Source organism: Dermacentor andersoni, chromosome 4, assembly GCF_023375885.2.
Source record: "Dermacentor andersoni chromosome 4, qqDerAnde1_hic_scaffold, whole genome shotgun sequence".
NCBI lineage: Eukaryota > Metazoa > Arthropoda > Arachnida > Ixodida > Ixodidae > Dermacentor > Dermacentor andersoni.
Window position 1 is genome coordinate 189442817 of NC_092817.1, and position 72089 is coordinate 189514905.

A 72089-nucleotide genomic window follows, 5' to 3' on the forward strand; every position below is an offset into this window, starting at 1 on the left:
ATCTATTAGGATATACATTTACAATGTAGCAAAAGAAATGTGTGAAATCTAAAGAAACATTCATCTTTTCAGATAATTATATAGTATTTATAAAATAAATTCTTCTTAATGCACAACAAAGCTAAGATGCATATTATATGTATTATACATCCCAAAGGATCACATTTCAAAAATAAGCACTACAGACAACATGTCTAGCATGTACACTCGCCCACAAAATGTTACAGGGTGCGCAAGCGTGTGGCAAAACGACCCTTCTTCCCTTCTAGCTGTGCACCCATGGTATCGAGTTTGCACGCATGCGCGTCCCTCTGAGACTGCAAGCGTGCATGTTTCTGCACTTCCTCCTTGTGCGCCGGCGATATCCGAATGTAGCCGTGAGGTGCCCCTCTTGCGATGGGCGCGAAACTATGTGAAGCCTGAGCTTGCACGTGCCACTGCGGCTGCTTTTTGTCGAGTCACGAGCGCCGACGCATACGGCCCAGCAACCCAGCAAGTAATTTTTTTTTAATGAGCTGCACCATTTTGTGTCCAATCTTTGTTGTTTCTTTTTATGAATGGGGCATTCTCCCACAGAAGAGCATGTCAGAAAATGCCCGCTATAGAAGGAGACAGTGTCAACTCCCATTAAAGACCAGCAGTTAGGACACATGGACCTGTGACAGAAAAGCTGCCGGATGGATCTGGGACAGCGACGCTGGCCTGTACTTTCCTATCGTCTCCATTATCCATGGCAACCTGGTATGAAGAGCATGCGTTGGCCATTTATGCTTGAACTACTTTTTCCTGGAAACAGTTAACAAAACGTTTTGCATGGAACAAAGAAGGTATGTTCACCTTCGCAAGTAGTGGCTCATAGGGAAGGCTGGCACATTGGCTGGAGGGATCAAGGTTGGACATGTTGATCTCGACTGCACTTTTAACTCGAAGTCTATGGCAGCCTGAAAGCAAGAGTGCTTATGCTAATTTTCTGTTTGCCCTACGACATAGAATACACTGCCTACTTAAAGTACTCGGTAAAGCTGTTGAACAAGTTCAACTTAGGAGGAATTGTAGAAGCCCGGTAACCTGGGAAAGTTGGTATGATTTCACTGAGAGGGAAAATTAATGTGCACCCGTTCAAATCTGAACTACTGGAGGCACCAGCACCTAAGCCAGAGAACCAGGGGTAGAGAGGCTGGCCAAGACTGCTTTCATCAAAACTCGTAGTAACATGATGGGAAGACGTCTGCCAGCCAATAACCACTTCAACTAAAACTGTGCAGCATAATGTGGACAAAGCAAGACATAAAAGCTATAGAGACAAGCCCACGATAAGTATGCTCATCCCTGTAATGTTGTTTTCCTTTTTCGACGATGCATGGCACAGTTTTACTTCAAGCTCATGTTTACAAAATGGCCTCATACTATGTTTTATTGTGGAGTAACTGTTTATTCCATCACATAGTCAGCGAGATCATTACAACAGTCAAGTGAAACGTTTACCTCTGCAAGCAGCAACAAGCTTTCAGCACAAGCTTGCATGGGCTGTGAATATGCACAGAGTAAGTGTACGACATGGCTTGTTGTGTCAGGTGCACTGTCACATTGGCCAACTGTATGAGGAAGCTGGGAGATTCCAAGCTTGAGAGTAATAGTTATAGTAATGGAAAGAATGTCGTATAGCAATAATTCATTACAATTAAACCTTGTTATATGAAACAATTATAAATAGAATTACTGCTTAAATAACAGCTGGTGAATCACCAAGAGAATTACATGTATATGAAACTTCATACATCAAACTTGCTCAGACATTAAATGGATATGTTGAACTCCGTAGCATTGGACATTGGGACACATATTAAAGGCTTCACTGCAGTACATCGGCAGATCCTGGTGGCGCAAATAGGACCTACAAATTCTGCATGGGCTAAAGGGTAGAAAGCGCTGCTCTGAATGTATCTGTGTAGTCAAACGCCTTTTTAACAAAGTGCTCGCACCTTCAAAATCCTTTGCTATGCAGGTCACTTTGTTTTAAAGGTTGCGCAGCTCACTGCTCACAATAGCTAAGCACTTTCAACAAAAGAAAATCTTTAACAAGAATTCAAGGGAGACTTAATGAAATAGACCGCTAATTTTTCTCTGCAAAATATCCCTGACAGCACGTTCTACTGTAGCCACCCTATGCTCCATTGAGGTTCCCAGCTTGCTCTCCAACCAAATGCAGGAACCATGCAAAGCAAAGCCCCCGATTGTCTAGTGCCCCTAAGCCTCCCTTGCTGCAAAATTTTTGGTCGCCTTCGTTGACATTCGCGGCCTATCCATGCATTCGTCAGCCGTTGATCCGTCACAACAAGTAGCATACGAGGTGAGTGAATCCTGGAGCAAGGCAACAGAACTAGTAATATCAGCACGCTCTTCAAATACACTGCTGTTAGCGCTAGCGCACAGCTTACCCTGGTGACATCTTCGCGGGGCAGTGGCGGCACTGGTGCGGCATTCGTTTTATAAACGTAAATCAGCCGTCAGGGACGCATAAGTTTCTTTGTTTTACAGGCAAATTAATTGTGGTCTTCATTGTAGAGCTGTTCAACTGTAATCTAGTGCTTATGCTGACGCTACTTGCTGCATGCAGCAGTTCGTTTTCCTCATGTGATAGTGTGCGACGCTGTTGTACTATCTCAGCTTTCGGACTTTAAAACCAGCAAGCATCTAAAATGTGCTGCATAATAGACAGTTTTAGTTTAGCGTACGCTATAAAATAGTGGGTCATCACTGCGCATGCGCAGAACGCTAAACGACCCATTGCGTATAGCGTACGCGCACTATTTCTCAGATTTAGCATTAGTGTCTTTGCGTGGTTTGTGGAATTTGCGTGAAACATGGCGGCGGCCCCGGCTGCCAGCTTCGAATTGAATTTGGCGTTGCTTTTGTAAAATGGACTTCGTTCTTTGCAACTGACTGTGTAAATGGCTTTCGCTTAGTCTCAGGCTGCTTCGACGACAGAGTATTATGGATAACCTTGTGGTGTTTTCGAGATCGCTTCTCGTTTCGAGTGAGTTGAAACCTAACGAAAGAAACATCCGACATGTTAGCACCACCTATAGCTACAGTCGGGAGATAGCCGCAATGACGGCACATGGCCTCTAAGATCTGAACATCTCACAGGCCAACTCAACCTAAAGAAATGTGTGCTGCTTAGCATACGCTATATATACTTTAGCGTATAGCATACGCTATAGTTGCGTACGCTAAATTAAAACTGTAATGTCAGACCAATAAGTTAACTTCATCCCAATACAGTGGTGTTACGCATTCAACCATGCACTTAGCATTGTGATGAAGTATACCAACAGTGGGAAGGGGTCACGAACACTGGACATAGCAAGGTTACGCGGTCAAGCATACCATAGCGCTGAAGCATACTGAAAGTGGAAAAAGATAAAATTACATGCAGAGTATCCTGTGGGAGTTATCTAAATGATGCATAAGCATTTGCGACTGATCACCTACTGTTTTGTCGTCATATGCTGCTGCGTTTCATATAATTGCGAGAAACGCCACGAAAAAAATCATGAAATGGAGAAGCGCATTTGCAACACCGAAATGTTAAACTGAGACCAGCATGAGTATGAAGCAGAGGCCAGTAGTAGCACTGTTCACTCCTTTTATATCATGGTGCATTTGGATGATGTTGCTGCTTCATGGAAGATGAGCATTGGCCAATGCGTGCTGTTCTACGTGACATAATTGAACAGTGTCACGTTAGGTAGACGTCATAAGTAGATGTGGTCAATGATGCTGCCTCCTCTCGATGCAAACCATTATCAACTGTACATCAGCGGCCGCTGCTTATGGCACGGCTGCGCAGGCCCGATCTTACAATTCGCTCGCTCATGCGGGCCTTATCTTGAAAGCAATCATCTTACGTGACGGACGGGTTTCCTCATTGGGTAAGCATAGAAACCTTTACGCATTTTGTTTTAAAGTGAAGCTTTCTTTGTCTCTTCCTTTGACTTTCCCACTCCAGCTGCTGCTGTGGACTGCTGCTGATGTCACACACACCACGTCGGGGGGGGAGGGGGGGTGTTCAGAGTCTGTATATACATGACAGGCACAAGTAAGAGAGGAAAGGAGATGGGAGAAGCTTGCTTTCACCCCACCGCATCGAATGTGCACAATGCCCTCTGGAGCTCCCTGGCCGTTGTCACATTAGCCACCTGACAGCTGCAATTATCCGTGACTCCCCTCAGAAGCACTGAAGAAACTGCAGCGCTTATGTGCGAGGCGAGAGGGGACACAGATAGAACTGTAGAGAGAAGAAGAGGGAGGAGAAGAGGCAGTTCCCATATAAGATGGGGGAAGTGACATGAGAAGGCAAGGAAACTCCACTAACATACAACAGCGGTTGCGGTGTGCTTATGTTCAAGGCACAATACAATACGTTGCTGCTATTTCTGAAAAAATAAACACAATGAAAATATGTCAAGCGGGCAATTCACACAGGGCGTGCAGAAGCAGAGCCGCATTAAAGCACACTGCAGCGTCCAGGAAACACTACAGAAGTGGTTGACCGTCAAATCAACACTTCTGTGCCCGCTGCATTAGCTCTGCTGCTATGGCATTGCGAGAGGTCATGGATTTGATCCCAATCGCAGGAGCCACATTTCGACGGGGGCGAAATAGAAAACCCATGTGCACTTAGATTTTGGGACACATTAAAGAACATCACGGTGTCAAAATTAATCTGGAGTCTGCCACTATGCCGTGCTTCATAATCTGAGTGTCGTTTTGGCACGTACAGCCCCATAATCCAATTCAAGTTTAAAACTTCTGCCATAACGCGATGTGCCATATGAGGAAATGACAACTTTCAACCCTCTCAGGTTATAAGATATGGCCCACAACAATGCCTCATGCAAGCACCTCTCCCTGTGTGTTCTGCCTATTACGCAGACAAACAGCAGTGGTGCCCACAAGGTAACGTTTAACATCAATTCGCCAATCTCGTGTTAGCCTAAACGTTGAAGAAATTAAGCTTTAGCCGTCAACACTGCTAATTATCGTCAATCAGAGCATCCAGCATGGAAAGCTTCACTTACATCAATTCCCACAGGGTGTGGGATCTGCATAATTTTTCCCTTATTCCTCATTTTTGTGTGCATAGCATGAACAGGAAGATGTTCCAATGAGCTCAGTTTTGAAAATATAGTATTATATGTGCAATCTCCGGTTACGGTAAAAGCACCGAAACCCTTAAGAAGTGTACAGGCAGGGATTTAGAGCTATTTCCGGCAGGGTTGTGGTGATTTGGGCCCTTGCTTCGCCCATCTTGCAAGCTCCATATACGAGACTGCAACACAGCCTTGCACATGTTCCCGACTATACATGCGCACATGTGCCGTCATCTGTCACAGTATGAGCACCGAGACATCTAATAACTCACATGACACCCATTCAAAGCTGGTTCTGACGTTGCTGCAGTGATGGACCGCAATACATTACAGAAGCTCCAGTGCATAACACAACTGCATTGCGGTGAAGCTCAGTCTCGGGCATTGGCATTGAAACTTGTTTAAGAAATCACATTTCCTCAAGCCACAACCAGCATGCGTATTCGTGCTCTTAAACTGCACAAGGGCCATCCATATGCCGACGTGTCGGAATGTTAAGTCAGGTGTAGTTCTGACCAGAATGCACATATTGTTTGGCATGTCTAGAAAGTGTTCCTAAAGTCACCTCTGCCGCATTACAGTTGAGTTAAGCAGGGAAGCTTATGCAATGTATTGCACTGAAGCATATTAAAAGCGAAAAATTGCAATTTCATTGCTGTGGTGATTTAAGCCCCTTGTTTGGGGGGCCATGACCGTGCCCCTCTGGAGGGCACAAAGGAGCGAGGAATCATGGTTGGAGAGCATGACACAAACCCTGGCGATGGAGAAACAGCTTTGATGACCTGCTCTACCGAAACTGCACTGCTTGTTCAGCAGGTGTTAATCAAGAAGCTAGAAAAATGAAACCTAGTAGTCCGGATATTTATTGACTACAGCAAGGATTTTGACAGTCAGCAACACAAGATTCTATTAACAGAGTTGACTGCCAACGGTGTACATGGAATGACATATTTTGTTGTGTTCGTATCTGCTTGATTGCAGGCAATGCGTTGTCATTGGAAATAGTATTTCCTCGGACGGCAATATTGTTAGGTGTCCCACAGGGCAGCATTTTAGGTCCCCTTCGACATTTACGTTAATGACATGATAGACATACGAGGGTTGATCCAGAAATAAGGCTCCCATCAATTTTAGAAGTAGAGAACATTGTTTATTCTCATAGAAATTTACATTATTGGAAAGATGAAACTTACATAATCGCCATCTTTTTCTATGCATTTTTGTATACAGTGCTCCAATTTCTGTATCCCAGTGTCGTAGAAGTCTGCCGCCGACCCATTGAGGAAGCATTTCACCTCTTCGACTTCATCGCTCCGGAAGCGTTGGCTACTCAAATGTTCCTTTAGCTTGGGGAACAAGTGATAATCACTAGGTGCAAGGTCCGGACTGTACGGTGGGTGGGGCATGACAGTCGACCCAAAGTTTGTCAAAAGTTCCTGGGTTTGACAGGAGACGTCAGGTCTGGCGTTGTCGTGAAGCAGTGTTACACTGGCTGCCAGTTGTCCTCGCCGGCAGTTCTGAATAGCTTGCCCGAGTTTTCATAGTGTTGCACAATAACTCTCAGAGTTGATTGTTGTCCCACGTTCCATTAATTCGATCAGCAGTACTCCCTTATGATCCCAAAAAACAGTGGCCATGACTTTGCCAGCAGAAGGAGTTTGAACTTCTTTGCGACTGGTGACTCTGGGTGACGCCACTCTTGGGATTTTTATTTCATATCAGGAGTGAAATGAAACACCCACTTTTTGTCTCCCATAAAAATGGAGTCCAACAATCCTTCCTTATCTTCTTGACAATTTTGAAGAAACTGGCGAGCACAGTCAAGGCGTTTCTCCTTGTAGTCTGATGTCAATAGCCGCGGTATCCATTGAGCACAACACTTCTGATACCCCAATACTTTAGTCAAAGCTCTTTCCACTGTACCGTAAGAACTTCCAGGAATCTGAGCAATAAGTTCACAGATGTTGATCCTCCTCTTCCGAAACACTTTGCGTTGGGCCATCTTGATAACCACCTTCGAAACTGATGGTCTTCCACTCCGTTCTTCATCGTGGACTTTCTTTCAACCGGCACTAAACTCCCTAAACCACTTTCGGACGTGTTGAACGGACATGCACTTGTCGCCATACACCTCTGTCAACTGATGATGAATATCCACGGGGGAGTCCCCTTGGCGTGCAAAAAGCGAATTGCGGAACAAATCTCGTACTTGGCGCGATCAACAATGGGAACCTCCATATCGGACGGCTGCTGAGCCAAGAATGAGCGGTGCAGCGAAGCAAAGTGCGGCTGGGGGGAATGGAGAGTGGGGGAACAGCCGCCTGCATGAGTGTTGCCGGATTTCACCTCGCACCTTCCCGTGCGGCTGGAGCTCTTTGGGAACCTTATTGCTCGATGAACCCTTGCAGAAAGCGAGGCAACAACCATTCTATATGTGGATGATACCAGCCTGTTTGTCTCTGGTCTGGAGGCTTGCGATGTCATTCCTAAAGCGAACGCGCTCCTTTCCACTTCATTGGGATGGTCCAGCCACAACGGCCTTAAAAATATTATTTCTTTCCAGAACAGTTGAAATTACAAATTTACCAGGCACTATTTGCGTCTCATATTAACTACTGCATGCATGTGTGGGGCACCACTGTGAACACTAACACAAGCTTTTTCTTCAGAAACGTGCACGTCGGAATTATTGCTAACGTTCCATACCTCCACACAACATCACCACTTTTCACCAAATTTAACGCGATTTCAAACTGCCAGATCTGTATGGCTTTCCTTTACTCTATTCATATTTTTTTCCTCTAACAAAGTCTCTTCACTTGTAAAATCACTGTCGGGACTACAGCCAGGATAGATGGCTCGTGCCAAAAAGGCTAACAATTTATCTAATGCAATCGCTAACCTGTAATGTTCCTTTACTTCCTAATAAGTATGAAAACCAAGGCATTATTAATGTTCATGTATTTATCCGGAAAGAAACGCGAAATATTTTTTGGTCTACAATCATTCATTACATGATGCCTGCGCGCGGGAACAAATGTATGGATATCCATAACTGGGAGTTACTAATGCGCTGTTCTTTCTCTCTCTCTCTCTATAATATATATATATACATATATATTTTGATGGGCTCAGACACTGAACCAGTGTTTACAGTCGTCTTCTCTGAAGAAGGACAAGAAGCCCCCGGAAAGGCTGGTGACGGTCATCGGAGACGTTGATCTTCCCAACGATGTCAGGCATGTGTTGAACAAAGGTCCGAAATTCAGCCACGAGCCACGGATAGAAGCACATGAGTTCCTGGCGCTTAATAGGCGCATAGCAGGAAAGGCGTTGGAAGAAAACCGTGAAAGATGCCTTCTGGATGGTGTGGATACGCTTATAAGATCTACGACCAGCACTAACACGTTGACTAGCAAAGATTCTATGGGAAAAGTCGTGTCGTATTTCAGGAAGAATAGACTCCGGCTTCTTCAAGCTGACAAGGATGGTGGGTTTGTGGTGCTCACCGAGGAAGAGTTTCAAAAAAGAGCCGGCGAAGCAATTGCAAAGAACTTCATCCCTCTGAAAGCTAGTGCGACGCGAGTGAGAGGCAAGGCGGCTGCGATGTGCAAAGAATTAGATCTGAGCACGCTGGCCAATGACATTGGTAACAGCAAAAGCAATGCCCTTTCCATGTTCTTTACGGCCAAAACGCACAAACTGTCCGTGCCATTCAGAACAGTGGTCAGCGAAAATGGAACTTGGCTGATTGTGTTAAGCAAGTTTCTTCAAAAGCACCTTACATCCCTTAAAGTTCAAGATCCGTACGCCACAAAGAGTTCAAAAGATGTTGTTAGGTTTCTTGAGGAATGTACTTCCAATGGTTATGTGTTTTCAGTAGACGTTGAAGACTTGTTTTACTCTGTGCCCCACGATGCCTTATTTCGTTCTGTCAGAGATGCTATAGAAAGTAACGGTGCAGTGGAGTTCCAAAACTCCTCTGGCGTGTCAATATATAATTTTATGAAAATGCTAGAATTTTACCTTGATGTGACGTTAATCTCTTTCGAGAACAAGTTTTATCGACAAAGACAAGGGATTTGTATTGGATCCTGCGTAGCCCCGGTGCTTACTAACATTTTCTTAACCTGTATTGACAGCGCCTTGAAGCCAATTTTAACATGGTGCTTGTCCTGTGTCGTTCTCCCCACTTGTGAACGTCTTCGTTGGCGCTGTTCCTTTCTAAATCAAGTATGCACCATCTAGCCCAAATGAATGTTGTCCTGAACTTCTAGACTCGTTGATTTTTTCATCGCCGCGTTTAGCCATAACCACTATGGTCTAGCCCCAGGCAGCCCAAACAGAGGAAACGAAGGTAGAAATGAACGATAAAGGTAATCTAAAATGACGCAGGAACTAGGCAGCCACCGTACCTGCGGTTAATCAAACATTCAAATTTTGACACTTCACGTGCCAAAGCCGAGAACTGATAATGAGGCACACCGTAGCGGTGAACTGCGGATTAATTTTCACCGCGCGGGATTCGTTAACATGTATTCAACGTACGGTACACGGGCATTGCATTTTTACTTCGTCGAACGCCGTCGAAATGCGGCCTCCACGACCGAGATGTGATCCCACAACCTAACTTTCGCAGCACAACGCCAAAACCACTAATACAACATGGTGGGTCTAAAAGCCATCAGGACAGTTTCAGTTGGCTGGACCAATAAACCATATTGCTTTTCACAAAATCCCGCAACTTTTGCGGAGTCCAACATGACGGTCTAATGTGAGGAGTTTATTTTAAACTTGTTTCAATGCCAGGGCAGAATACTCAGACTTCGCCAACGTTACATCGCGATTGCATCTTTTGTCAGAATAGTAGATGCTTTCGGATTGCTACAGGCGCGCCCGTGCAGCCCACGCAGTTCGTGCGTGGTTGCGGGCCGGAGGAGAGAGATATGCACAAGAGAGGATATCTGCCACGCCTTCCGACGTCACTCGTGCTTCGCAAAGAGTGACGTCAGCATCTCTCAGCTTTTTCTTTCCTCCATGGTCAGAGCACCCGCAGATATAAAAGGCCCGCTTGCACGCACTGAGCATAGTTACGTAATCGGTTTTTAGGAAACCCCATGCTTCTCTTCGCGGTCTCGCAATGGCGAAAGTTGCTTCCTTTGAATGTCAGTACTGCGACCGGCGGTTAGCGAACAATCGCAGTCTGCAGAGGCACATAAAACTTGTGCACAAAATCACTCACCCGAAGTACAACTGCGACGAGTGTGAAGTAGCCCTGACTTTGAAAGAACTGGAGTACCGCCATATCAGCGTGCATTTCTTCGAGCCGGAATATGAGAGGTATCACTTTCTGACAATGCCAGGTAAGACGCTTATTCTCTCAAAGCAACGCGTGATTACCGCTGCACCTGTTATTTTTGCATTACGGGCTTGCAGAGTGAACGATTCACTTGTTCACTTATTGCTTGAAATGTGCTCATTTATGGTGCTTTCATGCTTAACATTTTATCTGACCATGCACTAGCTGCAACTTATACCATCATTCATTAAATTGCATGCTTATCATTGCTGTTTTGAATCGAAGCAACGCAGAATCATTGCTGATGGATCTTTTTTAGGAATCGCATATTTAAGTTTAAAAAATTGTACCCGCCGCGGTGGCCGCATTTAGATGGGAGCGAAATGCAAGAAACGCCTGTGTGGCACGTTAAAGGGACACTAAAGTGAAAAATTATTTCTTCTGCATCAGTAAATTACCATTCTACAACACCAAAAACACCACTGTTACAATGATAAGACGTTTGGTAAGCCAGAAAAAGCGCAAGAACGAAATACGGGTGGCGACGCCTACTTGAGTTCCCGCACCTGGGGGCTGTGACGTCGTGGATTTTGATGGCATCTTCTAGGGCCTACTAATTATATATAGCGGTACAGATTGACTATATTGAGTTCTAAAGGAACCAAATATTAAACATGGCAAGTTTCAGGAACCTTTATTCAGCCAACGCGGCCCAAATGCGAAAACATACTTTGGAATCCCTGACGTCACGCTAACGTACCGGTGCTGGGGTTTCGGCGCGAAATTCAAATACTGATACTTGGACCTTCATTTTCTCATCTAATAATCAAACTATTTTTTTGAAATGACTGCCTGCAGGGTTCTCAAACAATGCTTCATTAGTCTAAACTGATTTATTGTTTCGCTTTAGTGTCCCTTTAAAGATCCCCTCGTGGTCAAAATTAATCCGGACTGCGCCACTATGGCATGCCTCATAATCAAATCGTGGTTTTAGCGCATAAAACCCTAGAATACATTCTATAAAAGAAAAGTGACTGGAGGAGCATGAATGAAGTTAATGATTTGCTATTTTTACTTTAACTAATGAAAGAAAGAAAACAAATATACAAAGTATGAACCCTGCTTATAGTTCCCAACTTCTGTAAGGTAAACCATGCGATACAATATATGCAGATTTGGTAGCATGAATATTAGCCATAGTGGTGGCCATGCCATGCAGGAAAGCACTCGCTTTGCAAACTTGGAAATGGGTAAGCACCTATAGTATGGTACAGGAAAAATTTGTTTCTCCCCATTGCAGCAAGCACCTACTTTTTTTTTTACTGCATTCTTTAGGGTCTAGAAGCAATAGTTGTCAGGTTAGGTAGCATGGACAAGCCTCCTTGTACATTAATAATGTGTTAAATCAGCTTTTCTGTTCAAGAAATCTGGTCTAATCTTGTGCCTTAAACTGGTGCTGGAGCTTTCATATGCTTTACAGTCGTCGTATAGTTATGCACAGGCTTGCGCGGTATTGCACACTAATGAATAGAGGCAAGTGCACAGGTATGAGATTGCACTTCTGCCTAAGGTCGATCTGCAATCGAGTACATGGCTTTGTGTGAGCGAGAACTCCATACAATGGAAAGGATTGCGTCTAAAAACATGTACACACAGCAGAAAAAACAAAGTAGCACTTCATATCAATCTTAACACAATAAGTAAAAGCTGAGTCAACCAAAGCGCAAATTTTGCATTGTTTGATTAAAGAAGTGCTAGAAGTACTGTACACTAGTTCTAATGATAGCTCCTGTCGAAGTTTTATATTTCCTGAATCCCCAATGTGCAAAAAATTTAAATCTACTAATTGTTCAGTTAAAACACGGGGAAAACATGGTGTCAACCACGTGCCAACGCACGCGTGTTAGCCGGCATGTCAACGGCGTCTGACACGCCGGCTGAGAAAAAGAAGAGGAAAGAAAAAAAGAAGGATACGCCAAGAAACCAAACTAAGTGTTGTTGCCTATAGCTTGAAATTTAGCATAGCAGATAGATTATAAAGCTCCTTTTGAAATGTTTATGCCTATTTGTTGCAATGCCTTGAACTTATAGATAAGGTATGATTCTCTGTATTTTCTTTCTCGTTCAGAACGGAAATTTGTGAGATGTAGAGTTGTCATTTTCAGTTGTCATTTCATGCAGTTCTTGGCGTTGCTCACGAAAAAAATTTTGATGTCAGTCACTTTGTGCTGCTATAATTAGACGCCATGTCACAGTGTCAACCTCAAATTAATAAAGCAAATTAGCTTACAGTTTCTATACATACTGTCTTCGCAGGAGTTTGATCTCTGTATGAAAGCTGCAAAATGTACTCAAACAAAGCATAGTTTAAAAATGTACAAGAAGCAACATCATTCTTGTCACTTTTTTATATCTTCTTTTTCTTCAATTCCATTACGCTTCGCTCCAAAATTTTGCCCTGAGAAAAACAAATGCTTGATCCTCATAAGGAAAAGAGAAAAGAAGTCACTGAACCTCTTCTTCATAACTACGGAGTTCCTCAACATGTCTACGATTCAACTTTTAACGCTAGTTCTGTGCATTACACACCCTGAAATGCAGACTGAACATACAAGTGTCCAGGGTACTTAATCTTCTTTCTTCTTCTAAATTACCCCATAAGATATTCTGCACAGCCAACGTGGGCTTACAATAAACTGATTCCCCTTGACACACTGCATACATGTAACATTTGCTTTATTTTATTATCCTGATCAGCTTTCAAGTCATAGAAGGAAAAGGTGGAGAAAGACGCACGCAGTCACTTCATTGCAAGGACAGGTACAGAGACTTGCGGCCACCTGAAAAAGAAGCATTTCTACTTCGTCTGTCACCGGTCTGGAAGTTATGCTTCACAAGGTATCGTGAAATGCCCGTATCATGACCACCAGTCTGAGTCTCTGGCTTTGATGGGTTTTTAAAAACCACAGAGATTTTTGTTCAGTCATGTTTATACGATTACTCAAAGAAGCGTTAACAGCATATCGGAATGAACCTCAACCTGGACAGTTATCTCGGTATGCTCACCCAAGCTGGGAATCATGTGTGCCTAAAGTTGGGCTTAAACATACTCCAAGGCCATCTTGGCCAAGATTATACATATGATTCTATTTCCTTCCTATCATTCAACACACCATCTATGCAGTAACACTGAATGAAGTGCGAGTGATGCGAAAGAAAATAGAACAGGATAAAAATTATATACACTAGCCTGACCCTGGTCACCTCAAAGCCTATGCATCAATATTAAACTACTTACACCCGAGTCCAAGCGTACCACTGTCCAAGTGGCTGCCCTTTAAACAAAGCTCTAGTAATGCTGGACCTTGCTGTTAAAGAACTCCTATAATCAACCACAAGACATCGGCTGTAATCGCAAACCAGACCTATGACAGCACCAATGTTAAACTATTTGTTGTCACCAATATGAGTTAAGCACATTTGTTTTAGAACTACACTGTACTATTTCTGTGTCAGTGATTGCAGGGGAGTCCTCGTGTATCGTGTTAGACATAAAAAGATTTAAAGAGATGCCTACAGAGACATTGCGAAAGTAGCTGGTATTAGTAGATTGCACCAATTGGAACATCTTTTTGGAGCACATGTTATAAGCACATGTAATAAATAATGAACAGTGACACAATACATCCAGCGGTCAGATGTTGAGCAGTACTGCTCAACATGACAACAGATCACTCTATTCACCACTGTCGGAGTGGCAAAGTTTAAAGTTCGTTTCCAAAAGCATTGCCTGCCTGGGTTACATGTCGTCATAACCTTCCCATGTTATGAATACGTAAAATTTATAGCAGGCCCATCCCAAAAATTTGGGGACGTCCAAAGCCAGTATATCAAAAAAATGTCTTCTGTTTGATTCTACTCTAACCTTATAGTCCACCGATTTCAAGTGACTGGCCCAGCTAGTAATGCAGGTGGCATGCAGCTCTAACAAGTAGTGCGGCTGGAATAGGAATACTTTATTGTGGCACTGGTGGCCTGAATTCAAAGCCTTTTCATTAAATAACAAAGCTCAAAAAGAACAGTGCCACAGCTATTTTTGTCTTACTGAGACTTGGCTAATACAGCCCACACCCACAGTGGGTGGTGTGTCAGCATGCAGCGGTGGCCTAGCCAGTTAAGGATTTGGGCTAGGAAATAAGTAGTCATGGTGCATGTTGGAGCAGAAAAATTGGCCCTTTTGGAATAGTTCAAGTAGTACAGCAGTAATGTGTAGCCATTTGGTGCAGCTCATTATTACTGTGCACTCACTAAATGCTGCTCAAAAGCAAAGGAAGACACCAAGGCCAACAGCCAGCAGCAGCCAATTAGTACCACGTCAGTGTGTTGCAAACACTTTTCTTTGAATAGGTAAGAAACCTTCATAAACAATTGAAAAATTCATGCAGAAACTCCTCTGGGACTTAAGTACGCTTAAGCATTGTATCACTTGCTCATCTCCACGCAGCCCAATGTCATTATCAACCCATTTTCAAGGATACGGCAGCCTGTAATGGAAAATTTCAGAAAGACATCCTAGGGAAAGTAAAAGACGTCCAAACGAATGTTACTGAACTCCTTTCCTAAATGGAAGGAACCTCTGGCGTCACGAGGTAATTCATATGCTTGACACCCAGGACAAACTGGAAAGCATAAAATCAGGACAATTGCAACAGAAGTTTGGTGGTAGACGACCTCAGTAACAGATTGCGTCACAACAACCTTATCTTTAAAGCAGTCATTGAGCAAGACTCAGAGACGTGGCAGGAAAAGGAAGGGCTTGTAACTGAGTTAGTTTCTAAATATTTAGGCATTGCAGCTGGTGAAATTGAACGTGCCCATAGAATAGGACAGAAAAGACAAGGCTATACTTGGCTGATAATTGTGAAATTCCTAAACTTAAAAAAAGAAAACACATACTGAAAAATGCATTTAAACTAAAAAAGGTTTGAATCGTCTCATGTGGATTGATAAGGATTTTTCAATGAGGATGCAGTCCAGAAACTCTGAGATTTCAGACGTTCCAAACAGAAGCCCGCTGAAAGGTTCAAGCTTCTGTTTGACAAGCTTCTACTAAACAACACGATTTGTCTTTGACCATACCACTAATGAAGTAAGTGCCCTCCCGAAACGTCACGTCCTCGTGAAAACCCAGTGATGTAAAAAATGAACGCTGTGATGCATGTGTGTCAATTCTTCTGTCAAACTTCCGCAGCTTATTTCGTAAGCAAGATCACCTCTGTTCTTATCTTGAATCCTGTTCAGTAGACGTTCTAGGGACCAAAACCTGGTTGTCATTCGACATTTTGGATCGTCCTTGTCTCGTCAGTTTTCATTATTTAGAAAACATAAAACTGAATCGAGAGGTGGCGGTGTGTTAATCGCAGTAAAATCTAGTTTGGAAGCTTGCGTTATTGAAACTAATTCCTGCCTCAAAATTGTAAGGGTTGCTCTCTGTCTGCCTACACATTCTACCTCTGTCAGTGGAGTCTGCTATCGTCCACTTGATTCATCCCACTACTTTCCGGATTATCCAAACAAGTCTTTAAGTTTTGTCCAGAACAAGTACCCGACATCACCAATATTTCTTGTTGGCCATTTATCGACACAATATGAATGGCATTGATGCCGACCCCTGTATGGCACAAGAAAAACGTCAATGCCAATATTTTCCTGTCTCAACTTTCAATTTGCATCAAATTGTTTCTGTTCCCACTCATGGTGATTCACTCTGACCTCATACCAGCCACAGAACCAAATAATGTTACGGAAAATGTATTGGATGGTATCAGTGGCCACAATATCTTGCATTGTGAATTCATAGGTGCCCTAAAGAAACATGAAAATAGAAAGAAATTAATATTTGATTACACCCGCGTGAATGTCAGCGGGCTTGTTAGTGACCTTTCGACCTTTTCTGTTGGCTTCTTGCAGTCATTCCCTCATTGCAACATAAACACAAACTGTGTTTTTCTTCATAATGGGCTGATCACACTTAAAAAGAAAAGCATATTCCAAAATTCAAAATAACAGCCTGCACAGAAAGCACTTGGTTTGCGACGCATGTGAAACGTATATATTGCAGAGCTGAACTATGAGCATCTGTGGAAGATTGGAGGCCCTATCGTGAGCACGCACACTTATGCAGGACCGTAACAACAACAGCCAAAGATAAATTTTTCAACCATGACATTTCAGACATGCTTAGCAATGACACAAAAATTTAGGAAACCCAAATTATCGAACTTGACGGTACCGTTATCTAAGGATGGTAACATTCTTTCTCTGGCACGTGTTGCTATTGAATTCAACAAGTTTTTTTTCATCCGTTTTCACGGATGAGACTCCTGTACCTAGTAGCTTTCAGGCCCCTATTTTGCATTCAAGCATGCACAACATTAATATCGCTTCTGAAGTAGTACAGTCCTGTATCGATTGTCTTCCAACTAACTCTGCTCCTGGTCGTGATGGCATCTGCCCTAAACTTCTTAAGATATCCAAACCTGCAATATGTCGCATTTTAGCCAAGCTTTTTCAGCAATGTATTGACACGGGATGCGTCCCAAATGATTGGAAGGCAGCTTGCATAATTCTCATATTTAAATATGGTGATTCGTCTAACCCATCAAATTACAGACCAATTTCTTTAACCAGCATGTGCTGCAAACTTCTCGAACACATCATTTCATCTGCTCTAATGAAGTTTCTTACAGAACATAACTTTTTCTTTATCAGTCGGCATGGACTTTTACACGATTGATTTGAATTAATGACTTGCATAACTCCACTCATTCTTTTTATTGAATCGATGTAATATCTCTAGACTTCGCGAAGGCTTCTGACAAGGTTCCTCAATTCTGGCTTATTCATAAACTGACAGATCTTAACATGTGAGGATAACTAGGTGGACTACCATCTTTTTAACTAACCGGTAGCAATCAGTTTTCATCAATGACCATTTGTCTCCATTAAATCATGTCAAATCTGGAGTACCGCAAGGTTCCATGCTCAGGCCTATTTTGTTTTTAGATTATATTAACGATATTAGTAATGGTAGGCGTTTCATAGACTATTTGCTGATGATTGCGTGATCTACTAACCCTGAGGACATCTGCTACCTTCCATCTTACTTAGACAATCTCCGTAAGTGGGGCAGTAAGCAAGCGGAAATCAACATTAATATAACAAAAGCTATCAGATTCGGGACTACAGCTAAACCCGTGTTATGCAATTGCATAATTATAAAACATGCCCGTAGCCTCGGTATTCACGATATCTGGGTGTTCATTTGTCATCCGATCTGTCATGGAACATTTGCGTAATGTGATTTTCACTAGAGTGTTTTAGTTTAGTGTCATTACGGTCCACCCCGCTCCAAGTTGCCCCGCTAAGCCACATGGTGGAGTGGTGGGTGATTGCATGTTTTAGTTGTATGTCTAGCCTAGCGGAGCAGAGGGACGGATGGATAGGTGCTACGAGTGTCCCCTTTGGAAAGATGTGTGGGTTGCGCCATGAAGCTCTTGTATTGCCTAATGTTCTACCTATGTTAACAAAGAAAAAAAAACCCACGATGACTTCCCATGACCAAACTTTCTGAACTTTGTCTTTGCAAGCCTCTGTTGTTTGACGTTTCCCTACTTTTTGTCCACCAATCTTCCATTTGCTGCTTACCAATCTTTGCTGCATACATTTTTACTTTCCCTCTGCTCTTGCTGAACCCAAGTGCTTCAAGCAGGCCAGTGGTGTATGTGTGTGAAAACTTTTATTGTAATGATGTCCGAAGGCTAGACTTCTCAAGCCAAGGCTCCCACGTTGGCACTGTCAGGCCAAGCCTTTCAGCGACATCATGGGCCCCCTGGACTGCCCTTAGTTGGTCCTGAAACAATGGGCTTTGAATCCTTTTCTCCCACTGTGTCCATTCTTCAACGAGTTTGGGGAGAGTCGCGGGACACCCCGCCAGCATATGTCTGATTCCAATGATGCCATTACAATCATTGCAGTCCATCTTAATCTCCCTCTCTGGATATATTTTATTAATGGTATATAGGCCAGTGGTGCCTAAATCTACTGCTGGGGAGATATTTCACATTCTAGTAAAGCATGCTCTATTGTTTCCCTAGCTTTACCGCAGCAAGCACATGCTTCTTCCTTCTTATATCTTGCTGTATAAGTGCGTGTTCTAAGGCATCCCGAGCTCATTTCAGAAAGTAATAAGCTTCCCTTTGAGTTATAATAGATTGTTTCTTTCCCGATATTGTTATTTCCTCTTCAGTAGTTACTCATAGCAGGTTTATTTTCCATTGCTGCCAGCCACGAGATTATCTCGGCGCCTTTGGCTTTCCGCTTGATGTTCCTTTCGTATTTGCAGTGCCTTCTGGCCGAATTCAGGGTAATGAAACAAAATAAAAGCACCTATAAGTAAAACTTATAAGTAAAGCTTTTATAAGTAAAATGAATACATATAGCTTATTTGTCCATAAAGCATCTAAACGTGAACTTGTAATGCATTACTGGTCCATTTTATCCAGTGGAAAATAAAGCCCCATCTTGGGGAAATGCCACGTGATAGCCAGCGAGCTTGCATTTTGCATCCAATCTGATCCTTTCTGATGCCAACATGTTGCACAGCATGCATCACATACTCCTGCGCTGCGAGGTTTTCAAATGGGTCAGCATGCGCACCTTCTAGCAGACATAAGTCTTCGTCTGTGCAAATCTGTCTTGTAAAGAGCAAGGCAGGCAAGGTGCCTCGATGCACGTGCCAGAGTGGGTGTGTGCATCGACCACCCTTGCTAGAAAAAAAAAGGCAGCAACCTTCTGCTCAGGCAGCTTGTAAGCGGACCGTGTTTCTGACTCCACCAGCCTGCTTGCAGCTAAGCGGAGGGCGCATGTGCATTCACGCTTTCGCTCCGCTCAGCTGCTTAGCCGAGTGTAAAAACGGCAAACTAGAACACTCTACTAAAGCAACCAGATCACTTGGCTTCATAAGGCACTATTTGCACTCGTCTAACTCAGAGACCAAATTTCTGGCTTACACCACCTTAGTATGCTCTAAAATCGAATATGCCTTCTTAATTTGGAATCCACACATGAGGCCTACCTCGAACACAAACTAGAGTCTCTGCAAAATAATGTTGCTCGCTTCATCACAAGAAACTACTCGCATACATCTAGTTACGGAAATCAAATATTAGATTAATTTAGCTCCTCTCAATATACGCAGGCTTCTGACACTATTGTCCTTCTTTCATAAACTTTACTCCAATCGGTTGTCCCACGTGACTCTAAATATCAGACTAGCTTGTGACATGTGTCTTGACGGCTTGATCACCAACTTAAAATCGCACCCATCTTCACCCACACTAATCCGTTTTTCCACTCACCTCTTCTCCTCGCTATTTGTCATGACTCATTTGTACATAATTTGAAGTTCCTAGAAATCTGAACTACCTCTTACCTTGCTGTTCAGTTCCAGTTGCATTTCTTGATGTTGTTATTTAATATGCAATTTTGCTTTCCTGTTTAGTAATGTATACTTAAATTTTTTTCCATTGTTTTGTAATGTAAAACAGCTCATTGTGATAAGTCAAGTATTTTAGGAACCTTGAACCTTGTCATTACTATGTTTTTTCACACATTGTATATACCCTGTAATAAGCCGTTTTTTTGCACTAATTCATGTTGTTCCAATTCATATTTCTTGTTTAGTTGTGTACTTTTGGTATGTTTTGCTCCTTTCATTGTAATCCCTGTAAGAGATGGTGTCTGCCATGAAAAGGGTACCTGGCCCATACCATCGTCCGACTCATTCATGCTAAGGATGTTGAAGGGAGGAATGAGGAGTAGGGGATTTATTTACAATATCTACACGAAGGGTGGAGAACATTACATCTGATCAGTCTAGCATGACTGAAATGCACACTGAACAGCCGAAAATGTCTGCTTAAACACTCTCTGTCCTTACTAGATCCCTAAGCCAGGGAAAGCTGTCATCCAACCTTCATCCAATCAAAGCGTCCAAAGTCGTCGAAGTACCCGCCTTTGAGGGCGAAGGTTCACACACTCTCTTGCACTTTTGTTTTACTGAACACACCAAAACCAGTGAGGCCTCATAGACAGGTGTTGTCACGCTTGACTCAAGCTGGCATGTCGTTCCTGAGCTGACTCTGCAGTTTGCTGCTGAATCTGTCATGACCGTGACTATTACCAGAGTACATGGGGGAATGCCATAGAACAAACATTTCCAGGAGTTTTCTTGCTCCAATTGGTCCCTGAAGGTGACAGCGAACCAGCTAACAATCCTGTCCGCCAAACGTGTCTAGCCTTACGGGCTCCGAAGGGCTATTCGAAGGGGGCGTGTTGTTGGCTTCACGAAGCGATTCATTGCAGTGAAGCCAGAAGGTCACTATCCCCGCTGGCCAATCGTAACATCCCCCACCCCTATGCCTCCTGGGCTCTTTAGGGTACTTGAACAAAAAAGACTGTTATGGAAGTTAATATGACTGGTATAAACAGCAGCGTCGCAGCAACACGGACTGCTGTAGACGGCGGCGCCAGGTGTGCTGATGACATTCTGATCATTATAAGCTGATACTGCTCTTTAGTGCCTTATCCACCCACGTCAAACCATTATGCGCCGCGTGGACCATATCTTGAACTCCGTGTTCTCGTCGCTTTGCCTTGAAGAGCGGGCCCATATCTTGAAAGCGATCTGCGAAAGGTGCAGGGTGCGGTGTGTGCCGAGAGATTTGCGAGCGCTGCTTCGATCTCGTGGTAGCGACAGGCAGAACAAAGGTAAAGCCACTCGCTGCTGCATGCTCTATCTATATTGTATGCACTTTTCACTTTGTTGGGTGCTTGAAGGCTGTTCACCTCCGCCGTGGGTCGGCCCAGTATTGCACTATATCTGGGATCAGCCCACATTTTTATCTTGCGTGATGGACGTTTGGTAAGCATAGAAATGCTTACACATTTAAGAAAATTTTAACACCCAGAACCAGCCCATTACTACCATGCCAGTATGTTGCAAGTACTTTCATTTGAGTAGGTAGAAAGCCTTTGTATATAAATAAAAATTTTGTGGGTTAATGAAAGCAGCTGTGTGCCTAGGCGTCGGAGAGGCAAGAAATTACAACTGCACTAGAACAATTTGCTCTGTCACACATAAGAAAAGAAGTGAAGGTGAATGTCTTATGTGCATTGCAAATGACACATGTGCTTTCATATGCACTATGGCATATGCACAAGTGTATTACACCCGATAACAATGCAAGAAGCTCGACAAGAGACTGCCGCGAGGCTATGAACGGCGTCCAGAAGGAGGTGCCATAGCACAAATGGATGCAAAGATGGCAGTGGTGGACACAAACAACATTGCTACCATTCCATGCACTCAATTTTGTTACAAGGTGGTTTGCTGGCCTCTGCAAATAGATATGAGTCGATTCAACTGCAAATAGATATGAGTCAATTCATCAGCTAACTGTAGCTCTAGTTACTGATACCCAACCGACCTGATGAAGCAGTGCTGATTAGGGCCAATGATCAGGGTAGTGTGCCATGAAATTAGCTTTTGGTGATTGTGATATGGGCTGCAAGCAGTTACAGGAAGCTTGGTGTTAATATATTGGTACGATTGGCGATTGTTTCCGAGATCATTAGTACGAGTTTTTGATAACTGATGAAGCACTGCTGTACGAGTCCACAAGATCACAGCAGATCTGCTTTCCATGTGAAGCTTTCATCACTTTAACTTGTATAATATTCTACTATATGCAGGGCTCACAAACCATATACAATATTTTCCGGACAATAATTTGAACCTGGCACAAGTAACCTCCCCCTCTTTTCACAAGTCAGCAACTATCACAAGTGTGCACAGAAGTTAGTTCCTGTACTTAAATGATCACAAATTGCCATACAGTTCTGAACCACGTGCAAGAACACATGTATGCAATGCAAACTGTGTGCCTTCCAGTGGTCAATGGGTCTTAGCGCATGCCATTGTGCTTGCTATGAATGCTGCTTTTGTCACCGTACCCTGTTAGCATTGCATATAGTAATTGCTTCGATTGGTGTTGACAGCCAGGACGAAACTTGTACTGAGAGAGGCATGCCTGATAATCAGATCGTGGTATTGGCATGTAAAAACCCAGATTTGTTTTATTTGTTCTTGTTTCGAGACAAACCAAGTGCCCTTGAAATGCTGCATGCAATGCCTTGACCACGGGCAATCCATTGCATTACTGAAAATATTACTCAATATTTGAAAAGTCTAGTAGATGATCCATCTCAAACTGAATTACTTGCACGTTCACTATTTGTTTCTTATATTTAAGTCTTCTCGTACCCCTGCTGAAAATGCTGCGTTGCCCTAAAAGCGTGAAAATACCACACCTTTGCGCAGTTCGCGTAGCCAGGTTTCAGGCAAGTTGAATTGTAGCTAAATGGTGTAGTAGAACCACCACTAAGCATGTGTTGGAAGTCCAGTGCTTAAGTTAGAATAAATTACCCGGTTATCTTTTTCCACAGCTACAAGTAAACAAAAGCTGAAGCGGCCTTCAAGTGTCAAGTGTGGAAAAAGATGTTTTGCGGCAATGGCTGTGACTGAAGACAACACAGGTGTGTATGTGGTTTTCCAATTCAAGCACAGAGGCCACGACTTTGAACTGGGTCGTGTTTTTCTGTCCAAGTCAGAAAGAGCCGCTATTGCTGGTAAGAAACCGCTTTTGCCCTGCCTTATAATACATAAAGAGTGGTTGTTGAGTTTTCAACATCCCAAATACAAGGCAATACTCATGCCAGACCATGCAATGAACTTGGAGCACATGAAATTCATTTGAAATTCATAATTTCCACATAATTCGAGGCCACCTTTACTGACTGCAGGGCATTATAGTTAATGACATCATAAACATGTTTATCATTTTGCTACATTGTATCAATGCCTGAAGGGTTCAGAGAGAGAGAGAAAAAAGGGAACCGTTCTCCAATTTCACAGCGGTAACAACTACCTTGGCACAGCCAGTGGCCTATATTTGACCTATATGGCTATTCTTATTGCAGGCAACGACTTTAGTTATTTTATACTTGTTTGCATCACTTCATGTACCAAGCAGGAAGGTGTAGTGCCTCCTGGTGCACTGTAGGCCATGCAGCAGACTGGCTTTTTCTTTTTCTGTTTTATTTTTCAGGCTTTCAGTTAACTGTATTGGTATGACTTATGATCCTAGTGGGATTCAATGTCTCAAAATAGCAGTAAGCTGGAATAATTTCCACTTGGGATTACTTAAGGTGCATTGTACATAATTATGTCTGCCATTTTGCCTAAACTGAAGTGCAAGTATTACAGACATCGATGAAACTGCGACCTCTCGCCACTACTGTAGGTCATCCACAGCAGATGTGCTTTCCATGTGAAACTTACATCAGCTCAAGTTGTATTTTACTCTACTAAATGTAGGGCTCACAAACCATGTGCCATATTTTCTGGACTATAATTTGAACTGTTGTACAAGTCACCCCCTTTCCCCCCTCTTTTCACAACTTTCAAAGAAAAAATATGTGTATATAACTCATTGTATAAGATGCATCTATCTTAACTTGGGTCAGCGTCGTGAAATGCGATTGTGCATGTTTATACACTTATCCTAAAATGTCGTACTTACCCATTTCAGGGCACTAAACTTCAGTAAAAAAAAATTTTATGAGCCGCACATTCTAGCAGACAAAATAAACTGCAAGTACATTGCTGGAGAAAAAGAATGTCTCATGTTGGTCTTGCATATATAAGTTACACTGTTCTACAATACACTTGGACGAAAATGAAAGAAAATGGTGGCACCTATGGTTTGGAAAATATGGTACCTAAATATTTTGAATGCTCATGAATCAGCTATGTGAATGAAACATGATTGAAACAATCACGATAATTAGGCTTATACCCCTGTCGCACGGCGAAAACTAATGTCATTTGAAAATGATGACAATGACGATAGTAAAAAAAAAAAAGACACGCCTCAAACCCACTTTTGTCCAATAATTATTTTCCAGTATGCTAAATTCCACTAGAATATGTGATCATTGCTTTCAAACCGTAGTGTTCGATTACTAACTTGTCGACATTGCCAACGAAATCGAGTCGAGCTAAGGCAAGCAACAGGGCGAAGAGAACGATAGGCGCGTCCGCTACATCTGCTAAAGTGGTACGAGAAGGGCAGTTGCATGTCATCGCCTTTCTGATGTGCATGTGAGCTTCTAATATCCTCATTCTTGTCGCGTGCCACAGGAAAAAACGCGCACGCTTTTATGCCAAGTCAATTGAAGTGGCCGCGGACGATGCTCTGGTGAGAACCAACACGACTACTGCAGCGAAAGCTAAAGATGGCTGTCTGGTCACTGGACTGAGAGTAGTTTTCTGTATTTACCTATGTGATGGACTTCAATGTCGTTAAAGCAATAATTAGGTAATAAAATGGATAGAATAATAGTGATTTTTTGTTAAAACAAAAAAAAGAAGCACGTACTGTTTGCGAAACACTGGTAAACTCGTGGTGTCAAGGATACACATTCAGTTCCAAACGAATGCGAATGAGTTTGGCGAACTGATTTGTTTGTAAATGTCATTTTCGAATATGTCCTTACGTTTTACCGTGTGACACCAAAGAAATGGCATTATCAGCGAATGTCATTCGTTGTAAATGACATTAGATTTGCCGTGTGACAGGGGTATTAGACATGAACTCGTAAAACAGCTTCAGTGTCCAGTCAGTACTCTACTTGACTGAAATAATACCTTTAACTCAAAAACCCACATGACTGCATAGCCTTCAAAGCATACGTTCACAGGTGTGTCTGCTCTGTAAATATGGATGAATGACTGATAAATCAACCATTAAAAATAATTGCTGAAAGCTTTAATTGACAATTTTTATATTGACATTAATCAAATTATGTGCATCAATTCAGTCAGTAACAGTGATGTTTATATTTAAGTTAATCTGGAAATGCTGCACATGTTTTCGATTGCAGACTGTTTTGCCCTTCTATGGTGGCATGCCACTATGGAAGTGGCAATAACTTATGCTATGGAATGTAATTGGAAAATTAAGTTCTAACTGTAGGATAGAAATTGATAACAATGGCAATATTTAGTAAAGGAACTAAAAGTGGAAGACATTTTTGCCCTGGGTAGGATCTGAACCACAATCTGCACATGTCCAGTCCAGTGCAATGCTTTTACAATGGTTCAGTAATGTCTTTTGTGCGAACAAGGTTACCAACAGTGAAGGATGAAATTGGCAGCCTAGCTGTAAACTTGGTACACACAATAAATTTCTTCACTTACGTACCTGATAACACTGGTGCAGATAATCCCTATGACGGTTTATCAATGACACCAAACATTGAAACACTTAAATATGTAATCTTGCCTCTTCAAATGTAATGTAATCGTGTAGTGTAATTTAGAAATGTAATCTTGCCTCTTCAGCAGCTGAAGGCTGCATAGCACCATGTCCTTGCAAAGAGCTGACCTAAAAAGAAAAAAAATTGCGACAGCTTGAACTATTTAACACACACCATTGCAAAAGGTTTTTGTAAGTCAATGTAACTCATTATTCAATTAAAGGAATTCTAAATAATGATATAAAAATGTTCATCAGTGCCCATTTCACTTCCTTGCATGCTCGGTAATTTTTACTTATGCTTCAACTAATATACACTTTTTCTCTACTCTCTCAAGACAAGCTGCGAGAAGGCGTGTCCATGGATGCAGTACTGGATAATGTGCGGTCCAACGTGGATGAGACATTCCACCGCATTAACCTGTTAAGCAAGTGGGATCTTCGCAAAATAATGAGGGATGCCAGAGTCTCGAAGACCGAGCGGCTGCACGATAATGACTATGTGAGCGTGCAACTCTGGGTTGAGAGGATGCATAGTGAAAAGGAAAACCCATTGCTCTTCTTTAAACACCAAGGACAACCTGACAAAAAGTGACATTTTTTTAGAGAAAAAAATGAGGACCTTTTGGATGACAGAGATTTTATGCTAGTCATCATGACCACACCACAACAGGAGCTTTTCAAGAGGCTTGGAACTGATCGTATATGTGTCGATGGAACACATGGAACAGCAGGTGAGCAGTACTATATAAATGCATTAATAATAAAAGCAAGAAAGAGGGAATGCTGTCCGAGAATAATTGCAATAGATGTGATGAGTAGTATTCCTTCACACATGATATTTCTCTTAATTTTTCATTTGATGGAGTTCTCAATTATCAGTAACAGAGCAAGAATGAATTCAGCGCTCTGTACACTGGTGATATCATTCCATTGCTACTGTCCTCTTCGCTACATGCCCTGCATATCCTGTCTGTATTGTCACCACGGAGTTATAATAGGTCACATAATACAGCTCTTATCACATTTGTCTTGTGGGGATGCGCGACTGTCACACGTCCCCTGATATGTTGCTTTTCCCGCATAGCTTCAGTCTCCTGCATTGCGGCTTCGCCGCGGGCCCCAGGCCACGCGAGAGATGGCGCGAGTGTTGCGCTGCTAACGCCGCCTCATGGCAGGGTTACTTGGGGGCGCAAGGGAGAACACGTTTCCTCTTTGGTTCGGGACGGCAAGCAGCACAGACATGCCGCCCGTGCGCCGATCCATGCTTCTGCGAGATCGTCTCGTGAGGCCTTGTGCGAAAGAGCCACCGTTCGCATGACCGTAAGCGTGAACGGCCAGGCATTGGGATCCAGCAAGGGGCGAACATATTCGCTCGCTATCCGGTCGCGGTGAGTCGGACTTCCGCGATTTGTCGCACGCCCATCGGCATGTTTTGTGGATAGCAACTCTGCTAGCAGGCATTGATCTATGAAAGGTGCAATAAATGCCCTTGTGATTGTCGTTCCTTTGACACAAGGTACGGGATGAGAATCCCACAGTCTAGAGTGCAGAAACAGTGCATTGCACTGTGTATTAGTGCCTTCTGTCAGAGGTACAGCTGTCTCGAGGCTGTTTGGCATCCTGAACTGTTTGCCAATTAGGCGAATCACTGATTACTGCTACAGTCAAAAGTGCTTTTTCTTGGTGGCGGTGGGTGGTTCCCTGAGGACTGCAAAAACAAAACATTTAGAAAATCAGGCAGTCCAAAAAAAAAATTAATGCATGCCTTTTACTGCCATTTAAAGGGAGGTGCTAGACTAAAACATAACAAGAACCTAGAACTATGAAACCCCAGCTGTTTACATACTCTTATGGTAATTTCAAATACTATATAAATCAGTTTTATAGCAAGTTGCATAGGTTGTGTTCTGTACAATGACAATGTGTAAAACGTAGGCATTATTGCCCCCATTTTTTTATCTCTAAACTTCCATAATTGCAGACCAGTGATGGCGCATAATCCTCCAAATCAACTGTAGAATACTGAAATATGTTACCGAAATCGTTATTCACTGTTTTAAAAAGTGCATATAAGTGTTAAATTAGAACCTGTGAAACCATTTCAAAATGTTTAGACAACCAGTAAGTGTTACTCAAGATTTTATCTTAAGTATATAAGTGATGTTGAAGATCAACCCCTCAGAGGTGGTCAAGACAGTTTAGGGTTTCAAGCACAAAGTTGACATTCTGGAGCAGTTTAGGAGCAGACATTTTTTTTCTACTTCGTGTTCCAAAAGTCTTCTTCGAACACTTGGAGTAGTACAGAAGTAATCTAGCCATTTGGTGGAGCTTATTATTACTGTGCAGTCAGTAAGCGCTGCTCAAGAGTGAAGCAAGACACAAAGCCAACAGCAACCAATTAAGCTTGCCTTCCCAAGGACGGTATACCACGCACATCATGTTGCAAACATTTTTGTTTGGGTAGGCAAGGAACTTAATTTGTACCCGCCCTAGTTGCTTAGTGGCTGTGGTGTTGGGCTGCTAAGTACGAGGTCGCAGGATCGAATCTTGGCCAGAGCTGCCGCATTTCAATGGGGGCAAAAGGCGAAAACACCCGTGCACTTAAATTTACTGTAGGTGCACGTTAAAGAACCCCAGTTGGTAGAAATTTCTGGAGTCCCACACTACGGCATGCCTCATAATCAGAAAGTGGTTTTGGCACGTAAGACCCCATAATTTAATTTTTCGTAATTTTGTAGACCAACCACAACACTTATCAGGCTTCTTGGTGCTTGTGCTGTAACAGAAGAGTATGTATGTGTGTAAATAAAAAAATGTAAATCATGCCATCTTACAATGGCCCCTTTTCACTGCTGGTATGCTCCACCACGATACATTGCATAAGCCTCTTCCCGTAGCAAGCTATATTGCAGCAAAGTTGACACTTGAAAACCGGCATTATACAACACTTTCTACAATGGTTGTGCCTTCCGCACTTTGAAGGCAAAGCATTTCAGCATCCGAAATTTCAGCTGTGCTTATAATTAATTGCCTCTATGAGGTACGTGGCAGTGTTGCAAGGATACCCGAATTCTCATGCATGTCCGAAAAATAGTTTGTTGGGTGTATTTCTGCTTGGTAATGAAGACGGCTACGACAGTGCACATTAGTGACACAACAGTGGCCAAATGCTCAGATTCCTTTTAAGTAGAGTGCTGTGTGCTTTTATGACTTTGGTGAAGTTAGCATCTGAATTTGCCATACACACACCTGCAAATTATCTATTTATTAAGCTCACGCACACATAATATCACTATAATGAGAAATGCATAGTGTTTTAGCTGTTCCCTGCAGAATGTTTTCTGACAACTGCTTTGATGATGGATGGATGAATAAATTTCTTGACGTCCGTCGGTACGTGTGATTAGTGCGCCACTCCCACGTCGGGACAGAGAGGCCATGCTCCTCCGCCGCGTCGCGGGCTCGATGGACAGCCCAGAGCTGTGCTTCAAGGTCCGAGCTGTGTGGAGCTCGGTCCCACTCTTCCTTGGTGGTCCTGGCACCAGGGGGCAAGCCCAGAGCATGTGATCAAGGCTAGCTATATCCTTACAGTAGTGACACGCATTGTGAGGGTGCACGTCCGGAAAGATTTTGTGCAGGAAGGCCGGGCATGCGTAGGTGCCTGTCTGAAGCCACCTGTACGTGACTTCTTGTGCTTTATTGGGTGCTTTGTGCGGTAGCGGCATGGTTCTCTTGACTAACTTGTAATGCTGGGTGAGATCGTTGTGACGAGGGGATCGCGCTCGCTTGCCCATCCTGCCGAGAGGGAGTCCGGGCTCACACGGTGAGTTAGATCTTGTGCTGTCTCGTTGAGGTCACTTTTTAAGAACAATATTTGATCACGAATATACTCTTAATGCTTCACACACAAAACAATTTGTTACCTTGTTGTGTCCATGAAAGGGTTGTATTAAGAATAATTTTTTGGCAGCCTTGTTGACAGTTTGACAGCATCAATCAGTGAATCCTTAACAGGCACTCTGCAACACTTTTTCAAGAAGGAAAGCCAACCTACTGAGTCTCCAACACATGCGATTTTACATTTTGTCACAACTTTAATGCAGCTGGCACATCTGGGTTCAAGCTTATATAGTGCTAACTTAGGCAAGTTGGCACATGTTGCAGCACTTCATTTGTCTCCTTTATGTCCTATGTGTTGTAATGCTATGTTATTTATTCAAGCTCATACTTCTGAGCAGCAAGCAAAATGCAGTTGACTTCATTCCGTTAATTCGACTCTGACGGGACTGACGAAACAGATTGAATTATCTGGTGGGTCAAATTTAAGAAGATGCAGAAGAAATGCCAACACACATGACTGATTTATTTGCCATGGTTTACGTACAGATTCTAACATGCCCCAGAGTGAAACACACGCCCGCTGTCTGTGTGTCCAAAGTGTAAACTAGCATAGAAAGGACAAAAGCCCCTAAAATGAAAGAAATCAAATGCGCAAACAATTTTTATTTTTAAAAAAACGGACAAGGGTCCAATGTGTTGCACATTGCAACCAATTTTCCAAAGTCAGCTTCGCCGCAATACATCCGTGTTATGCGGCAAAGCATACGAAAATCGCCAAGAAAGTTTTGTTAAAGATGGCACATTAGAAATGGGTGAATACCACAATCAGACGTTTTGATCTGTGATTATTGCTTGGAGCTCCTCCTGGGCAGGCAGAAAATAGGCATTTCCTGCAGGAGATAAAGTCTGTTTCACACATCTACTGTCCTCTGAGGTATGTCACCAAAGGGGTCTCTTATTGGGTTCACTGTAGGGGTCAGCATGCATGCTGACTGCTCAAGTTGGAATTATTGGGTGAAGGCCTATTTTAGTATCAAAATAACCGAAGTTTGGACCTATAGAAATGCACGTGTGTCGGCTGGGACTTTCAGACGGGATCAAATTTATGGGAGTCTACTGTTCTGCAGCCACTGAGCACTGCAGCATGCCAATATTCTGCTATGTGTAGTAGGAGATGCATTCTTGCTACAAAGTCCTTTGCCATATGGTACAGTCGACTTCTGTTAATTCGACTCCAGGTAATTCAATCCTGGCCAAAGGTCTTGGCCGGCAGTCATACATTTCTACAGTCCCGAATCTCTTATTTTGATTGTAAAATTGGCCTTCACAGGATAACTTGAACTTGGAACAGTGACTCGCTGTTGACCCCTATGGTGAACCCAATAGCGACCCCTTTGGTGGCAGCACGTCTAGCTCGGCGATGCTTAGGAAACAATGTATGCATTCAACACGTGTGATCGCGTGTCGACAACTCCCATTTATGCTTGCCATAGGAAACTTTTGAAGCAAGAACCATATATCACAAAGTTTAATTACGGTATTTACCCGATTCTAATGTGTGCCTCATAAGTTAGCACTAGTAGAATGCAATAGTTGTACACTTTTCTTTTCAGTGACACCCGCCGTGGTTGCTCAGTGACTATGGTGTTGGGCTGCTGAGCACGAGGATGGGGATCGAATCCCGGCCACGGCGGCCGCATTTCGATGGAGGCGAAATGCGAAAACACCAGTGTACTTAGATTTAGGTGCACGTTAAAGAACCCTAGGTGGTCGAAATTTCCAGAGTCCTCCACTACGGCGTGCCTCATAATCAGAAAGTGGTTTTGGCAAGTAAAACCCCATAATTTAATTTTTTTCTTTCAATGACAGTGGTAAGCTCCCAGCCATGATTTGGTAATGCCTGCCATATGCATTCCACCCCATTTTTATTCTTAGGTAAATTGCCTTTTCATGATCAGGGTCCCTTACGAGCAACTGACTTACTCCTGTACAGACTCTAGAGGCTGACTGGCGATGTGAATTCTTCAACATCGTCTTCTGCATATTAATCTTAAAACCCACTCTAACTTTTTTGGTTAAGGTCCTCAATCACTAGTAATTTGTCCCCACTGTTGCCGAGATATCCACCATTGATCCGCACTCCGAATGTGCTGCAACTGCAGATTTGATATGGCATTAATCAAAGCCAACACCGCCGTGTTATCTCACCACCTTGAACCGACACTCTCACACGCAGATCCACTGGCCACTGTAATCACCATGGCGGGAACGCTAGGCCTAGGTATGCTATTACGGTTCTTGACATTCAGTGCTGTCTTTTTCATTGAAAGAATTCACCGCTGTCAGCAAAGGTACCCACTCTGCCTCTGCAATCCTCGTAAAGCACGGCGTGTTGCATATTACTAGTCCTCGAAAGGCAGATTTGCCTCAGCACAGTGATGCTACGCGGTGAAGTGTATGGGACGCAGCACATATATTGTTAGACTCGCGTGCACTTGCCGTCTCCTGTCAGAGTGCAAGCACCTATATGCCTAATAAGTGTACTGGCAGACCTTCAGAGCTTTTTCGGACGTGCCTGTGGCGATTTGGGCCCTTAAGGGCAGTAAAAGACATGCATTCATTTTTTTTTTCGGACATTGTAGCGGCCCTTAGGGAGTCTGAAAAATCGGACTGTACAACTGACCAAAAGGATGCTTCATCCATGGGGCGAACACGCAGCGTAACAAGGACAAGAATAGGAAGGACCATTGCATTGAGGAATGATCAGGAAAGGAACTGTGCCGCCGCCTCTTTGAAGGAGCTTGCGCTCAAAAAGCAAAGTGTTGGCTGACGCTAAGATGCAGGTTACCCACATCCAAACCAAAATAAACCCCTTAAAGCAGTGAAATGCAACACTGAGGCATTATGCGCAGGCTGAGAGTATGTCACGACAGTTGAGGTTGACTTTCCAGTTGCTTGGAGAATCTCGTATGTGACAAAGTTCGGGCATGATACCAATGAGCTTGCTATCAGTTGATACAAATAGCTCTATTTGCTTTTGTATGCATCTCTTTTTATTCGCATTTTAAAATGTTTGACTATTTGCCGTGAGCTAGACCACTTTTTTTACAGTGAAGCTGTCTATGGTGAGGATCTGGCAGATAGCATCCGCGCATAGACCAACAATTTTTCATACGGTGGGCCGATCCCGAAGAAAGTGCAATACCAGGCCAACCCGAGGCAGAAGTGAAGCAAGCATTAAGCACTCCCCATATGTGGGCTGATCCTGAAGGTCGTGAAATGCCAGTCAAACCTGCGGCGGAGATAAAGCAGGCTTTAAGCACTCCCCACACATGGGCCAATCCCATAGGTAGTGCAATACCAGGCCGACCCGCGGTAGAGGTGCAGTTCACCATTAAGGGGCCCACGTACGCAGCTTTGCTGGTCATCCTTCACAGAGTAAAAGGGCACCGAGTTTCTTTTGAAGATATTTTAGTAGCTGTGCATTTTACAAACCCCTCTTTTCAGTTTTCTATTTTGAATAAAATAAACACTACTCCTTACTGTTCAAACTGGATTGTTTTTATTTTTTTAACATGCTTACCAGAGAGTGACAGCATCAGGTGACATGGTGTCAGCCCATCTTGACATAAAACAAAGTTCTGTGAAACCTGAAAAAATCAGGGAATTTGAAAATGTCAACTTGGTAGACACGTTGTTCTTCTAAGCATGCAGTATGGCACATAAGCCTGGAGGTTAACGAAGAATCTCAAGAACATGTTAAGGGCCGTACAAAGAGCAATGCAATGATAAATGACAATGAGACAGGAAGAGAGCAGTGTGGGATATTCTAGTAGACATTAAGAGGAAAAAATGAAGCTGGGCAGGCCATGTAATGCATAGGGTAGATAACCAGTGGACCATTAGAGTTGCAGAATGGGTGCCAAGGGAAGGGAAGTTCTGTCAAGGATGACAGAAAACTAGGTGAGATGATGAAATTTGAAAGCACAAGTTCGCATCAGCTAGTGCAAGACAATGATAATTGAAGATTGCAGGGAGGCACCTTCATTCTGCATTGAACTTTAAAATAGGATGATGATGATGATGAATGTGTGCAACTCTTTAAAAAGAAATTTGGGCCGGAAATAGCTTGCACAGTTCACCAAGACACGAAACCAAATTCGTATGCTTTGCCACTAACACAGATGTATTCCAGCGAAGCTAACTTATGAAAAGCGGCCACCATTGTGCAATCATCTATTTCATTGTTGGAACAGCTTGCGAAACATAGCATGATATGTTGGAAGGAGCTCTGTAACTTTTTTCTTTATAGCCGGCTATAATATGCACATGCTGAATTTTTTATAATTAATGCTATGTGATGTGCAAATTAAGCAGTAATTTTATGCAGTATTAAAACGTACCTTAGTGTAACAGTACAATGAGAGACGTAATCAAGAATTTGTATGTATGCACATCTGAGTTCGCATGCAAAGCGGGCTGTCATCCTTGAGTGCGCACAGACGTGAAACTGGTGCACTGGTCTTAGTGCAGCTTGGTAGCTCATAGTTTGTGAGGGGATTCGTAATGGCAGTGCTCCACCACGCCACAATGCAGCAGTCAACGCTGAAGAGAGGAAATGCTAATCTTACCAACGCTACACATGCTCAACAGGCCAATGAGAGTGCTGACAGGTGAGCTTGAAGCTCACCAGATCCATCTCACAATTTGTGCGTCGTACATGACAGCATAATCAACATATAATCATCGATTTATTTCAACTACCATGTACGTCGACGTTGCTTCTTTAGTGTTGATACTTTGTTGGCCCCCCTCCCCTTTTTTCTTCAAAGATACTTCTGACAGTGAAAAATAACACTGAATGTCCACATGAACAGGAACTGGCATAAGATGCAACCATTTGTGACCTTTTTAATAGAAGCTTGTATTGCCTCACTGGTGTCGGTGTTACCGCGCGAAAAAATAGAAATTGCTTATCAGGCTGCGGATTCGAACCACCGACCTCTGGGTTGCGAGACCACCATGCTAACCGATTCAGCCACTGTCAGTTCATCAAACGCTGCCTTTAAGGTGGGTAAGTAGAAGCAGCGCAAGGCATGAGCCAATCACGGGCGTCCCCTTCTTCCAGAGGAGGGAAAGGGTGTGTTCGCTCGCCTGACACCCGCAGTTTCCCACACCAGTTCAGGCCCAGCAGTCAGATGGGGAGGCTGCGTTTGGTCTGTTCTGCCGACGAGCAGGCTGTGTTGAAGGAATGGCAGTGGGAGCAGGCCACGTGTTGTGCCTTTGGCCAAAGAACAGGCAGTGTTTGATTGATGCCACCGGGAACTTGAGAAAGGGGTCGACGTTGACGTGCCGCCCTCGCCGTGAGGCGTTACAAAGAGCCGCAGATCCCAAGTTTCGCTTGCACCCCACTTCGCAGCAGTGGAAGGGCAGTAACTTTTTGGCCTCCATCCTTGTGTCATAGTCCAAGCATGCTCTTGCTAAATAGAATCATTTTTGGCAACTAAAGCTTAGTGTTTAGGTGCAATTAAAGCTCGTCATTGGAACAGTCTCCAGTACTTCAGAATTTCACAATAAGTAGAATACCATTTTGTTGGCAAGTACCACGGCAGAGATAGTGACCTATAGGTAGATACTGAAAGAGCCAGTATAGTAAGAATTTCATTTAAAGTTGGAGGAATGGTACAACTCTTCGCATTCTGGGGAGTTAAAAAGAGTGGAATTAAGAGATCTCAACTTTGTCAAGCAGGAATGAAATGGAGGGCCAGCCCCATTCTGCAACTTTACTGTGGACCAGTGTATGCCAACATGGCAAGTAAGAAAAAAAAAATTGGGTATTTCATGGTGCGTGTAGATCCATAGACTTTTGTTCCCAGTGGTATCATTTGATGACATGCCCAGGCTTTTTTTCTGCTAGTCACTTGTTACACTTTAATGCGATAAAATCTACTTGAACCTCTTGTGGTTGCAAGATCCGCAGGCGAGCTCGTTCCCTCAATCGGCTGCCATCACCCAGTCTCTACTCGTCACATAACCATATCTTGTGAACATTATATACATTCTTTTTTTTTGCCTCTTAGCATTTTGGGTGATATCCTGAGTGATGAAAACAAGCACTACATAAAATCAGCAACATCTATCACTACGACAGATTCATAACAATAGTGCAGCCACTACATTGTTTTAGCTTTCCATACTAAATAAACTCACTGTGTCTGCGTTCAGTGTGGGGAGAGGTAAGCTTGCACACGTAAGTTTTTGGTAACATTCATAACAAAGCAAACAAGCTTTCAGGACTATAAACCTTTGAGTCAGATCAGCTATGTGGGAGCAAAATATACATTCAAAAAACAGGAAAAAAAAGGCACACTGTTATGTGCCACTAATCCTTTCTTAAAAAGCTGCAAGAATTTCGGGCGGTTTTGATAGAATTATAGCATGGCACAAAACTGATGGTGCTGTGCATTTGGTCACCGCAAGCAGCTGTACATTGTTAACCTCTCTGGTCAATCATGTCTGCTGCAGAAGCATCCCTAGTATGTCTCCAAATTTCTAGATACTTGATTTAGTGCAGTATCACTCTTTGTTGGCCTTTTTATCAGACTGACGCAGAAGTGGGAGCACTGTACACTGTTCACATTTTCTTTGTGCGCAAAAGATAAATATGCATTGCATTCACCACTAGGAGAATGTATTTAATGCTGTTCATAAGTTTACAGCCTTACAGCACATGACAGATATTCATGACAAATCTGTGCATGTCATACAGACAGCTGAAATTTCAAGTGAAACGCCACTTTCCTCCCTCTCGAGAAAGCGCCACACCCAGCCAGAGTCAAGGCAACACAAACAAACAGTGCGACGCAAAACACAGTCGTGTCGCTCGCCATGACGCATTACTTCGGTAAATCGCCCAATTCAGAATGCACAATGCCACGGTGGAAACTGTGCCACGCAACAAAAATGGATAAGAAAAAAAAAAAGCGGGTGGTGCTAGTCACGTGAACCCGATGTGGTTCTTCGGCTCAAGTATGTGACAAGGCGAGGAAGGAACGTCGCTTGCGGATGCTACTCAAGGCAGAGGGAGAGTGTGTCTCTGTTGGCAGTCACGCTCACCTCATGGTGGTGTGGTAAGAGGGCATTCAATTTCTTCTGTCTCCTCTAATAATAAACCAGTTTAAAAGATTATTTCGGTAAAGCAATGCCAGAAGTCTGAAGTCATTACTCCAAACATTCATCATGGATATGAAGTCCAATGCATGTAGAACTGTCGAAAGTGGTTCACTCATATTCTTCTCATCTACTTTCAAGAAATTTCACACTAAATTGATCCAGACCTCTGCATTGTCACAAACAGCAGGAAGCAACCTTGAAGTCTGTTTTGAATTCCTCATTAATGCATGAAAATCCAGGATGCAGCAGCCAAGTAAGTCTACTACACATAACTCCATCTTCACCTCTGTGCTCAGGCAATGAAATACAGTTTTTACCATAGCGAACATGAGATGTTCACTTGTTGGAGATGCAGCTCTTAGCCTGTCTACGTATGACTGTGACATTTAAAGAAGATGCCAGTTATTTAAAACTATGTTATTAAAAAAACATCTTTCATGTTCGTAACATGCCTGGAGGCAATAATAACCAGCTTGAAAAGTAATTATGTCCCATGGCTGTATTCGGGTCTCAAGAAGCTTTAAATTGCAGTGTAAACTAAAACTTGCTAGGGGGCCTGATGTAAGGCCCTCAAAAAAACAGGCCAAACGGGGCTAAATGTTTCTTCAATAGGATAGAAAGTGCGCTGGAAAGTTAACACCAAATATAAATGAAGATATATTAATTCAGACTTACCACCAGACTTTCACAATTCGAGTATTGTTCTCCAAGGTGCATTGCCATTCCGACTTGTCCAGCTAGTGAGAAATGCAGTTCGTATTGCCTCCGCCAATGTGTTGCACATGCACAAGTGATGAACTCTACAAAATGAGAGCAGCATTGAAGATGAACTGAGCAGCTGAAAGTGCACGCACTGTTGCTTCTACGCACAATATGGAAACTAAACAGCAGAGGTAAATTTCGTTAATAGAATTGCGTAACACTTCATTCCCGTTAATATTGAAACATAAGTCGACTCTGAATATAAGACAACCCCCCTACTTAAAGACATCGCATTACAGTCCCCTTTATAATGGAAAACTACATGTTCTATAAAAAATTGGGCACTGAAAGCACCATGCCCCGCTTTGCTTCAATTGTTTCGCTTAAATCTATTGTGTACCCAGCAGAAATTCTAGATTCTAAGCTTTTGTTTTAAATGTAACAAACCTCGTCAAATTTGGTGCAGTGGTTGCCGAGAAAAACGAATACTGCGTTTACATGTATTTAGATTGGAACACCCGAGCTAAAGCTTTCTCTTAAACGCGCCCGCCACGCGGAGGCATTGCCGAGCCCAAACCGACGGAGCAGTATGGGATCCACATTTTGTCTGCTGGAGGCACCGCCAAATTATACTAAACAAAGAAACGTTGCGTACACTTAGTACACGTACAAATTTCCTCTTTATAGCGACAATGTAGGGGACTGCGGCTTGCACTGGCAGCCGGCTTTACCTATGCGCCGCCAGTCTGGTTCCTCAGATGTGTAACGATTGCGACAGTGTATGCGGCGCAAAAAGCACCTGGGACTCCTGCAAGACCAGACAAAACCTTGCCTCTGTGCATTATCTAACTCCTTCTCATTACCGTTAAACAAAACTCGAGAACGCAGTCAAGAATTTCGTATTGAGCTGAGAGTACGCTGCACAAGGTCTACTGAAAGACGGAACTTTTAACGACAGCTTGTAGGCTAACTTCAATATGTATCGATAAGTAACTGTTCAATAACTGTAGAATAAGTACGTCCACTTGCCTGTCTGTTCACGCCAATACCGCAAGCTCTTTTCAGAAGCACGAGACGGGCGCTGAAAAGCGTCGAGACATTTCATTCGGCGAAATTAACCGCTTGCATTTCCAATGCAGCGAAAAATCAAGTGAACGATTAGAGTGTATTAACGATTTCGACGATGCAGTCGGCCATTTTGGGAAGTTTTAGGCATGGATTGGCTTGGCTATAGATGCGCACAATCTTTGGAAGCGACTTTTTTTTTTTTTTTTTACGAAAATCACTGTGTTAAAACTTGTTTTTTTTTTTTACACAGAAGATATGTTTATGCTAAGGGTATGGTGGCTAGCATACACTCTTAAGCATAATTACACCCTTTTGCCACACAACGATAATCGTCATCTGCTTGTCCGCATTTCCTTTCTTTAACGCGGCGAGCCCGGTACTTTCCAGTAACGAACGGCATGCGCGTTATCATTCCCGACAGGAAAGTAACAGGCAATGCTATCATGCTGATAACGCGTGTGCCGTTCGTTACTGTAAACGCCGCCAGAAGTGGGGAGCAATTCCGTGTGTCTTGAATGACGCTTGTACAGTTATCAGTCAAACCGCCTAATGTTGCCACTTCTCTGTTGTGCTTATGTGGGCTTTTTTCTAACCTTCACGGTGGGTGCAGCATGTCTAGAGCCGCAGCGTCCTGCGCTCTATGCGGTTGCACGGAACTGGCGGCCACGCATCGTTACACAACCTCCCAAATAACAATAAGAGTCAGTTTTGGCACTTGGTAGAGCAGTAAACGAGGGATCCAAAAGAAATGTGATTGTTCCGCAAATATATATTTCTCTGTAATTCTTCTAGAGGTAATTCAAAAAACGAAACTATAGTCGGATGCAACTTAAGTATGCAGCAAAGCCCCGCCCACGGCCTCATAACCGCCAGCCACTGTTCCTCTGCGAGGCTGCAAATAATTAATACTTCAAACTTTTCCTGTTAGGCAAATAAGGCGGTAACCACAAAAATAATATTATTAGCGCATTTTATACATTTTCCCTCGCCTATTAAAGTATAATAGGCGAGTATAAGTACAAATCTATCGTCCTCTACTGCGTCACAAACTACGTGCCCACTAAAACCAAGCAGCCAGCAAAAAATAATCCCTGGATAACCCAAGAAGTAATTCAGGCAAAGCGCCGTCTGAAAAGACTGCGTAGAACAATAAAAATTAAAGGAGGAGACGAATCCAGGGTGACGAAACTTCCTAATGCCATCGCGGAATTCAAGCTTGCAGCCAAACGAGCAAAAGAATATTATTTTAATGTAAAGTTACCGAGCTTTCTTACTAATAATCCGGGAAGGTTCTGGAGGCACTTTCGCACCAATGATGGAGAAGCGTCCCATTTAAGCCCAGAGGAAGAAACTGCGAAAGCCAACGCATAGAACATTTTTTTTCAATCAGTATTTACTACAGACAATAACATTATTCCCCCTATTCTAACGAGACAGGGCGTAAGCATTGGCGAATTACACATTACGGAAGCTGGCATACTTAATCTTCTGCTTAATCTTGACCCTAAAAAAGGCAGCGGTCCTGACAACATACCTAACGACTTTCTGAAAAGGTATGCGGAATGGTGCAGTAGATACCTCGGCATAATTTTTCGTAAATCACTCACGACTTCACAGCTACTGAACGACTGGAAAACTGCAAAGATAATACCTATCCATAAATCAGGCGACACAGCAGAAATTTCAAATTTTAGACCCATTTCATTAACTAGTACATCCTGTAAGCTTCTAGAGCACATAATCTTAAAGCACACAACGGTTTTTCTAGAGAGCATTGGCTTCTTGTCTCCCTACTAACATGGTTTTCGCAGTGGTTTATCAACAATAACCCAACTAACAGAACTAGTCCACGATCTTGCATATACTATCGATCACCGCGGCCAGACTGACATGATTTTACTTGATCTATCTAAGGCATTTGATTGTGTATGCCATAACAAATTAATCGCTAAAGTTGAAGGTGTTGTTGGGAAAGGGCTCCTTTCAGCCTGGATAAAAGAATTTCTAGCCAATCGTTCACAATTTGTAACCTACGAAAAAATGCCACCTAACACTGTCACCGTTACTTCCGGAGTTCCCCAAGGCTCAGTTCTTGGGCCATTACTCTTCTTAATAATCTATATTAATGACATCACAGCTAACATTGGTTGTAATATAAAACTGTTCGCCGACGACTGCGTTATCTATAGTGAAATCACTAATTATAACGATAACATCGCACTTAATACATCCCTCAACACTCTAGCTATTTGGTGCTCTAATTGGCAGATGTCAATTAACGTAAAAAAGTCTGTGGTCATGACCGTAACAAGGAAAACAAGACCATCTAACTTTACATATGAGATTAACGGCATACCACTAACTAAAGTTAAACAACATAAATACCTGGGAGTTACATTAACCTCAGACCTCAGGTGGGATAAACACATTTCGAATATCACGGCAGGAGCATTACGCAAACTATTCTTCCTCAAAAGAAGCCTTGAGCTCTCTACAACATCAACGAAGCTACTGGCCTACACAATGTTCGTTAGGCCGGTTCTCGAATATGCAAATACAGTCTGGTTTCCTCATACAACAACTAACATAACAAAATTAGAGGCAGTAGAAAGAAAGGCTATAAGGTTCATTCACAACAAATATATACGCACTGACTCACCGACTAATCTTCTAACACAGTCTGGATTGCAAATGCTATCTACCAGGGCAATACACGCTCGCCTGAAGTTCTTGTTTCAGCTTCTAAAAAATAACTATAAGATAGATGTGTCCAGGTACATTTCATTTTCTGAGGCTCGAAAAACACGTAACAAACATGCGCACACTTTAACAGAATACACATGCAACAATGACACGTTTAAGTATTCATTCTTCCCCCTTACAATTGCTGAATGGAACCAACTTGATCCTGCTATAACCGCCATCGAATCGTTGTCCGAATTTACTTCACAAGTGGAAGCTGCAGTGCGTAAATAAAACAATTTATCATCGCACGTGTCATTGTCAGAAATTTCGCATTGTGGTGCTTTCGACTTCCCACTTTTCTTTTTCCATTTTTGTTTGATTGTCGTTATGTGGACATATGGTACACTGTGTTCCCAAAATAAATTTTCATTACTGTACTACTGCTAGTCCTAAGATAATTGTTATAACTGCCATTTCCTGCTGATTGCTTGCCTAGATTGTTCTTTCTTTTTCCATTCGTGTCTTCTCGCTCTCAAAGTGTACGCTTTAAAGCGTATCTCTTCACACAACTTTAAAATTTCTTCACGCGTTAAGTGTTATCTTTCAGTTCGCTCCTATTTTATGTATAAACTAGTTAATTACGTGTTCTTAACTGCCAGAATCATGTTAATTAACTCTCATGTGAAAACTTGCATTTTTGTTTCTAAACTCAGCTTCTTTCTTATATTACTATCCTCGGGCAATTGTTTTCTTTTTTCTTCCTTTTTTCAATTAACTGTTCTGCCTAAATGCGTATTCATATACATGTCTACTGTATCGCCCAACTGCCACGCTCTCAAATGAGAGTAGCAGTATTGTAAATAAAATAATGGCGAAAGTCGAATTCTTTATTCAACTGAAAATTATAAAATGCTTGCTTTGCTGCAACTATTTGTTTTCAAGTTTCAGTGCAGTTTCATGAGTAAAACTGGTTCAGCAGTGAAATGAACTGTACCGCAGACTTTTGAAGAGTGAAATGCTCAGACTCCATACACTTTGTCCATGTCTGTTGCACACCTCATTGCTTCTGCCGATAAAAGGCTCTTCAAGAACAGCAGACTCTCCGGATCTATCAAGTACGACGCATTGTTGAAAAGGCCACATGATGATGATTTTGTTTGCTTTTGTGATTGGCTGGCTAAGTAACACAACCCCGCGCGGTTCATGTGCCATGGTTGCTATGTATTCTACTATAGAAATCTTTAATTTACATTTTCACTTGTTTACTTGTCCTTGGCAGTGTTCTTCCTGCGGTTCTTTCCAGTGTGAGTCCATTTGATGGGGTTCCTTGTTTGCCATGTAAAGGAGAGGTGCATCTCACAGGCCTACCTGTGAGATGCACCTTATTTCATTTCTCTTTTCGGGTTTTTGTGTCTTTATGGTGAATGGTCGGCATTATTCATATTTGTATAATAAAGGTACCCTTCCCCTAATTTGCATAGGAAGGAGACCTATGGTTGCCCCCCCCCCCCCCCCAAAAAAAAAAAATTACTGCATACGCGCCTGCTCTGTTGCCATTGATGAAATGACACAGAGGAATGCATAGAGCAAACTTTAGAGTCTGAAGGCTCGCATCGATGTCACTGGTTGTCCTTTCCCATTATGCACCATTAAAAGCACTCATTGGGGTTAAAACAATGTTTGACTAGTTGCTAACATATTTCATAGTTTCCTTCCAGTGCAGACCCTCACTCCAGGATGCTGCAGGTCACACTGAACATTAATTTCGAAGTTTCAGTGCACTTCCTGAACCGCTCCCACTGCCAGATCCATCCACAGTAATTTTGGGTAGTTATTCCCGTAAAACTTCCGGGTTCCTTGCCTTGGCACTCAACCTCAGTACACTGTAGCTACTAGTATAGGTGAGAAAATTATGCTGTATAAACAGAATGAAAGGCAATTTCCTAAACATGCAAAAGCATGCAAGTTCCTTTAACGCGCAAAAAGCATGGATAGCAGGCATATTTCTAATTTAGTGTGTTCACTGTGTGAAAGCTTACATTTACAATATGGAAGCATAGAACAAATGTTTCAAAGCATTAATTACATCCTTGAGCTTAATAATTAACATTAAAAAATTCTGTATAATTTGGGCAATTTAATCTTACACATAAAACCAATTCATTCAGTTTTGCAGACACTAAGTGGGCTCACAAGTTTTACTATGCCTTTTGGAAGGATGACACAGGAACATAATTTCTGCTGCAAAATGTTTTCCAGTAAAACATCCAATTGGGAAGAAAAGCATTCTAAAAACAATACAGGGTTTTCAACTTACTTATCCGAAATGAAATATGCAGTAATTTTTTACCAGTGTCTTTTATAGTTCTTTCAACAAAGAAATTATTGCCATGTGATGCTTTGTGCACTACACACAAAATTCAGTGAATGACAATGTCATTCATGCTTAAAATAAATAAACACTGCTTCCCAAGTGTTGCTAGCGGCTACTTCCTAATATAGGTTATAGGCACTCAAAGTTCAAAATTTTCAAGTGGAAATGAGAGTGAAGAAAGGCAAATAAGGAGGTTAAAGTGAAAACACTGTATTAGGCACACCTGCAACTAATAGAGAAGAAAACTCAACTAACAACTCCATGGAGGTAATAGCAGAAGTGACAAAGTATGGAAAAAAATAAACAAAGCACTAAATCGGAAGTCGGTCGATACACAAACAGATACGTTGAACATTGATTGCACTTTTGTAGGTGGAACAGAACTTGCAGACCGTTTTAACAATTTTTTTGTTAAAGTAGGATGCATAGATCACGACATTCAAGATACAATGCATGCCGCTTCATTAAGAGAATCTTTATTCCTAAAGATTACTAGCATCCCTGAGGTGATTACAACATTTTCATCCTTGAAAAATAGCCATAGTCGAGACGTAGATGATTTAGAAATTAGGCCAATTAAGTACGTCATAGACTTACTTGCACCTGCAGTAATGCACATTTTTAATATTTTCTTGTCAACCGGAGTTTTCCCGCGTAATATGCAGGTAGCGAGAGTAATAGTTCACAAAGGAGGTGACAAAAATAATATGGGCAATTATTGGCCAGTATCTATACTTCCTGTGCTATCAAAGGGACTAAAAAAAATTGTTAACTTTTGTATTAATAAATTTTCGCAAAAACATAGCCTGCTAACCGACTGTCAACACGGGTTTAAGAAAAAGCAGTCTATGGAAACTGCTTTAAGTATACAGAAGGAGCTTATTCTAGAGAACACTGACAAAAAATTTCTGACTTTAGGGTTATACTTAGACTTCAGCAAAGCCTTTGAGAGGGTCAACCAGAAATTGCTGCTGATAAAGCTGGAAAAATATGGCTCCCGAGGAATAACACTTGAACTTATCTGATCTTACTTAGAAAGCCGACATCAGTTTGCTGAAATTAATGAGAACAGATCGCAGATAAAATCTTTGACAGCGAGTGTGCCCCAAGGTAGCATTCTTGGCCCGATACTTTTCCTGTATTACATTAAGGATATTGTACAAGTGAGCGATATGTGTAAATTTGTCACGTATGCAGATGATTGCTCTGTTTTCTTTACAGGTAAAGATTTAAAAGAAATAACGCCTATAGCAAGCTCCGTTTGTTATGGACTTCGAGCATGGTCTAAGGCAAACGGCCTCATCCTCAATGAAACCAAAACAAAGTGCGTTATTTTTCATGCTCTGGGAAGTTCTACTACATTGCCAGATAATATTGTGTGGGGTCTGTATAAAATTAACCTTACGTCATCCATAAAAACCCTAGGCATAATACTCGCAGAGCATATGTCCTGGAATGAACACGTTAGTCATGTTTGCTCAAAGGTACGAAAAGTTGTTGGTGTGTTAAATTGCAATTGAAGTGCATTACATTTTCAAGTTAAGTGTCTCATTTATCATGCTCTTCTCCATTCACACCTCAGTTACTGTTCACTTATATGGGGTAACACTACAGCGCTAAATATTCAAATGCTGGAAATACTTCAAAAGAAAGCAATTCGGGCAATAGCGAACGTTTCTTTTTTCGAGCATACGCAAGAGCTTTTCCAACAAAACAGAATAATCAGAGCCCGTGACACATATAAATTCAAAACATTACTAAGCTATAGAAATGCTATGCTGGGAAAACTCGATTCATTCCTAGCCCCGGCAACTCTACAACAAAATAGAAGTGCATATTCATATCGTCACCAGGCACCATGGCAGATCCCTTTCTCACGTACTAATTATGGCTGCCAATGCCTTAAACATACACTACCGTCCCTACTTAACTATTTTAACCAACAACACGTTGATGTGTTATCTCTCAACAAAACTAAAATATTGGATTTGTTCTTATAGATGTGTATTGTTAACTGCTCCAACAGTTCCGCAGAACTTATCATATATTCTCATTTTGTTTATACATTCACACTTGTAACTACTATTCCTAGAATCCGGGTTTCCGCTGCAGTGATTGTGCCCGAACCACGTGGCAGGGTTTCGTGTTGTAAACTGGATGCTGCAAAGGGCGTCTTCGCGTTTGTTAAAATTCAAGGATGTGATGACGCCCTGGGCTACGTTGCCGTGATGTCTGTCGCGAAAGCAGCAGCCTATATGCAGATTTTTTTTTAATGTTTTTTAACATAGATGCACATATATATTTGCAAGTATGTAAAATAATTTCTGAAAAGAGAATGTTTCCTGATGGTAACTTAACTTGTGTTTATTGTAAACTTCTGTGAAATTTGTTATATTTATATATGTATGTGTGTGTATGTATATATATGCTTTTGCATTCTTATTTATTTATTTATTTTACAATACTGCAGGCCATCGTCGGGCCCATGCAGGAGTGGTTACAACATGGAATACAGTACAAAAAAAGAATAAAGTGAAACTAGTGTATCCAAAACAAAGAGCATTAGCACACACAAAAAAGAACACACTCAATAAATGTATACACTGTTTAAATGAGCCGTCTGGGAAGCAGGAGAAACAGCGTTTACCATAAGAATGCATCTACAGAGGCTGCATATGAAATACAGGTAATATCACCATTCGAATTCCAGATTCTCAATACTGTCAATAATTGCGTTGGCAGATGGGCAATTTACGGCTCTAGAGGGTAGTATGTTCCAATGGGAAATGGCGTGTGGGAATAAAGAGTACTTGTGAGTGTTATTATGGCTGGGATGGTGTCGTATTGATTTATTATGGTTGGTTCGGGCAGAAAGTCTGAATGGCGCTTGAATGTATGTTGCTTGTGGTATTCGATAGGAGCCGTGATAAAGTAAGTATAGAAATTTTAATCTGGAAATCATTCTATGTTGAGCCAGTGATTGAATGTTAGCCTTGACGCGCAGGTTCGTAATGCTCGTTTGACGTGAATATTGTGAATATATAAATCTCAATGCTAAGTTCTGTATGCGTTCTAGTTTCTCGGTTAAATACTTCTGGTGCGGGGCCCAAATTATGTCAGCATACTCTAAAGAGGGTCTAATGAGGGTTTTGTATACATTTAATTTAACACTAGGAGGTGTGTTTCTAAGTTTTCTTCTCAAGAAATGTAGTTTACCTAGGGCCTTGTCATATATGTTATTTATATGAGTTTCCCAATTTAATTTCGTTGTAAGAGTGACCTCGAGATATGTGACCTCCTCATATTTTCTTAGTGATATATTGTTTATTGTGTATGTAAACTGAAGCACATTTTTCTTGTGAGTGAAGGAGATACTGGTAGTTTTTGATGCATTCAGTTTCATCCCCCAAATGTTGCACCAATTTTGTACAGCAGCTAACGAATCATCTAGTTTTACCTGATCCTCTCTGGTATTCACTGTTGCGTACACTACGCAATCATCGACGAATAGGCGGCTGAACGCATGAACGAATATCGTTGATGTAGATCAGAAATAGGAGGGGCGCTAGAACCGAGCCTTGTGGAACACCAGAAAAAACGTTGACATAATCAGACGTAATATCATTCACAGCTACGCATTGCTTTCTGTTTTCGAGATAGTTCTTGATCCATGATACTGTTTTCTCGTGTACACCAATGGCAATTAGTTTAGTAAAAAGATCTGGATGAGGAACAACATCAAAGGCCTTTGAAAAATCTAAGAAAATGGCATCTATTTGGCTTCTGTTATTTATTGTGGTAGCTACATCATGGGTTAACTCAGCTAACTGAGTAATAGTACTTAGACCTGAACGTAATCCATGTTGCCGGCTGTATAGTAGGTTATTATTCTCTAAGTGCAATATTATGGCCTTATAAATAATATGTTCGAACAATTTACTGGATGCACATGTTAATGAAACAGATCTATAGTTACTTACGTCGAGTTTAAAGCCATATTTGTGCACAGGTATTACTTTGGCCCTTCGCCAGTCGTCAGGTATCACTGAAGTTTCCAAAGATCGCCTGTAAATTACGTACAAGTATTTTGACATCCAAACTGCATGTTTTTGCAAAAATGCATCTGATATAAGATCAGGGAAACAGGGTTTCTTTACATCCAGTTTTTGTAAGAGTCAAAGAATTCCTTGTTGGTCGATATCTATTTCAGGCATTGGATTCTCGAAATGATAATGTAGTTCTGTTAAATACAGATAGAAAAAATTCATTAAATTTGCTTGCTATGACGTCAGGCTGAACAACCGTCTCGTTTGAAACAGTAATCTGCGATACGGTGTGCCACTCCCTCGATAGGTAGCACCAGGATTTTTGTGGTTTATTCGTCATGTAAGAAGGCAAAGTAACAGTGAAAAAACGCTCCTTGGCCATATGTTTATCTTATCTTGTAATAAGCGTACGAGATCTTGAAGGTCACGTGTGGTTTTCTTTCTGCGCTTCCTTTTAATTTTTCGTTTTAAATGTATTATTTCGCGCGATACCCAAGGATGTTCTCTGTTCACTCTTTTCTTTCTGGAGGGAATGTAGTTTTCTTCACAAAAGTGTACAATATGCTTAAAACGTAACCATAATTCATTTACGTCATGAAGTAATGAAACCTGCAGAAAGCAGGCGTTTAAATATTCTGAGATAGCATTGTCATCCGCTCTTGAGTAATCCCTGATAACAGCAATCGATGGCTTAACGCGTTCACAGTTTCCTAAAATCGGACAGGAGAATACAATAGTTTTATGGTCCGAAATGCTATTTTCAACGTTTAATGTGTTATTTTGAAATAGACTGCTTACGAACATCAGATCAAGCACAGAACATGACGGACCAGCTATTCTAGTCGGTTCGGAAACTAGCAGGTCTAGAGAGAAGGTAAATGACATGAACAATAGTGATTCAGCACTTTTTGCGTCGGAGCTGTTGTGCGAAAGATTAGACCAATTGATTCCTGGTAAATTGAAATCACCCGTGATAATAATATTGGAACGTGAATAAGTGTGTTGTGCAATGTAATCATGCATAACGTCTAGGTATTCAGGGGGCGCATTCGGAGGTCGGTATACGCCACCCAGAAATATGCCTTTTCCATTAAATGTAAGGTTACACCATACGCTTTCATGGTCAGGTATGCTGTTTAAAACTCTGAATTTTATGTTAGATTTAATTGCGACAGCTACACCTCCCCCCCCGCCATTCTCTGTCTTTCCGTATGAGCCGATAAGAAGGTGGAAACACTTCGGAATCTTGGACGCTTTCCTGAAGCCAGGTTTCCGTGATGACTATAACGTGCGGTTGATGGGCTGCAACTATGCTTTCAAGTAGGCTGGACTTATTGACTACGCTGCGCGCATTCAGTGATAACACTCTGATACATTTCGTACGTTGTTGTCACGTGCCATCGCAAGCTGCTGGGCCAGCGTGTGCAGAAGTTTTCGGTTTAGATAGTTCAATTCTTCTGACCTCACACTCATTCCATATAAAGGTGTTGCCATTTATTTTTAGTTTATCAAATGACAGAGATACCTTTGCCCCTTTCGCCTTGTCACTTACTGCAGAACACCATAATTTAGCACGTGTGTTGCATACTTTCTTTGAGAAATCCTCGGATATTGAAATCCGGGTGTTTTTCACCTTGAAGCAGCTTGATAATATTTTGTTTTTCTCAGCGAAGTTGAATAGCCTGATAATAACGGGGCGTGTCCTTTGGCTTTGCTTTGTACCAATTCTGTGAACTCGTTCTATTGAGTTAATTTCTATTCCTAGGATCTTCTTAAGTATACCGTGCACTTCTTCTTCAAGTGTTTTAACATCTTCATCAGAGCTCTCTCTTAATCCATAAATTACTAGGTTATTCCGCCTACTTCTATTTTCTAAATCATCGACCTTCGATGCCAGATATTCTACTTGCATCATGGTAGATTTACAAGATTCCTCGCAGTGTACTATCCTGTCTTCGCATTCTTTCCATAATCCCCTTTCATTCTCAATAACTGTCATTCTTTCTTGCAAATCTGCAACTATTGTCTCCACATGCTTGATATTTGAAGACAGTTGTTTCAGTGTTTTGTTCGTTTCCTTTTGTTCTCTTAGAATGTGTTTCATTAGTTCCCGCTGCGAACATTCATCTGAATCAGAGTAAGGGCCTGGATTTTGTTTGTCTCCGGATGTTAGTAACATTAAGCGGACAACATTAAAACAACCTCGCAAAATAGCAACACAGCATTGTGGACTTGGGAGCACCGTTAACATTACGCCGTTGTCTCTAACTGAAGAGACTAAATGCTGGTCACTAACCTGTGCGATCAGAAAAAATTTGATCAGCATCCGTGCTCATTCGGTGCTTCCAAGTCCACTGAAGGGAATGTCGAAAAGGCTGCTGCTTTTATCCGGGTGCCACGATGTCTCCGTCGACGTCACCGTGCTGGTCAGGTGGTCCCAGTGCAGTGCACGTGGTACAGCTTCCTGCGACTTGTTTTGTCCGATGAAGCCAGCAGGGCAGACAGCCGGAGGTAGCAGTAGATAGGCCTGATGCAGCGCATGCTCAGACCCTGCGTCGACGAATCCGGTCCTCGACAGCACGATCTGTGCGATCAGAAAAAATTTGATCAGCATCCGTACTTGTTCGGTGCTTCCAAGTCCACTATGATGTATGCAACTGAGTCTGTGTTAAATAATAATATGCAAGATAACAGATTATAATTGTATACTGGGAGTCATTTGACACAACTGTATTACAACTAGTTTCCATGTAATAACATGAAAATTTCTATATGTATTTGTGTTTAAAAAACTCTTATATCCACACTTTATGCGTAATTGTATTGCTACACCAGCCGCTTCCGTGCCTGTCTGGGAGACCGGAACTTTCTCAAGCCGAAGAGATTTCGGCTTTTTTCCCGGCTCTCCCTTTTTCACCTTGTATCCAGTGGTAAAAATAAAAATCATGATGATGATGATGTGGCAGAATATGATCACAGAACTGAAATGCCACTGTACTGAATTTTGTTAAACTGAAAGGCATTTGCATTGGGTTGAATGGGGTTTCGATGGGGGATACAAAAAAAGTTCGTACAGCTGAATAATTTGCTTAAGTGACGTTCAAGTGGTAGTTTACTGTATATTGGTTTTCTTGGATAAAAGATTTAGTTGGAAACAGTGCCTTGTATGTCTTCATTTTTTCTGAAACATTGCTCGATGAATAAGAGGCGCAAAAAGACGCCTTTCTATTTTGTCTCTTCCGACCTAACTGGCATTTGGCGAATACCTCTTGCGTGCGGGAGAAAGTAAGGAGGGGGGGGGGGTATATTGGAAAAAAGTTGGCAGTGTCTGGCTCCTCCTGGGGTGGTGTTAGAGGTGTGTATGAACCACTACTTAGATAAATCGAACTCGGTACCTTTTTCTCAGTACAAACGTTCGTGAATGTTAACTTCTTATTCTAGCAGTTTAAAAATGTCTGGATAGGCCCTATATCACAATGTCCCAAGCCTCCTATTTTTTTATTTAAAAGGACTTGAAAGCATTTGAACTTCAATGTTAATGAAAAGAATGTTACAACTTTCAATAACAAGGGATTGCTATTATCAAGACTCCACAAAATGATGCAAAAAGGGCTGTTCTGCCATGAACAATTTTCAATATTGTAATTCTGAGAAGCGGTTATTAAGTTTTGAGGGGAAAGTTTGTTGAATGTATGTTCCAGCTTGTAAACCGCACACAAACTATTTGAGGGCGGTAAGAAGATTCTCTATTATTTAATATCAAGAGTTGACGAACAGCCGCAGTTCAGCAATGTCATGTGTTTTCTCATTTTGAAGAGCAAAAATTATTTCAACATATCTGAGCCATCAACACTACAATAGTAATGACGCTAGCCATTAATCAAGTGGGGGACCAAGATAACAATTTTTTTTTCAGGGTGGGGGGCTCAGCCCCCCCCCCCTGAAAATCTCCGTAGGGGGCTCGGGCCCCGGAGCCCCCCACATAGTCACCGTCTATGCTGCTATGTTAACATGGATGGTATTATATGTGCATTTCTCAAGTGAATAAATTAAACAAAGTACACGTAGTTCATTTTCAAGGGAAGCAACATTGAAGCAATCAATTTTGCGTCTTTCCATTTTAAGGTGAAAGCCTTAGATGCCTATGCTTTAAGGTCTCATTGTGAGGTACAGAAAATATCATGTGACCCAAGGAAGGCCAGAAGCGAATGAAAACATGTCCAGCCATGTATAAGACATGATTAATGATTATCAGAGTTATCACTATGTGGTACCTGTTTCCAAGTTCCTGTGATGATGTCAAAGGTTATTTCAGATACACCGCTTCATCACTATCATTATATACAGTTCTTTCATATGTGAATGCATAGCTTGTAGAAGACAGGTAGGTAGAACCATAATGCAGAACGGACCATTTGTTAAAGAATTGGTTTTCTTCAAATGACGATCCATCTATAAGATATTTATAATGCGTGGGACATTGCACCAAACTGGTAGCCCATGACGGTGAGGTGCTCATTGTTACCAACCTTCTAGTGAAAAAAATATACTTTCGAAGAACTCCCAAGAAAAGAAATGTATAGATATATATAGAGTGAAATGCACATTATTGCAGGGACCTGAACTTTAATCAAAGTGGTGACAATAGTGGTCAAAGTTTTCTTATTATTTGTACTAATGAAATATGAAGATGGGGATCATGATCCTGGCAACGAAAAATGAAAATCAATGATGACAGCGGTCATTGTCAGCTTAAAGAACTGTGTGGACAGACAGACATGGGAAACCAGCACTCACGTGGTGTCGGAGTAAAGCTGGAACTTATGGCTGAGCCAAATAACTTATAAGGGCTGTGGCGCACACGATAGCTGCGCGCAGGTATGATATACTAGAAATCATCAAGCAGTATCTGCCACATGGTGTTAGCGCATGCTGCCTGCACTAATAGATCTCCCACCGAGCTCCTACATCTACACGAATACACAGCTACAAAATGCATGCCGAGATGCAGGATCCGTCCAGTAAAGGGAACAAATTCGCCAGTCGCTTAATATGACATTGACCGACACCTACAGAAGTCGCTTAATCATTTAAATAATTAGGTGAGAATGACTTGGTTCGACAGGCAAGGTTCTGACTGGTGTTGTCGCTTTTTGTGACTGTTGTCGCGGGTCGCTTTTTAAGTCGCGACGATAGATTGGATTTTTTACAAGCACTGCTCCAGGAGGGCACATGCAACCGGAGGCCTCAGGAGAGGACCTGAGGTTATAATAAAGCAGGCGGCGCAGGATTCCCAGGGCACCCAAGGGGTAGTGGGGAGATCAAAGCTAGAAGCAGGATGGCCCGTAGGATTGGAGTGGCGGAGGCCTAAGCGTGCTGGACTTAAAATAAATATTATTACGTCCAGCCGCCAACTTGTGACGCCAAGACTTCTGCAACAGCAGTCAGAAGTTTGTCGTTTGACATACTAAGGCAGCAGCGGAAGCGGACGAAGACACAGAAACGTGAAAAAGAGACCCCACGCTACAAGTTAGTAGTATTTTAATATTTAAATTATGGCAATTGAATAACGCGCAACTGAGCCCTCTCGAAGCGTTCGACGCATGGAAAAATTCGCGAGGACGGTAAGATACCAGTGTGACAGGGGCACAAGCAAGGAACGAAAACGCACACACAGGGCAAACTGTGAAGATGCTATATATTTTGCTATATATGTAATATATGCTATATCTATCAAGTGACTAGTGCCATGCTATAATCTTCAAAGGTCGCAATGCTTTCGCAATGAAATTGTTGACAGTGTGCGCTGTGTGTGTATCTTGTGTTCCGGCTCACTGCTCATCGCGATCACGCCCGATCCTGATCGAATTTCGCGGTCGTTATTGCCTTCTTTGGACAAAATGAGCGAGAGACCCAATCACAGTCGAGAATTTCGATCCGGATCGGTGCCGATCGCGATGAGAAGTATACGTGTGACACTGGTAGTGACAGGGCAACGCCATATCATACTCGCCTTCACGGGAGACCACTGACCAAACGACAACAATCGTTCGCGCCAGTGCACTGCGCCAGCAACACCCAAGGAGACGCACGAGGAAAACTTGTACGCGACGCACAGATCGCCAGCCGACACATGGCAAAATGCCGGCACGCCAGGGCACGCCTAGGGACAGAACGACCAAAGAAACTGCTCCTCCGTGGTACCTAGGCAAAGGGAGAAATTTCAAGCGCGAACGTCCCCAGATTTTCTCTCTCGCACCCGCTGAAACGACTGGCCAATCCCGTGAACTGGCGTTTCCTCTAATGACCGTCTCGTGGCGAGATCGGTGAGATTAGGGTGGCTAGAAGGGGAGGTGTGAATACCGGCGGCGCAAACGTGACCCCACAGCGCACCGATGCCGCGGGGCGGCGCTGTTGACCAAGGCGGGGTAAGCACGCAGCCGAAACGCGCAATGACATCATACGGCACACGGGCGCCTTGCATATCGCCTCCCTGAAAATGCGACCGTCGTCCTCGAGATTAGCAGTAAATCACCCTATGCGTACCGACGTAAGACCTGTAAACTGCAGACATTACCTGATAAAGTCAGGACGTATTTACAAACCACTTTCTGTCTGCTCTTGCAGACCTGTAGCATGTCATTATGACGCTCATATAAGCAATTTAATATGATTGCAGACAGTGAAGCAACAGATCTGGTCATGAAATCGTTTATTTACAAGTGAGGAAAAAATGTACAACACACAAGGTTTCAGTGTTTTCCATTTCTTCTCACTGCTCTGCTGATTGACACCTCTAAGCAAAAAGTGAATCCTTGTGAGGCAATAAAAACGTATAACTGAGGCTGTCAGGGTAGCAGAATGGTTTAAAGCAACCAATCTTTGGCATTTAACCAATTGACTGCAAAATCTCGGCCACAGCTTTGGCATGCTGGTGTGTTACACTGAATTAAAAATTATGGGGTTCTACGTGCCAAAGCCACTTTCTGATTATGAGGCACGCCGTAGTGGAGGGCTCCGGAAATTTTGATCACCTGGGGTTCTTTAACGTGCACCTAGATATAGATACACGGGTGTTGCCACTGATCAACCACGGCGGGTGTCACACTGAATAAACGAGTGAGTTTGTTTTCAAGGGAATTGTCCAGCTTATAGAACGATTCTGAGGGATATAAAAGGCCTTCAAGGTCCCGCTCTTTGGATGCCTCTGGTGGAAGCTCTCTGGGTACAGTGGCTCTGGGTACAGCCACTCTACTCTGGGGATATTGCCTTTATGGTGCTTCGCAGTCTTCACAATGTGTGGGCAAAACACGCCTTCTCGATCGCCACATAACCTGCAATATAATAAACTAGCCGTGCGTCGTTGCGGTGCTCAACATAACTTTGGTGGTCCACAGCATCTCGCCCTCGAATGACGGAATGTCGGGAGGAACACTCCAAAACAGGCGACGAGACCTACTGACAACGGAGGGCGCAGGCCAGCGCGGAAGTACCACGCCGTAATACGGTAATACCGCGCCGCGAGCAGCAGCGCCACGTTCCCCCTGGTGGCATCGGTGCGCAAGGGGGTCACGCGCACCCGAAGGAAAGCGCCGCCGGTATTCACACCTCCCCTTCTAGCCACCCTAGGTGAGATGTAATCCGGTGAAAGACAGCTGGATCCGCAAGCCAGTAGTATGTGCAATAAAAAGCAGAAGTTTGGATAGGTCCGCATGGCTGCTGCTCTCTCATGCCCACTCAGTAACAGCGCTAAACAAAACGTTTGGGCATGGAAAAAGCATCAGGTTTACGTTGTTTGTAAGCTTACAAAACAAGGAAGGACTCGGACTAACCTGCATTAAAAAGCAGAAGTTTGGATACCTCCACATGGCTGTTGCTCTCTCTTGCCCACTGAGGAAACAGGCATGTAGCACAGGAAATCAACATGCATAGCAGACTAATTAAGGAAATCACTTTTCAGCTTTTCGATCAAGCAATTACTTTAGTGCACAAACAGATACCAGCATATTTAATGTGTTTAAAAAAATACGTTGCCCTTGCCACTTCATTGTTCTTGCTGAAATTATGCAGAAATGTCGCATTTTGTAGTCCACGTTGTTCAGTGTAACACTTGGCGGAGTTAATTGCCTTGTTTTTAAAGAAAAAGTGCAAAGTTGCCTTCATTTATGGAGATGCAAACTGCTGCCGTGACAGCATAAGCATAAACTTCTACCACTGCCTGCCGGCAGCTGCAGAAATCAGCATCACAAGGAGGGTTGCTGCGTGTTCCAGAGGAGCATTCCAACATTTATAGACACTATAAGTGTGTCTAGACAGACACTATAAATGTTGAAATGGGCTTAAGCTCACCGTTTCGAGCAGCGCTTTATGTTTCTATGAACAAGGGTTCAGAAGCCAAAAAGCCTAAAAAGATTAATCTATCCATATAGGTCAGTGTTTTATTTTTTTTTCGTTCAACATGCTTCCTCCCGACCAGACGAGATGTCGGCAAGCCATCCATTTCCGCCTTAGTGCATTGTGCAGCGACAATATTGGCAACAATCAGGAATGCAGCAAAATTAAATTGCTAGCAATTTAATTTTGCTGAATGACAGCTTAATGAAATTGCACAACAGTGAGAATTGAGCGCATTTATTGGCCAAACTAGAAATGCCAAGTTACCTAAACATTAGAAGAATTTTTAACACTAAGCCACCCTGCATTCTCAAGGAATCCGATTTCTGTAAGAGTGTACATGCACTTCAATTGTTGCTCAGCATCTACAGTTAGTCTGGTCGGTTGCTCATCACTGCAGGGAAACAGCACAAAAATTCTGACAAAGAGATACAAAGAAAGGTACACACAATACCGTATTCTCGAAGTACAGTACTGTGGAGAGAGAACGTAATTAAATGTCATCTATCTCAAATGTTCACAGCAATCACCGAGTGAAAGGAACAAAGTCGCAGGAAAATGTGTGGTCTTTTTGGCAATAACGTAAATCACTGTCGCACATAGACAATCTTGTATAGCCAGTGATAGAGAGATATGCCATCTGGCGCACAGAATGTCGCAATTGCAGACAAAGAAAACAGGAAAGCGAACTAAAAATGTTTAGTATACAAAGAGCCGTGCCAGACTACACTACTTTATGGTCAGGTTGAGGTTACAGAATGATGATCGAGCTGATATAAATTGAAATTTCTTTAGGACTAACTACGCATGGCAAAATATATAAATTATGTAGAAAAAAATTCCATGTACCACTAAGTTCGTGAAGTTACACACTGACCTTTCAAAGCATGAATGCAGTTTCACTATACAACAAACCTCGTTTAATAAACACCACCACAAAGGCTCATAGCAGATTCATGGGCAAATTACCCCATTAGTAGCCTCCCATAAAGACTGACATGCTATGAAGTGCTGCCATATGTCGATAGTTCCCATGGTGATCTGTGTGTGCATCTGCGTATTGGTGCAAGGGTCACGTCTGGCCAAAGAGTTCCAAGCAAGCGATCACCAGCCTACAACTAGAATTGTGAAGGGCAGATGCAGCATAGGTGTAAAAAGGCCTAGAAACTGTTGCTGTGATATAAACAAAATATTTATCAAAGTTATGACAATGACTTGAGGAATGCTAGTCCCATAAATATATGCTTTGAATGGATGATATGCTACAATGCGTCAATGCCAGAAGCACTAATGTCTCACCAGGGGCCTTGAATGCAAGAGCCCACAGGCACGTGCCATACACAAGACTATTTTTGCAGCAGCAGCCTTTGGCAAGAGATAGTTTACGACCACATCCTCATTATTGTGTTGGTGAAGAGGAACAACGGTTCATCACTTTTGTGTACTCTCAGCGCCTTGCATTTGCTATGGTAGTACTTAGCCAGCTTGCCAACAGTGGTATCTGTTTTCTTGAAGCGATAGTTCTTCACCTAGCAGCACTGGCTGTACAACCCTCTCTGTTACAACAGCCTTCAGCTAAAAACCATGCCAGACTGCAACATTTCTTCCTAATGCAGGCCTAATTCGAGAATCACAGCCAGGACTAAACACTGAAATATATTTAAACTCTTATAGCCTGTAATCTTTTTTTTTTTTTGACTGAAGAAAAAAGTCGCCAATCATTGGTTATAGAGATGGGATTGCCAGCAGGATGAAGCACACAGTGCTCCGCACTTCAAAGTGAGTGTAGCATGAATGACAGAAAGCTGAGCTAGGTTAATTGGTAAGTATTCGTAATGCAAAGAAGGGTAAGGCGTACAGACATGGACACAAGAGAAGAAAAGTGGACAACACGAAGGCTAGAACAACACTGGCGTTCGTGTTGTCCACTTCTCTTGTGTCCATGTCTGCACGCCTTACCCTTTTTTTGCATTATGTAGCATGAGTCTTGATTGATTAATGGGTTTTAATGGCGCAAGGGCCACTTCTGGGCAAAGAGCGCCAAACAGATGGTGTAATGGGGTAATAATGTTAAGAAAGAATGTAACATGGCTGGGGCTTAAAATAAGCCTGTAGAGGGATAGCAATGAGAGGAAAGGCAGGAAGGTCAACCAGACGAGCGTCCGGTTTGCTACCCTACACTGGGGGTGAGGGAAAAGGGGCATAGAAAGAAGAGGAAGGAAGTGATGATTGTGTGCAGTGAAGCACCGTGACACCAAAGTGGAGTTCCATAGGTGGTGATCTGCATTGATCAAATCTGGGACAACCGAAGGGCCAGTGGTCCTTGCTGCGGTTGAGGATGGGGCTTACTCGAGAGTTGCAAGCACTGGATTAAGAGCATCCAGTACTTGCACTGCACTTTGCACTGACGGAGTATGCAAATTGCTGAAAAGTACACGAAGGGTATTTATGAGTGACCGAAGCATCACAACCATTTGCTGGTCTTCGGACTATTGCTTAAAATATACATGTACTAAAATAATGGCAATGTTTAGTGATTCCATCTGTTTAAATCCAAGCGCTTCTGGAAGGTAGACACAAGTTTATCTCTGTAAGCTGCTTACAGTATATATATATATATATATATATATATATATATATATATATATATATATATATATATATATATATATATATATATATACTAACATAGTGGCAATGATATAATGCTGTATATGTGTTATGGCAATAAAGATATTATTATTATTATTAGTAGTAGTAGTAATGTATGCTATGATTAAAAAATATTTGCAATGAAGGATGATTAAGTCAGGCTTATTGGAGGCAGTAGCACTGGCAATTCAACAGAACCCTCGGGTGCAAGGGCCTGGAGGCACGTATGGGCTTTACAAATATGCTCGCATTGCAGCTGTAACTTTCAAGGGGGAGTTAGTGCTATGAATAGACTGGCCAAATGATTTTTAAGGTGTCAATTTCTGTTAGAAAGTTCAAGACCTTGTTAAAATTGAAAAGTGCTTCATTGCCGAGAAGAAATGCTGGGACGAGAGGTAAGGGCTGAAGATACAGGTAGGGAAGTACTTTTTCCTCACTGCTTCTATTCCAGGGCACTGAAGAATAGTGTGGATTACTCTGAGGATATTGCCACATCTTTCTATATGTTAGAGGATCACTTCCAGTCAATAGGCGAGAGTGAGTGCCATAGATATGGCCTATTCTTAATCTGTAAAGAAGCACTTCCTCTCGGATATCCAGTTCCCTGATTGATGTATGGTGTTGAATGGCGCAAGGTCCAGAGAGTGCCAAAGAGTCCTATGACTTATGGTAATGAATTGTGTAAGTAATATGTATGAAATAATCCAGTTGAGTTGCAAACAGATGTGATGTGGCTGTAAGAAGGCCTAAAACAGATGGGTGTAAACTGCGTAATATATAGAAGCATCAAAATAATGACAATGACTCATGATACAAAAAATCTGCACCAAAACACTCCGTATAGATGGTTAACCAGCAAAGCTGGAACGTGCGGTCCCGGTGTTTATGCATGGGTTAATCCTGATGGTTCATTAAACGACGGCTTGGTAGGTTGCCGGATCCTCACTATGCAGCTGCTGCTTGCGCTCGGCTGCATGAGCCTGTTCTTGTGCCTGGACTGCAGCATCGGTACGGTGTAGACGAGCTCGTTCCAGGTTCTGCTCACAGCGTTGCTGATCGAAAGCTGACTGCTCCTCAGGAGTGTGTATGACACGTGGCCTATCCATTTTGGAGCTCGAGAGAAACTGCTGCGCACACTCGGCTGTGACAGAGAGCAACAATATTACTACTCGCACAGCTAATCCAACACCACCTAGATAGCACAAGGCATTTTCAATCCGATCCATGACATCATGATACCTGGCCCAACTGCCATAGAATTTAATCGGGATGCTCCCGAGTAGGCAACAGTGATTTCGACGTCACCGTTTTCATCACGCCAGCTTTGTCAGTGGAAATTTCGGGCCAGGTAGCATGACATCATGGATCAGAGTAAACAGGCCTTGTGCTATCTAGGTGGTGTTGGCTAATCGCCCGCCTCTCTCTCTGTCTCTCTTTTTGTGCATGAGGTTGCGCTAGAGGAGTTTTCGGCATACAGGCGACCTACAGACAGACGGAGGAATGAATGGACGGACAGACGGATCGGCTAGCCATATATAGCTTCGCCGTAAACGGCATAAAAGTTTCAGTACGAAGAAATGATAGGATGCATACAAGCACTGCTGCCTCCACAGGGCTCTTGAAGTAAATAAAGCAAGTGCTGAGAGGCGCATCCTGTAAAAACTTATGTCAGTGCAGCTACAGCCTCGAAGGCAAGGCTGCGCTACACACGACCCGGCCAAATAATTTGTAATGATTTATAAGGTGTTAACTTTACATGCTGGGTGAAGAGGAATATGCTGACAACATGCAGAATAAAAGTACTTTTCAGGCTCAGTTTCTATTTCGCTGCATAGGATGAGGACATGGAGAACTCTAATGCTGTCAGCACACCTGTGACATGAGGGAGGATCACTCCCATTCAGTAGGTAAGAGTGGGTGCCGGAGGTATGACCTATTCTTAATCGGCAAAGGAGCACTTCGTTATATCGCGTTCTTCCCTCTGATATCAAGTGCCCTAATTTGAGTTTGATCAACTGCAGTTTATTGGACACCTGGGAATTCCACTGTTTATGCTAGTGCTTCTTCAGCTGGTGATGCAAGTATGGTTTAAGGTCCGTGGCTGGAATGGGTATGTTTGTGTTGGTGTCGCTAAAAGCTACTGAGGTAGCGCTCTTGTCAGCAGCTTCATTGCCTTTTATGCCACTGCGGCCGGGCACCTAATAAAGGATGATGACTTGTTTATCCATATAAGCAGAACATAGCAATGAATGTAGTTCATTAAAACGTTGTTCTTTCATTTTCGTAAACTCATTAGGGCTTTGACTACACTCAATGAGTCTGTAAATACAATAGCCCTAGTGAGCTTTGTTTGTTTAATGTGTTTAACTGCAGAGAGGATCATGTATGCTTCCGCTGTAAAAATACTTGTATATGGATGCAATACACCGGATATTGAAGACTACGGTCCTGGAATTGTGTAAGCAACACCAGGAGGAGACTTTGAAGCATCTGTATAAAATTCAACACAGGAATACTTCTCTATAAGCTCAAGAAAATGCAAATGTATATGTGCCTCAGGTGTTCGTTCTGATATTTCTAAGAAAGATGGCACACTGGATAGTCTGCCACTCCCAAGGCGGTGGAAGGCTGGTAGGATCCATTAGGACATTCTGTAAAAGAGGGAAGCCTGTTTTTTCTGATAGTGCTTCCAATTGGAGGGACGAAGGAGGCCTAGTGGTTGGGCGGTTATGGAACAGCTTGGCTTTGGACAAGTCGGGAATAATTGAATGACATGAATGGTCTACAGCTGATTTTACCTTGAAGATGTCAGAAAAGCTTAGATATGCCCTGTGGAGGTGTAAAGACCATTAATTAGATTCAACGCACAGGCTTTGCACAGGACTAGTCCTGAAGGTGCCTGTAGCAAGGTATTTGCCTAAGTGGTGGATAGGATCTAATATTTTCAAAGCACTAGGCGTAGCAAAATTATAAACTATGACTCCGTAGTCAAGACGTGATAATATTAGACTTTTGTACAAGCTTATAAGGCATTTACTGTCACTTCCCCAGGATGTGCGTGGTAAGAGTTTCAGCAGATTCATACTCTTGAGGCACTTTGCCGTAAGATACCTTAGGTGCGGCACAAAACTTAATTTGCTGTCAAAAAGGATTCCTAAAAATTTGTGTTCACGGTTCACGGATAGCCATTCTCCATTGAGATCTTTCATGAGGTCCGGCAGCGTGAGGTCGGCAGTACCTCTCTTCTTAGAGAACAGGACGCACATACTTTTTTGAGGGTTTAGTGTAAAACCGTTCTCGTCTGCCCACTTAGACAATTTATTTATACCAAGCTGCACTTGTCACTCGCAGATCCACATATACAGAATAAAACATAGTTTGTGGTATGACAGTGCGGAGCGAGTTCAATTTGACAATAAAAAGTGTGCATCTCAGCACACCACTTTGTGGAATACCACCTTCTTGCATAAAACGACGAGACGGAACGTTACCAACTCTAACACGGAACGTGCGATGGGAGAGGTAAATTTGAATCACATTCAGTAAGTAACCTCAGACTCCCATTTCAGACAGATCATGGAGGATTTCAAAGCGCCAAGTTGTTCCGTATACCTTCGCCATATATTTTTTTTTGCATTGTTTGGGGGCAGAGGGCCAGCGTATTTATCAGACGTTACATGCCTGGACCAGTGCCAGCCACCGGCCTGGCTCCAAGACTATCAGACCAACTAGTTGGCGGTCTGACGTTGTGTACATAGTCTGTAAATATGTGTAAATAAGTACAGTGTACATGCCTAGGGGTTTCCTTACTAATACTTACTAACAACTAACCACTAAAAATAAGGGGGGGGGGAGTATGTAGTATTCAGTTTAGTTATTCATTTGAATTCTTTATTCCCCAAGGGGCGCTTCTGTTCTTCATTATATATACGGTTGTATGTGTTGAATAAATGGATTTACATAGGGACGGCTGGAGTCCGACTCCCACCTTCGAAAATATCACACTAAATTTATGATCTTTTGAATATTCTGCTTAAATGCTTCAATAATTTTGGTATTGTGTACTTTTCTACAGGTCAGCACCACTACATATTTCATGTAAGCAAATGTTACTATGCAGAAAGCGTTCACTTGTTTTACTTGAAGACCAAGCAATTTAAGTGATTATGCATGTCCTGACAAGGTAAAGTTAATAAAAGTGACTAAACATATTCTTCAAAGAAAGGTTACACACACACACTATACTACAGGTGCTAACTACATCAATCTGCATACCACTGCTATAGGTCCCATGACCAATGTAGCTTGCCTGTACTAAGCAGTACGGGCTATGTAGAGCTGTAAAATCAGCCAACCTTTAGTCTATCCCGTTTGCATTCCTGTTGATTTCATGTATGCAAACCAGAAAGCTTTCTACAGTTTTATGTTGAAGATTATGAAAGGTTGCCCGACACTGCCTTGCAATGTTCACAGGCATCTGGCTCACCAGAAGACACCATTTCTGTTAGCAAAAGTAGGTGAAAAGTAAATAAAAACCTAAATAGAGACATTGCTCTAAAGGTCGTCACTTTCGCAACATTGTGCAATATGAAGACAGCTTCCCAAAGGGACGAAGCCAGTGCCATGTGCATGCGCATTGCTCACTAGCTGCATTGGCTTCACATCGACACAGACGGTGTGCAGATATCTGCGTGCTTTAAGATAGGTGCATGTAAGCACCACAATCTAATAAAACTGCTCTTCCTGTACACATAAATAGCATCATTGCTGCCACTACAAGGGTGATATGATGAGCCGGGATGCCACCATCCATCCCATACATAAACTGTCCCAATTCAAATAGCGCGAGACTCGACATAACTGTGATGTGTTAGCCATTTCCTTGTTTCGATATGCTGTTCGGTTTGTGCATGTTATAGTGCAAGCATACCACCAATGGGGTTGATCGTTGTAAAAATAAAATGCACTGCATTGCCTATTTAAGTAAGTTAACATTTGTGCGATAATTTCATTTTTGGCTCAAGAGCTTTTGCTTTATATGGTGATCTACATTGTCAAAGTAAAGGTCTAGGATTATTCTATGATGTTACGATGTTGCGTACGTTATCCTTTTCATTCAAGCATCATCATCAGCCCGGTTACGCCCACTGCAGGGCAAAGGTCTCTCCCATACTACTCCAAGTACCCCGGTCATGTACTAATTGTGGACATGTTGTCCCTGCAAACTTCTTAATCTCATCCGCCCACCTAACTTTCTGCCGCACCCTGCTACGCTTCCCTTCCCGTGGAATCCAGTCCGTAACCCTTAATTACCATAAGTTATCTTCCCTCTTCATTACATGTCCTGCCCATGCCCATTTCTTTTTCTTGATTTCAACTAAGATGTCATTACCTCGCGTTTGTTCCCTCACCCAATCTGCTCTTTTCTTATCCCTTAACGTTACACCCATCATTCTTCTTTCCATAGCTCGTTGCGATCGTCCTCAATTTAAGTAGAGCCCTTTTCTTAAGCCTCCAGGTTTCTGCACCGTACGTGAGTGCTGGTAAGACAAAGCCGTTATGCACTTTCCTCTTGAGGGATAATGGCAACCTGCTGTTCATGATCTGGGAATGCCTGCCAAACGCACCCCAGCCCATTCTTATTCTTCTGATTATTTCAGTCTCATGATCAGGATCTGCGGTCACTACCTGCCCTAGTAGATGTATTCCCTTACAACTTCCAGTGCCTCGTTACCTACCGTAAACTGCTGTTCTCTTCCGAGACTGTCAAACATTACTTTAGCTTTCTGCAGATTAATTTTTATACCCACCCTTCTGCTTTGTCTCTCCAGGTCCGTGAGCAAGCATTGCAATTGGTCCCCTGAGTTACTAAGCAAGGCAATATCATCAGCGAAGCGCAAGTTACTAAGGTATTCTCCATTTACTCTTATCCCCAATTCTTCCCAATCCAGGTCTCTGAATACCTCCTGTAAACACGCTGTGAATAGCATTGGAGAGATCGTATCTACCTGCCTGACGCCTTTCTTTATTGGTATTTTGTTTCTTTCTTCGATCATGTAGGACTACGGTGGCTGTGGAGCCGCCATATATATCTTTCAGTATATTTACATACGGCTCGTCTACACCCTGATTCCGTAATGCCTCCATGACTGCTGAGGTTTCGAATGAATCAAACGCTTTCTCGTAATCAATGAAAGCTATATGTGAGGGTTGGTTATATTCCGCACATTTTTCTATCACCTGATTGATAGTGTGAATATGGTCTATTGTTGAGTAGTCTTTACCGAATCCTGCCTGGTCCTTTGGTTGAAGAAGTCTAAGGTGTTCCTGATTCTATTTGCGATTGCCTTAGTAAATACTTGGTAGGCAACGGGCAGTAATCTGTAAAACTTCATTTGGGCCTAGTTGGTACATAATTAATTCTGAACTTGACGTTACACGTTTGTGGTTCGTCTTAGGTGTTTGCGCTGTAACGTTAAGGACAGGAATCTGATTGGTCTATAATTTTTCAAGTTTTTGCCGTCCCCTTTTTTATGGATTAGGATTATGTTAGCGTTCTTCCAGGATTCGGGTACGCTCGAGGTCATGAGGCATCGCGTATACAGGGTGGCCAGTTTTTCTAGAACAACCTGCCCACCATCCTGCAACAAATCTGCTGTTACCTGATTCTCCCCAGCTGTCTTCCCCCTTTGCATAGCTCCCAAGGCTTTATTTACTTCTTCCGGAGTTACTTGTGGGATGTCAAATTCTAGACTATTCCCTCTTGCATTACCGTCGTGCGTGCCACTGGTACTGTACAAATCTCGGTAGAACTCTTCAGCCACTCGAACTATCTTATCCATATTAGTAATGATAGTGCCGGCTTTGTCTCTTAGCGTATACATCTGATTCTTGCCAATTCCTAGTTTCTTCTTCACAGCTTTTAGGCTTCCTCCGTTTCTGAGAGCATGTTCAATTCTATCCATATTATACTTCCTTATGTCAGCTATCTTACGCTTTTTGATTCACTTGGAAAGTTCTGCCAGTTCTATTCTAGCTGTAGGGTTAGAGGCTTTCATACATTAGCGTTTCTTAATCAGATCCTTCATCTCCTGCGATAGCTTACTGGTATCCTGTCCAACAAAGTTTATTGCTTCAACACTAAGGTCCTCTTCCTGAGTTAAAGCCGAATACCTGTTCTGTAGCTTAATCTGGAATTCCTCTATTTTCCCTCTTACCGCTAACTCATTGATCGGCTTCTTATGTACCAGTTTCTTCCGTTCCCTCCTCAAGTCTAGGCTAATTCGAGTTCTTGCCATCCTACGGTCACTGCAGCGCACCTTGCCGAGCACGTGCACACTTTGTATGATGCCAGGGTTAGCGCAGAGTATAAGGTCTATTTAATTTCTAGTCTCGCCATTCGGGCTCCTCCACATCCACTTTCGGCTATCCCGCTTGCAGAAGAAGGTATTCATTATCCGCATAATATTTTGTTCTGCAAACTCAACTAATAATTCTCTCCTGCTATTCCTAGAACCTATGCAATATTCCGCCACTGACTTCTCTCCAACCTGCTTCTTGCCTACGTTGGCATTGAAGTCGGCCATCAGAATCGCGTATTTTCGTTCGACTTTACCCATCGCTGATTCCACGTCTTCATAGAAGCTTTCGACTTCCTGGTCATCATGACTTGATGTAGGGGCGTAGACCTGTACGACCTTCAATTTGGACTTCTTATTAAGTTGCAGAACAAGACCTGCCACCCTCTCGTTAATGCTATAGAATTCCAGTATGTTACCAGCTATATCCTTATTGATCAGGAATCCGACTCCTAGTTCTCGTCTCTCCGCTAAGCCCCGTTAGCACAGGACGTGCCCGCTTTTTAGTACTGTATATATATGCTTATTTTGTCCTCCTAACTTCACTGAGCTCTATTATATCCCAGTTACTGCCGTCTAATTCCTCCAATAGCACTGCTAGACTTGCCTCACCAGCTAACATTCTAGCACTAAACGTTGCCAGGTTCAGATTTCAATGGCGGCCTGTCCGGATCCAGGTATTCTTAGCACCCTTTGCTGAGTCACTGGTCTGACCGCCGCCGTGGTCAGTTGCTTCGCAGTTGCTGGGGACTGGGTTTCGATTGTTGTATTCATATAGGAGGTTGTGGCCAATACTGCACCAGGGCGGCCAATCCTGCTCTGGTGGTGGAGAGCCAGGGGGGGCTTATGGGCTTCAGCTCCCTCCCCCCGAAATTTTTTCGTGCTGTCCATGCACCGCCGACCAAAGCAACGCCCGGCGCCGGAAATCATTCTGGATTTTGTCTAGAACGTTTCTTTCACACTCGAAAAGACATTTCACCGCGAAAATTGCGAATTTGGGCTGGATTTCGAGGCAATACCCACGCACTGGGAGTCACATAACGCAAGCAGCCCCATCCGAGTACAACGTTTCAAGGGCGTTTTGATGGTGAACGGGCTCGCCGCGGAATCTACACTCTATCGTGGAATCTACGGAACGCGTGGATGTCAATTCTGGAGCTTTATGGGTATAAAGTTCTCATAAACTTTTCATGTGAAAGGTGCATTGACATTTCCAAACAGGTGCTTCCGATTTTCAATTGCGGAACTTTGTGGGTTTAATGTTCGTATAAATATTTGACGCCAAAGGTGCATTGACTTTTCCAAAGTCTTGCATCGGAACATACAAGACAAGCTAAATCAACACACTATCAGAGAAGTTGACAAAGCCCGCAGCGAGGTCCGATGAGACTAAGCGTTGTGGTGGTTCATTCGTGCTGTTATGTCACGTAAAAAAAAAATATCAAAATTTTTTTTTCACCAGCGCCTAAGCATCCATGTGTAGACACTAAAGCCAGCCAAGGTACCTACGTTATTTATTTTTTCTACTTTGACCTTCATTTGCGAGGACACATTGAGGTTCTTCAACTTTTTTTTTTTGTTCTCGCTATCCTACTCGCGGGCTGCCAGAGCCAGCAAGAGCGCGTGCATTTTTCTTGTGTTGCCCTGACCACCACGGGGCGTACTTCGGTGTGGGTTCGGTTTTCTCTGGCCGAGTGCATTTTCTCCTGGCAGAGTTTTGGACGCTTTCTAGCTAGCAGACGAGAAAACGAAACAATGGTCGCTGCCGCCATCACTGTGGAGACTCGACGGATTGCACCGCGTTCGCTTGAATGCAACCTCTCCAGAAAGTCTTGTCTCGCCACTGTAGGATACCGAGCAGTATGCGCATGGTTCTTGGTGGACCAAAAGTCTCGCGTTCTCTTCGATATTCCTTTGGTAGCCACATTATGTACCCAAGGTAGGCATTCGATTGTGAAGAACATACTTTCCTTTGGGTTTTTATTTCATTTCGGTGTCCCCGCCCCACAAAAGGAAAAAAAGAAAACATTGTTGCGGTGCAGCGAATTGTCGCATGGTGAAAGTTCGATTTGGTTACTTCTTTTGCGGAAAGTAATGGGCCATGGGACGCTTCAGTTGCCCGATACTCTTATTATGTTATCAATTATATGGACACTCAAGCGCATTCCTGCTGTCGCCTTCGGCCTCATGCTTCGTATGAAGTCCAAGGGCGATAACATCGTGACCGCGTTCCGCATGCTGTATGTGCCAGTGAAAGCGTGGAGAGGGGGGGGGGGGATGGCTGAGCCGACGATGGTGGCTCAGTCTTTTGTGCGCAAGGGAGAAAAGTGAGTAGCAAGCGCGCCGCCTTCCGTCGCGTGCGATACACCGGGGTGAGTGGATGGAATCGGGGCGAGATCTAGGGTTCTGTGAATCTGTGATTACGCAACATGTTTATTTGCCTTGTATGACGCATCATATACCGTGACTTTTTCTCAGATACGTAGATTTATTGGAGACTAATACGTATGTTTAAATATCTTGTTGCGAGGCAGTGAGCTTTGTTTCCAGTGGCACGTTTTTTCCCTTTATCAACCAGTATCTTCGCATTTGTACATTCCATTGTATCTTCGCATTTCTAATGTATGAGGGCGAGTCAAATAAAAGCGAGCCTACCCACCCCGCGCAATAATGGTTCGGTTCATTATCTGCGATCATGCGCCTAGCACATACTCTGTGCTCACTTGATCCAACATTAAGTATTCGAGCGCCATCACAGCTTCGCCGTGGAGACGCCACGCTTTTGCATCGACTGTGGTTGGGCGTTGCCTTTACCAAAGCCTATGCGTTCCGCATAGGGATGACCGACACCCCAACCTGTGACCACTGCGGCCATGAAGAATCAATTGACCATATTTTGCGCGCCTGCCTGCAGTACAGTCCACAGAGGGAATGCTTTCGCCACGAACTTGACCAGCTGGACGACCAACCGCTATCGGAAAAAGTATTCTACACCATCGAAGGGACCTAACGTCACAGAAGAAGGCCGTGCAAGCGCTATTGCGCTTTTTGCGATCTGCCGGCCCTTGCGAACGTCTTTAACTAGAACGCCTTTTGTGTGTGTGTGTCTCCATGTGCGCGTGCTTTCTTGTTTTTTTTTAGCGTTTTCCTCTCTCTCATCTTTCTAACCCCTATCTCCCGCCCCCAGCGTAGGGTATCAAACCGGATACTGATATCTGGGTAACCTCCCTTCCTTTCCTCTTTATTCTCTCTCTCTCTCTCTCATTTACAAAAGTGACACGCAGGTGTGAGGATAAATGTTCTTTAATGCTCTCATACACTGGGTTGAACATGGTTGCGTGACGTAATGGGCGCTCCAGAACTTGAGCAGCATGGTGCCTAGAGGTTTTTGACAGCTGAAGGTGTTTCCCAAAAAGAAATTAGTCGCCGTATGGCTGCCGTGTACATTGAACATTGCATTTCATTGGCCACTGTGATGCGTTGGAGGAAACAGTTCAAAGAAGGCCGTGAAAGTTGCAAAGACGATCTGAAACCGGGCGAAAGCCATCATGCAATCACTCCTAACAATATGGCAAAGGTTGATGTGCTGATGAGACAAGAACGAAGGATAAGCATCGATGAACTGGCAGAGCGTCTGAATATCAGTCACGGTTCGGTTCACGCCATAATTCACTAACATCTCGGTTATCGGCTCTTGTGTGCGCAATGGATGCCCAAGATGTTGAACCACCGCCAGAAGACGGAGAATTTCGGCGCTACCTTGCCTTATCTGATCTGGTATGACAATGAGGGCGACGATTTCTTGTCGGCAATTGTGATCGGGGCCGAACCATGGTGCCACTATTACGGGCCTGTAAACACGACGGCAAAGCTTAGAGTGGAAACATATCGAATTCACCACGCCCAAAGGAAGCAAAGGCCGTCATTTCCGCCGGAAAAGTGCTGACTTTCCTTTTCGATCGTGAGGGGCCATTACAGATATAATTTGCTAAATCTTGAGAGACTATCAATTGTTTCCGATATTGTGAAACGCCGGATCGACTGCGTGTCGCAATCAAGAACAAACTACGTGGAAAATTCTCGAATGGGGTCATATTGTTCCACGACAATACCCGTCCCCACGTCGCTGATGTGGCTAATACAAAACTGGCAAAGTTCAAGCGGGAAACGCTGCAACATCCGCCATATACAGCTCAGACCTGTCGCCTTGCGATTTCCACATTTTGGAGCTAGCGAAAAAACAGCTCAAGGCAACCAGATTCGTGTCGGACGATGACGTGAAAGAGTCAGTTGCCGACTTTTTGAAGCAGCAACCCAAGGAGCTTTACGAGACGGGAATCGCGCGACTCGTTAGTCAATGGGACAAATGTATAGATGCTCATGGAGACTACTTTTAAAAAAAAGTACCCTTTCTGTCATATATTCACATTGGCTCACTTTCATTTGACTCGCCCTCGTTTATTTTGCATAACTCCTGCTTTTTATACGTGCTCTCTTTTGCGACTATAATTTCGGTACAATTACTCACGATACACGACCGGTGACAGCTTCTCCTGCGTAATACATTGGAACAAATGACTGCGTCATTGAGATTTTTCACTGACCATTGTATATGTACAAGAATCTAAACAAGGATCTTGAATGACAAAGTTTCATAAACATATTTGTCCTCAACTTGTTCATTTCATGGCCTTTACATTTTCCATTTCAGCGGAATGCACTGCTTTGCTGGTTTCGAATTGATGTAGTTCTAAAGTTCGTGTGATATTTTCTTTACTTACTAAATAGACAAAAAACTTGGAAGCATTGACATCAGTTATGTTGGGCTCAATTTTCGGTACATACGAGTATAATATTTTATGAAAAAATACATATTTTACTTGTACTGACAGTGCGTAGCATTCAAGAATTCGTTTGCAGCATATTTTGGAATGGCAATGCAGTTATAATTCATGTATTTGATCCCTAGACAAATTATTTAAGAGGAAGGGTTAGCTCTGGCACAACTCTGACGCGATCTATTCGAATACATGTAAAACGCAGAAACGCTTTTCTGAGATAACCCCTGGATCCCATTTAATGAAATTTGTTGCATTTGAGAGAGGAAGTTGAATCTTAGTGTCTGTTGAAAGCGGAATTTCAATTTAGGGCCTGAACGTTTTTAAAATTTTTGAGAAATTCGAAAGTTCACAAAAAAAAAAGAAAAATAGAAGCACGAAGTTTACGTATTGTTAGCTCTGCATCAAGAACAGATATCGCGGTTCTGTAACTGGCATCCATTAGACCATTCAAAGCGGACGTATTCGATATGTCAGTTTGTATCTTACGTGAATTGGTTACATTATGTACAAGGGCTCTGCAAAAGCCGTATTTCCATAATACTTTTTTTTATTCATGTGTAACATATTTTGTCCGCTGTATACGCCAAATTTGGTGCAGTAGTCGCGGAGAAAAACGAATTCTCCTTCTACATGTATTTATATAGGAGCATCTGACCTAAAGTTTCCTCTTAAGGATGAGGCCGAGCTGCAACGTGAGCCCCCCCCCTCCCCGAACGAAATTTCTGGCTACGCCACTGGCAGTCACTGAAAAGGCTCGAGCGCTACACCATACCGGTTTCCTACTGCAGAAGGGCAGCGGATTGGGCGAGTTGGTGTTGCATGGTAACAATAAAATTCAAACAGCGCTAGACGACAGGACCAGAAAGAGGAGGAGACGTGTTATCAGCGCCGTGTTTGTCTCCTCCTCTTTCTGGTCCTGTCGTCTAGCGCTGTTTGAATTTTACGGTTTCCTACTGTTAGCTTCGCCGCAACGCATATGTGTTACGAGGTCAAGCATATGCAATGCATTGCGGTGAAGCACACCAATAGTGTAACGGGGCCACTGTTACTGGATATAG

At 42.8% G+C, this 72089-nt stretch overlaps 2 long non-coding RNA genes across 8 annotated transcripts; one reads left to right on the forward strand and one right to left on the reverse strand.

Annotated features, from left to right (window-relative positions):
* Nucleotides 1-1656: 1656 nt before the first annotated feature.
* LOC126530588 (uncharacterized) lies at nt 1657-39603 on the reverse strand. Of its 6 annotated transcripts, none has more exons than XR_011893985.1 (4): nt 38643-39603; nt 37587-37711; nt 33322-33388; nt 1657-4291 (listed from the first exon to the last, which is right to left on the reverse strand). It is a non-coding gene; the product is annotated as an uncharacterized lncRNA (long non-coding RNA). The 6 variants fall into 6 exon arrangements; XR_011893981.1 differs by lacking the exon at nt 1657-4291 and adding an exon at nt 25385-30628; XR_011893982.1 differs by lacking the exon at nt 1657-4291 and adding an exon at nt 25385-26024 and having other exon boundaries at nt 38643-39602.
* Nucleotides 10169-26679, forward strand: LOC126530587 (uncharacterized). Of its 2 annotated transcripts, XR_011893987.1 has the most exons (4): nt 10169-10519; nt 13213-13353; nt 23023-23112; nt 26234-26679. It is a non-coding gene; the product is annotated as an uncharacterized lncRNA (long non-coding RNA). The 2 variants fall into 2 exon arrangements; XR_011893986.1 differs by lacking the exon at nt 10169-10519 and having other exon boundaries at nt 13008-13353.
* Nucleotides 39604-72089: the final 32486 nt, after the last annotated feature.